Below are 72,089 nucleotides of genomic sequence, written 5' to 3' on the forward strand. Positions count from 1 at the left end.
GATGTGCAGTATCCGGGTTATCCGTATCAGTAAAAAATCTGGAGTATCTCTTATTTTCTGAGAAAGTTCATGACAGTAACGTAACTACAATAACGTAACTGTTTAATCCCGAATTTCTTTCTCTTTGTGAGTAGTTTTAGTGCTGAATGAGCAACACCCCTTTGTAATCCACGTTATAAACATTAGCCTAATTTGCCTTTACGAAAAGAAATCTGTTTGACATTGTGTTAAAAACATGCTAAATAAACAAGACATTACACTTGGAAAATGCTGGATTCTGTACCTGATAAAAAGTGATCGCTACACAACCGAAATCCGTTCCGTTTTCTCGTGCTCGCTTCTTGCGCGTTTTATTACAGTAATCCACATCTGCCGTCTTGCGGGAACTTTGGGAATCCCAGAAAACGATTTCCCCTTTACTTTTCCCCGACTATTCTGGCTTCCTGGGGCACAACATCTGTCGACCATTTTTGGATCTAACTGGTACAAGGACAAGTTAGTTAGTTGCTCGCAGTTGTCAACTGAATAATAATTCGACAAGCGTGCCTTCCTTCCAGTATGGCGGTGTTGTGATAGCCGGTGCAGGGTGACTTCAGCTACCGGAGCGCTATACAGCTTCTTTGTTATAGGTTCTAGTTTCTTTGCATGCTTTTATTTTGAAGAAGCAGTTTGCTTCTTTTAGTCTGAAAATCTAACATACCCACTCTCTCTTTGGTCCCTGATGGGACCTTTTTCTTTTTGGAAAATCCTGGATTCAGTAGAGCTTGTTCATCAGCTCCTGAAAGTTTAACAAACTTTCAAAATAAAATATCCAATCCTACAGCACTGGGTGCTTTTATTATCTCTTTTATATTTTATATTGAAAGTGTTTGTGTGTCTACTTGTGGGAAGCACATTTGGGTTGTACTTTTGTACTGATACAGACTGGTCTCAGCTTTTGGATAGCAAGCTTAGACTGTGTTTATCTCAACAAAACAATGACAAATTCAGTTCAATATATTCCACACTCAGTACAGATTTCACAGTACTGACAATAATATTTGCCCCCGTGTGTCAGAGATGCAAAATGACTAAAAGGTGATCTCCTACGAAAGCTTTGGAGTTGCCCAAAGAGTTTTAGAGACGCTGTATTTCTTTGACTTTGAAGACTCTGATCCTGAAACTGTGGATATTGGGGGACATGATTTGAGTATACGTTAACTTCTACAAAAAAAATATTTTATTCTGATTGCCATTAGAGCAGTGAAGAAATCTGAAAATCAATAAGACAGTGGATCAGTGAGCTTGTACCTTGGGAGTCCTCTTCCCTCATTGTATGTAGTTGACTATATGGGACTATATGATATGTCTTGGCCCAACAAGAGAAATCATAGTAATGTCTGCTTGTGTATGCATCTGTGTGTATATATTCACGTAGAATGTAAGGAGTTAAAGAACCATAAATGAGAAGAGGGTGAGTGGGAATCACTGGATGCTGTTTCCTTAATGCCTTAAAAAAAGAAAAGATCGATAGCATAGTCCTATACCACAGACGTTAAAGAATGCTTCTCGGTGCAAAGTGCAGGAAAAAATCACGAGCAATCCTCTGTGATTTCAATTATTCCCATATCTGATCCCCTCAGATCTGTTTGAAATAACAAAGTTTAATTCCTCCTCTGTTCACCTTCACACAAAGAACGCCTCGTGACAGTCTTTGGTTGCACGTGAAAGCAAATCTAATTCTGTTATTTCTAAACAGCGTCAAATGGATTCAATTAAGCTGCCATGAAAAAGAATGTTATTTACACCTTATGAGATTACCTGGACTTAATTTCCCGGGGTTTTAAATAATTGACAAACAGCATGTGCGTACTTAACTAAGCCTCGCATTATGCGCACAGTTGAACATGTCATCAGTTAATCTTAATGCTTTTTTACTTCTACGTTTCCTTCCTTTTTCCCCCTCTTTCCCATCGCTCGGCTGCACCGTAGTTAACACTTATTAAATTAGCAGTCATCCAGTGATCAAACAACAACCCTTTTCCGTCGAGCCGACTGAATGACGGCAGAGGTCTCCTCAACATCTGGTGAGATGCCGAGTTTGGTAAAGGGAAGCGCAGAAGCCTGGCTAATTATCTTATTACAATTCAAAATCAAATACTCTTTCTGAAAACAGTACAGCTTGGATTTGTTTCCTTTCTTTCTTTTTTTTTTTTGCACCAGTGAGCAAAGAAACAACGTTGAAATCAAGATGCCTGGCTCCCTTCCCCTGCACCCCCCTCAAACTGTCATTTATCCTCTCACCTCTGTGGATTGAGTTTGGAAAAACTGAGGAATGGCAGAGATGGAGAGAGCTGAGGGAAGGGGGAGAATGAAGGTTTATATAAAGAAGAAGCAGCGCTTGACGGTAACTGGTTGAGATTAGCGCCTTAGGGGTACAGCGGTGGCTGTGATTTTGATACTGCGCCCCCAGCTAAACGCTGAAGGCCGCCTTGCCTAGAGGAGTCTGCCTTCACCCACAGGCAGTCAAAGATTGTTTTCTTACCAACATCTCCTCCTCCTCCTCCTCCTCCTCCTCTCCACAGACACCTGTCATATCCAATGTCAAAACTCCGCACAGAAAGGAAAAGACAACGCAAAGAATAAACAAAAGAAACATGCTTTTTTTAAAGGCACCCTCTGCATACAGATCTGCGAGGGTGAGGCCCGGCGTTCACCCGCCGCAGCCTGAGCCAAACCTGATTCAGAGTGCCGAGGAACAGGATTCTGCCGGGAAACGGAGACGTCTACAAAATAATATACTTGTCTCATTTACTCATAAGTGAAAATTAGGAATTAATTTAGCAAAACTGATGTCAAATTTCATTTTTTTTGCCTTTTCTTTGGAGTTCAGCTCAGCGTGCGTTACATTTTTGATAAAGCACAGTAATTATTGGCAGCAAATAAAAACTAGTGAAAGTGAAATTGTACAGGGGAGAAAAATTCTCAGCATCTTTTGAGAAGATCAGCCTCCTCGTGATACAATTCTAAGGTGCAAGGCTAAAATAAAATGAAATATAAAGAAAATAAAGACCTGAAAATGTAGCTGCAGTATAACTACTTAATTTAAAATGGTAAAGAACGAAAGCGTAGTGACTGGAAGTGCAGTACTTCCAGTCCCTATATTCATTAATTTAAATTAACATCTATCTAATCTGTATCAAATCTGTACATGCCAGCATTTTCTTGTGGGCAAATTTAGGCAATAACCTGGTTTTGACAATATAATTTGGTTTACGTGATAAATAGGCATCATGAGATTAGACAGAACATTGAGGGTGCTCGTGTTAGCCAAGGCTAAATTGCCCTTTTTTAAAAATAATCTGATATTTTAAGCGGTGAGTCAGAGGTCTGCAGCCCAGCTATTGTGAAATAGTTTCTAAATACTTATTTTTTACTTTTTTTCTCCCCCCTTTGTTTCCCTCCTCCGTAAAAAAAAACAACACAAATGACAAAATCTCATTTGAACTCACGCTGGCTTTGGAAAAATTATTTTCTATCAAATCTAGTGTGAATGACCTTTGCCACCCCGAGCAGACACGGCTGCCCGAGAAGTAAGAAACAAAAAAAAAAAAGAGAAGTGATCCCGGTGTGAAGTGGCCCTTGTTGTCTGTGTGGTTAAGCAGAAGTATGAGATGACGTGACACTGGCAGCCGTGCCAGGCGGTGTTGTTGCAACCAATGGGGGGCAGAGGACACAACAGAGAGTAATGGCTGCTACAAGCCATCAGCCTCACAGCGATAAAAACACACCGCCACATTTCGTCTGCCCTGTTTTTCTCGAGTTTAATTCCTTCTGTTTGTTTGTTTGTTTGTCGACCTTGCCGTGTCAGCTGACCTTCCTCTATCCAGGACCCCGAAGAGAGAGAGAGGGCGAGGGAGAAAGGAGGAAAAAAAAAAACAACAATGAGCGGGACACTGACATTTCTGTACGGAGAAGGAACAAACAGCACATACAAAATGCCCCCCCTCCTACTCCCCATCCACTCCCCTCAGACAAATTTACTCAAAAATATGTGCGTGTCTTGAACGTCCGAGGCTGTCCGGCTCTCGGCCACCATTGCCAAAGAAGTGTCATGGTGTCGTGACAACTTCAGCGACTGCAGTGCGACGGGTGACCCTCGGCCGGCGGAAGGGGGGCGCTGAATCCCCCACCCACCCCGGATCCTGACAGATGTCATATACCTCCTCCATGGGCACCTTCTGTTTCCTGTTCACCTTTCTCCATCCTGCAGCGTTAGGGCTCCTGTCTCCACCTCGTCAAGGCGCGCACACACAAATGCACACACGCATATACACACAAAGGAAGGAGGGACATGAAAATTGAGATGGATTTTTTTTTAAACGCCAGCGTTGTTTGACTGATGATAAAGAGACGGTAAAGATTTTAGCAGCTCCCGTCTCATTTTCACGTTTGTTTGCGCGCATCTATTTATGCCTTTTGTTTAAGTGCGGTCTGCTCGACTTAAATGCGCATTCTGCACTCTCTGGCGTTCGTATCGCCTTCTCGGAGGACGTTTCCTGTTATTTGCCAAAGGCTTTTCTCTGAGAACAGTTGGTATTTTAGTCTTAGCACACCCCACTCAAAACCTGTTTGCACAGATTTTCCCCATCATCCTTCAGACCGTACTTTGACAGAAACACTTCAACAAAATGAGATTTCGCCTCGTTACATTGTCTTATACTGTTACATCAAAAAGTGTCACCAGCCCACTCCATGAATAACAAGTCTAACAAACCAAAAAGCCTTATGATATTAGATTCCCATAAACCTTCTGCTGGCTGCCTCCTCGCCCCGGATTGCGTATCATCCACTCAAAATGCTCGGCTAGATGGAAACGTGTGGACTAAATCTGATCATGGCGCGAGATAATGTTCACTTCTCACTCCTGAAACACAGACTTGAGTAGGAAACGGAGGGGATCCTGTGACTAACCCATCAATCATGGTGACATTTTGCTCAAGTGATGGATATTCTAATTTCCCTTTTATATACAGGTGCACAGGATGGATGGATGACGATTAATGGACGGGCAAGGCTGTTTCCACAAAACAAAGAAAGGCGTAGCGCAACCCGCGGCGCCACTATGGAGGGCAGGGAGCTACGTTTTCCTTGTGTTTTTAAGATGATACCTCACATTTGGGACTTGATGTCCCTGCAAACACGTGGAGACAAAGTATACATCCTGAGGTGACAAAGGTGTTGCTAACACAACAATTGTCTTCCTGTCTACAGGGACCTACAACAGGTTCCGCAGTCACTTCCATGACAGCCCTCGACACCCTCACCTCACCTCATTTTCACACAACCTGTTTCTCGCTTTCTGTCATTGCTATCACCTTCGTAATTATTCCTTAACTTTCACCCCACCTCAGACTGCTTAGTTCGTAATTCATTAAAAAAAAAACAAAAAAAAAAAAACATCAGCGTCCTTGGGCATCTCTTCCGTCGCGTGTGCTTATCTGTCAAACTCTTCAAAGTCGGAGTTGTGTGCCAAACATTCTTTTGATGAAACCTTCTGACTTATCAGCGCTGCAGGCTTGAATCTCTGAAGAAGTGTCCTTAGAAATCTTTTGTACTTTCTTTTTCCTCTATGTCAGCCTTTTAAAGCAAACACATCTTTCATTTTGGGCCTTTCATTTCACAGTTTTCCTACCCTGAATCCACTACATTGAAGGATAAAGTTTACTTGCACTGACTGGCTTAAGGCATTACTGAAATACAATTAAACTAACAATTAATTTAGGAGTGGAAAATCAAACTTTGCTTAGAAAAGGACAACAGAACAGCTTTTAATTAAATTCCAAACAATAATTTTAGCGACACAGATTGTTGAAAAGGGTTTCATTTTGAGCAGATAGACCCCGGCCAGTAAGATAAAATAATTTATATTAGTTTCAACATATCGGATGATCTTATTGGACGATTTTGAACCGTTCTCTGTGATTTCCAGTGTTGACATTGAACGTGGACATTCATAAAGCATCCAGCACTTGAGACTTTTCCTAAGACTTAACAATCCAGCCTGAGATCTCTCTTCCACCTCTGTCCTTCTACCTCTATCTCACTTTATCTCTCCCTCTCCATCCCTCCCTCCCTGTCCAAAGCTGTCCTCCCAGCCATCTGTCATGTGATGTTTATGGGCCCTTTTGCTTTTGTGTCCTGATGACCACTGTCACAGAGAGCTACCCATTACCGATGCGGCCTGATGAACGATGTTACCCAGACGCATCGCTGACACCCCTGTGTCCTTGGCCGCAGAGACGCTGCTTCACAAGCCAACTCAGGCCAGTAAAGAATGAGGACGGGGGGGGACCTGGGGGAGCAGGACTGAGGACCTGTCCGTCATCCCGCCGACAGGATGTTCATATTTCCACCGCCGTCTCCCCTCTCCTCTTTATCCAGCCAATGGAAACGCGAGGCTGGTCAGCACGGTGACGACGCTGTCATTAATCCTGAGGTGGTGAATCGTGCCCTTGCCTTTCACCTGAATATATATCTACATCTGAACAGACACAGTGAGGGACCCTCACTCTGCTCCAAAGGCCACAGAAGACGCCCCGAAGGGTTAATGTAGGTAGAAAGAGATGATGAATGTTGCCGAGCGTGATTTTATCTGTCAAATAGAAATGTTTTTGATCTTTTATTCAGCGTGTTCGCCGGTTGTGCACCGTGTCGGAATAATGTTGTGACAGTGGTAAATAAATGCCGTTCAAATATGATTTTTATCCACACTGTTACATTATGTTAAAATTTTTCAGGCTGCTCTTGAACTTGGTCACTGCCACATGCGAAATCCTCATTTGTCAGATGTTGCCTGGTGTTTGATCCAAATGTGTGGTACCGACATGCCAAGATTTACACACGTGCCATAATTTCTTTCCGTTATCCATTAACTTCCACCAAAATGTAGTAGACCGAAATAATCTAAATCAGTTCAACATTTTCTGTGCCCGGCGTTCGCCTTTAAAACAATTCTTCAGTTTTTCAAGGCACTTTGAGGGTCGGTTGTGGAGGACACAGCCTTTCTGTTCATTTATCCTGCCTCAGACTCTCTTTGTGTACTTACAGAAAGACTCGACGGTGAGATCGGGCCTTTGACGTGGCCCAACTATACTGTTGCAGGATCTTTTTGTTTTTCTAATCAAGTGCAGATAGGAAAATGGAAAATTAATCAATACATGCAGCATTTATAAAACTGTTGTATACTACTGTGTACTCAGAACAAAGACAGGATCCATTTCACATTGAAATATATTCATACAGATGTTGTTGAGACAACTGTCGCGTAATCTAAACCAGTGCTTCCAAACCCAAAAGATCTGGATCTCTTTAAGGGACTGTTGGAGAAGGTTTCAAAAATCTGATTGTTATCAAGTTGTAGAAAATTAATCTTGTGTTCTGTTTCAGCAGACACTTACTGTATAAACTATTCTTAAATCTTGCTTTTCGTTGTATTATATTAATGCCACCTCTTCAGCCATTTCTTTTTGTTTTTTTTTTAAGTAAATAAAATAGGATAAAGGAAGTTTAGTTTGAGTCTGAGCTGCCCCTCAGCTCTATATACATACGTTTGGAAACCACCGATCTCAGAAGCATCAATTTTTGACGGAATTTAACCATTTTCATCTAAACCTGTAGATTTATTCTGGCCCGTGAATCACCAAATACTTGGTAACGTTACATCAGAAAGATCAACATCATTAAACTCTGTCAGTCTGGACCCAGGTTAGAGGGATAATATGGATCTGGAACAAGGAAATCTCACAGAGGAAATAGCAGTAAAGATAATCTTTTCACAATAGTGTAGCATAATGCGAACAATCTGTTGGACAAAATAAAAACCTCATTTAATCAGTGAGGCCTTCTCCCCTCTTGTGTCACACTCCCTCCCTCTTCCTCTTCCCCTCTCTCTCTCTCTCTCTCTCTGTCTCTCCATGAACGTCTTTACTGGCCGGTGAAGCCGCTGATGAATTCTTAAGCAGATCACACTGATAATTGTATTTCATAACTGTCAGTTGTGCGAAGGCTGCCAGTGTGCCCAGGAGCTATTTGTGTCTCACTGTGTCCTCCACAAACCTTCCCCGCTCCCCCTCCGCCACACACCCCCCCTCCAACTCTGTCCAACCCCCCCAATCACCAGGGATGTGCTTACTGTCTCCGGCCCCGAATTACTCAATCAGGAGGACACATTTACGGATGACACCTTTATTACAATTAATCAGGGGAACTTGATTAAGAAAGTTATTCCTCCCCTTCATTGAGACTTACACAAGTGGCGCTGCCGCATATTGTAATTTATGTCCCACTGAGCTCCCGCGCCGCTGACAGACAGAGAGGCAGACAGATTGCCAGCCATACCGAGACACGTGTGGACATTTGAGCGTTCGTGAGGGTGGGCGGGTGCGCGTGCGTGCGTGCAACCCGGAGACGCGTGCACGGCCACAAACAAACACATCCCCCCTATCATTCTGTCACGCACAACTCAGGTTTCAAGAGTTTAATAAGTGACTTTAATTGGCTGTAGAGATGTGCTTGCTAAAGGAGGCTCAAATATTCCATTTCCCTTTCTTCTTGTCTCTTTCTTTCACTCTGTAACACACACACACACACACACACACACACTCCTGAATGAAGCCGTCTCTTTACCTTTACTCACAGTTCCTGGGTCTGCTGTGGCTAATTAGTTGAGTGGGGTTTTAGGTTTGGTAATTAGGCGGAGGTAGGAGTGATGGGGGCTCGGGGAGTTGGGGAGTTGAGGGGGTCTGACTGACTTGCAGAGAAAGGAACTGGACTGTCTGGATCCTGGCAGCACCAAGCAGCCAGCCTGTGTCCCTTAGGCGCCTGGAGGTAGACTACCGTCCCACACTATGAGGGTGATGTCTTTGTTATGTGCCACATACTCCAGCGAGGGTAAAACTATGAGGGGGGGTGGGAGAGTTTAGTGGAAAGGAGAAGAGAGAGGAAGGCCTCTGAGAATTTCCCCACCATGGATGTCTTCATGCAACAATGCTGCATACTGTTGATTTGAGCGAAAATCTGAAATGGACTTGGGGAAAAAAGGTGGGATTTCGTTTAAACCGAATCTCAAAGTCAGCGTGCTGTATTTACCGAGCAGGATTCACTGCGGCCACAAGTGACAAATTACAACATAACAGTAATTGCTAACACATAGTGAAACAGTAACACAAACTGAGAAAAATCATCACGTCGTCAGACTGAGTGTCAATTATACAACAAATCCTATTATTTCGCTATCGGTAGCTAACAATAGTCGCAGCCGAACTACAAGTCATTCAACACTGAGTATAACTGTGGCATCAAAGCTGATCAAGGATGCGTTCGGATTTAAACCGTGTTATTTCTTCTTTCAAAAGCTACATTATTATTATTTAAGATAAACAAACCTGAAAAAGTCTGCAGGCGTGGAAACCAGCGTTTTGCCTCTTTTCCTTATAAAAAAAAAATGCGCCAATTCTGTGCAATCAGTTTGATAATACTTGTACTAATCTGCGCGCTGTATTTAAGTCGTGCACATTTGCGCTTTAAAGCCAAATTTAGTTTACCCTCCATTACTTTCATGTACATAACTATTTAAATTGAACTCATGTGTTAATGACCCTTTCTGAGGAGCGGTGCCGCACGAACTCTTAGCCAAAACGAGAGAGACGCTTAGCATAATTTCTTGAATGAAGAATTTCCCCCCACCAGTTTCGCCATCACATCACACAGCAGCCTTCTCCGGAAGACCTTTTCTGTCTTTTAATGTCTTGTTTACGCTCCGCAGTTCCCGGCTGCTTCACTGCGATGCCAGTTAGCAGGCTAGGACTGCAACACAATCCAATTAAATAAAGAGTGTTGTCTCTCCAGGTTCCTGTGTTCTCTAATTGGGGCTGTGACTGCTCACTAATCAGCGGAGGTACAGGTAGGCCCCGGAGGACGGCGAGACAAGGCCTCTCCTGTTAATTGAAGAGATGCTAAACCGGGCCTCCTCCTCCTCCTCCTCGCAGTCCGACGTGGATGCACACAGTACTCGAGCATGCTAAATTCATCTAAACATCCGCGCGCATCACCACCTCTCTCACCTTTTTTTTTTTCGTAGCTGGCATGTAAGAGCTTGCTTTCCTATTATTTCACCTGAGCAAACAGTACTGTAACATAGGCGACGGCAATAATTTAAAGATTGTTTGTTCGGCTGCCCAGTTAAACTCGGGCATATGTCTGTATTCTAATACATTTTAAATCTCATGGATCACAAATGCAGTGTGTTCTGCAACAGGATGCTCCAGGTTATGGATGTGACAGGATACTTGCATGTTTAAAAAATCAGTGACGGCAAAACTTTGTACTGGTGAGTACCAGCATTTTTAAAATATATAAGGAAAGTGACGTTGGAAGCTGGGAAATTAACTAGCAGTCTATTAAAAAAAAAAAAAGAGAGACAGCACCTCACAGATGTTGACACTCGTCATAATTAAAGATAATTGTAAATGCAAGCAATTGCAGGCCTGATAGAAAGGCTAAAAAGGACTTTGAAAGTGACCACTCTCTTTGCTGACAGTGACTTTGACTGGTGCACTGACTTCCCACTCTCTGGTCTCAAATCGCCATTGGCCTGGTGTGTTTCTGATTTCCTGCACCGTCTGGTGAAGGTAGCAGCTTTGCATGCTGGGGTCACACCTGTAATGTATTTCACACTGGGTTATATTTCGAGTAGCCACCTGGATGAGGAAATAACATGTTCACAGTGCATGAAGACTACAGCCCTCCCTGCCAGGTAGGAACAGGTGTTTGTTTTAGATGACGCACATCAATACAACATGGGACTGTTTGTACGTCTTGTCTGCGTCCGCCTTCTTAAATCCTGTTTTCCAAACTTTCTGAGCGCAGAGGTTTTTTTTACACTCGCAATAAACACTTATCTCCCTTTGTGTGGCAGTGATAATCTTTGAGCGTCACGTAGAAAACAGCCGCATGCGACTGAACTATATACGTTCTGCTTTAAGGCTTTGTTTCGAAAAACTAAATTAAACACACACAAAAAAATGGAAATGAAAAAAAAAATGTGTCAAAGGGCATTCAGCGGAGCATTCACTACGAGTGATTTTCCTTTCCCCCACCTCGAAAATAATGACATTTTCTAGTCCAACTCCTGGTTAGCCGGACTAATTTTTTTTTTATTATGTGCAGCTTCGGGGCATGTGAATGAAAAGATTGATTGTGTGAATGCCGCTTCTGTCAGCCACAAACAGGCAATGAAATGCCAAGCACACCTGGAGCAGCACTCACTTTTGACAAGCACATACCAACGTAAGCCCCTATTAGAAAAACAATGAAGTCTATCATAAAACATTTATGGTAGCTAAAGTGCCTGAGAGTGCTAAAAGCAAGCGCATTATGGCAGCAGGTCTAAAATAATTTCAGAGGTGGACAGAAGGTGGGGACGCCAGATTTGGAGACCCCATTAAAATATTTTCATACGTGAAATATAGAGGCTTCTGTTTCTGAGTTTTAATATGTGCAATAGTATTATAAAAGCAGAGTTATTAGCCAATTTAAATCATTATAAATTAAGTACACTGCTGCAAATTTCCAATGACTGAACGCTCACATGCATGAAATCAATCACTTTTTATTGTAGTTTCAAAAGTATGCTAGTTGAAATGTTTATTCATGAAAGTGTTATTTATCTTTGCTTCATCAATCATCTTACAAAAATAAAGAACCTAACCTCTATTAAAATAAACGCTCAATAAAGCTATTAACAGTTTTCTGTTTTGAGACTTTACAATCAGTCGCGTTCAAGTATGATTTCTTTAGTGCATCAACAATCAGTTAAATCACAGCTTACTATTACTAACAGAGGGTGGTGCCACTTCGACCACGACTTTGCCCAGGTTCTTCCCGGCGTACATGTAGTCCACGGCCCGGAAAACTGACTCCAAGCCCACGAATCTCCCCTCCTCTGCCAAATCCCCACAGTCCACCTCGCACACCAGCTTCCCTTTGGCAAACATCTGCATCATGCTCCCCAGAGCCTCCCTGTAGTCACTGAGGAAGTGTGGCAGGAAGAAGCCTCGAATGCTGGCCGACTTCTGGAGCAATTTGACCGGCAGCGTTCCTCCTCTGAAAGGCGGGAACCCGGATGCGGTCTGGTACCCCGAGATGAAGCCGATCACTATCAGCCGGCCTTTATTGGCCAAACTGTTCACTGCGAGTTCTAAGACGCTGCCTCCGACGGACTCGTAGACGACATCTACGCCTTTTGGGTACTCTTTCTTCAGCGTCTTCGCCAGGTCTTCTGCGGTGTAGTTGATTGGCCTGTCACACCCGAGGGATTTAAGGAAGCCGGCTTTCTCGTTGGAGGAACAGGTCCCGATCACGTGGCAGCCAGCCTTTTTGGCAAACTGCACAGCAAACTGCCCCGTTCCTCCCGCAGCCGCCGTCACCAGGACAGTCTCACCTTTGGCCAGGTCGCCCAGGCGTTTCAAGGCGATGTAGGCCGTGGCACCGCTGACCAGCAGGGTTAGGAACTCTGGTTTCACCGAGGGGACGGGCACACTTTCCTTGGCTGGCACCACCGTGTACTCTGCAAATGAACCGCTGCCGAAGTAGGCCACAGTATCCCCGATGGTGTAACGGGAGCTAGCGCTAAGGCCAAGGCCGACAACCTCACCAATGCCCTCAAAACCGGCATCAAAGGGAGGCTTCACCGTAGGGTCGTAGCGGCCTGCTGAGTAATTAATATCAGAGGCGTTGATTCCAACAAAACTGAAAGAGAGAAAATAAATAAATGAGGATTAAAATGTGAGAAAATAAACCTGCTACACCATGACATGCTGATCAAAAAATAAAAAAAAATCACACATTAACATTCACTTTGGTGTATAATAGGTTTAATGGGGTCGTTAGCGTGAACACGTATTTCCTGAAATCCTGCGCGAAGGTCAAGACGTCAGCTTCCTCCCCAGGACACGTGCGCACGGGGCACAAACACTCTGGTTTGTTTTGGCAATGATTCCCCTTTCCCTCGAAAAGCACAGTCCTGCACTGACAGGGAAAGGCTTGTATCACAGAACACATTGCATGATGTCATGATTCATTGTCTTCAGAGACACCCACAACAAACTGCACTTTTTAAAAAATCTTAGATAGTTGCTGCTTGCCTCTACACGAAGACGGCCGTTTTCATCTTACTTCTGTAACACGCTGGAAACAAATACGAGAGAAAGGAATGTATAAATAAATCATTTACTGTCTTTTAGAGCGGCACGCATGCTGTGCCTCATTACGGTGCATGTCACACGTGTACTTTGAGCCTGTAGCTAATGCTTCTGTGGTTCATGGATGGGTAAAGATGATATAACAAAGCACCTTGATTTCACTTCTTTACATCTGTGGAATCGGTTCCCTCGTAGAGACGTATTATTATCAAAAGGTAGAACGGTTCGGATGCACGTAACTAAAAATACTGAACCACTGCAGTTTAAATAAATCAAAACAGGCAATCTGTTCAAACCTACAGCTTTGAAAAACTTTTGAAACTGATCGTCACAAACACGGTTTTCTGTAAAATCACAGCGTGTGCAGCAAACAAGACTCAACTGTTGTTCTAACATTATAGTTTAATAACCCTAATATGTGGTGTAGTTTATTGAGGAATACTACACTTAAATTAAGAGTTAAGGTTCTAGTTTTGAGCACACAGAAAATCCACGCCATAAAATATGATGCACCTGTCTTTCATGTGCATGTCATGTACTACACTTACGCGAGCGCACACACTGATCAGATGTGATGCTTAAGAGCACACGGGAATCTTCCCACTGCAGGACTTACTATGTGCTACTTGGTACGTGTGACTTACTCCAAACATGATCTTTTCGATTATCAGTTTCTCCCTCTCAAATTCCTCATTTAACACTTCCGCATTTGATTTTTTTTTTTACTTTGCAAAAGGGGAGAAAGGGGTTCTCAGGTTGCTGTCGACTTCCACAAAAAGATGCAGCCATTGTTGGTTTAAAAACAGCTGCCACGACTGCGGTGCATCCCTAATGCATGCACCCCAACGGTCAAAGGTCTCGGCTCACGAGCAACCGATCGCTGTCTTACAAGCTACAGAGATCCTAATGCATCGTGTTTTACGCTCAGGCAACGTAAAGCTACATTTTATTGGCAGTAAATGCGACAGTAAACCCTCGGGTGTGCATTTGTGTAAGGCCATTTTAACATTAAAAAAAAAAAAAACACAACAGGCACACATGCAGCCGCTAACGTGGCAGTGAATCAAAAGCAGAGAGAGATATCACCTCCAGCTGAGATCAAAAATACCATCAGCAATCCAACTCTTTTCAATTTCTTTTTTCCCCACCAAATGTAAATGAGCAAATGTTTACTTTGGTGCTATTCACAGCATAATCATTTACAATATGCCATGCTACAAAAAAAGGTGTGCGTAATTGACTTCTGAATGCACTGCTGGCTTCTGCTGCTGCTGCGAATGAGAGATATGATGCTGCAGTTCCAGCGCCATGTAACACTGCATCTCCTTCTCCATCATCTCCATCTCTTGATGCCAGTCTGAGCCCCCCCATGACTTTCTGTTTGCAGGTTGGTGACGTAGAGAGACAGGAGGACAGAGAGAGAGAGAGAGAGGGAGAGGGAGAGAAAGGGAGAGAGGGAAGGGGGGAGAGGGAGAGAGAGAGATGCCGAGATAGATTGATAGACAAATGCAGAGAGGGCGGAACTTGGAATTACAGTACAGCGCTTATTCCTCACGTATTTTGCCATCTTGTGATGATGATGATGATCGCAGGTGCTGGACATGGGTAAATCGAGGTAAGCGCCCTATTTCTTATAACTTCTCAAGAATTCAATGGTAGATTGACATCAAATAATGATCCGCAAATGGACTCGGGAGCACGCTCCGGGTTTACCTATTGCCATTCCGAACGCGCCCTCAGAACAACAGTGCTATCCGTTTGTGTTCACCTTTCAAAAACAACAACTTACCGATTTCTGATGAGCAAGTCCGCGTCTCCGGGTGTGGGGACGGCGGCGGTCTGCACAGAAACGGCCTCTCTGAAATTGGGACTAAGCTTGGTTACGACCAGCTTTTTCATGCTGCTCGGTATGGAGGATCCTTTAAAATCCATGAAGTGCGCTGAGTAGGACATATCTATGATGAAGCGCCGCGCAACCGGATGAACTCCTGAAAGTGCGTCCGTGCCTCTGCTCCCCGCGCCGATCGCCGACACCGCTCTCCTGCCGTGTCTCGCCAGCAGCAGGGTGGACATGGCTCCGAAATGTGACAAAGTTCAACTTGACGTGCGTTTGTGGCAGCGATAAGCCACGCTGCCATTAGCCTGCGCTGTGGGCTTTTCCTTTGCACATGCACAGCGCGCAGACCAGATCAGACCAGGCCGGGCCGGGCTGAGCCGGGCCAAAACGCGCTTTTGAAAGCGAACCAAAACAAAACAAAAAAAAAACGCGGTGCTTTTGCGGCGCGACTCTGTTATTTAGGCAGAAACGACGAGCACGGAATCGAGTTTTTGGGAATTTAAACGTTGCACTGGTGCAGCCTGGTAAGAAGCACAGCAGCGCCCCAGACTTGTCGTCGGAGTCCCTCCCCTTCCCGGACACAACGCTCACTTCCTAGTAAGGTGAAACAAATCAATCCTCATCTCCTTACATATCCTCAGCCGCTTCACTCCCACGAAAACAACGCCGACATACCGGATATTTCCCCCCCCAGCAAATCTACAAATACAAACACAATTCACGTGGCGCAAATTCCGCTTATTTCGCTTTTTACTATTTTTATTTAGAGGGCTGCTGCAGAGCCGCGTTTGTGCTACACCTGTACCCAAAATATCCCACGTCGGAGATTTGTCAAAGTGTGTTGCTTTTCACTCCGTTTTGCTCGCGTGTTTCGTGAGCGTTATCACATGGCTGTCATTTTCTGGAAGCATCCAGATTGTTGGAAATCATGCAACAGTATTGGTGGCTCATATTGGACCACTGGATCCTCGTCCCACCCTCAGTGGGAGTCAAGAACCGAACTCGTGCCGTGTCACCGCTACACTATCTAGAAGACGACACCTAAGTTGTAACAGCCTCATACTTGACTCGCACTTATTGTAGTTTGTGACACATGTTCTTGTAAGACGTGCTTTCGGTCGCTCCCCCAATAAGTTCCGAAAGGCTCCTCCTTCATCGGAGGTTTGGGATTTTTAAAGCAAAGGGAGAAGGAGAGAGAGAGAGAGAAAGAGAGAGAGAGAGAGGGGGGAAAACAAGACAATTAAAAAGATTGACAGGTAGGCTCCTCTGTCAGGGGTGACGCTTGTGGAGAGGGGAGGAGTAAAAATGTAGCAGGAAAAGCCACTCGATGCGTCTGTCTATCAGTTGAGACTGTCTGAAACAGCTTCTGGATCCACCGCGTTTCCATTTTTTCTCTTTTTAGAGAGACCTCGGATCAGTCCCTGGAGTTTCCCCCCTCTTTCGTGATATTTTTTTTTTAATCCTCCAAAAGAAGCGAATATTTGAGTCCATGTCGATCTGTTGTTGGCGAAGCTTGGATGCGCCTGCGTCTTGTTTGTTCCCCCTCTCTCTCAAGTGATATCCTCTCTCCACCGCATCAACCACCCCTCCAAAAAAAAAAAAAAGAGAAAAAAAAAAATACCCGACTCTGTCCAAGATGCGATGAGATGAGCGGTGGAAATCATTCTCACGACTCCTAAAACGTAAGTAAGAGAGAACGGCTGCTCGTCCCATTTATTTATTTTTTCAATGGGAGAGAAGGAGGGCAGGAGGGGAGGGAGGAAAAAGTCTCCGCCGGACTGGTGAGGCTGGATCCGGGCTGAGGTGGCGTGGTAGTGACGGGATTGACATTAACCCATCTAATGCCTGTCTATCTATTTTCTCCTCTCCCCTTTCTCTCTTCCAGGTCTCTGGCAAAAGAAGAACAAGGAACACAAGGATAAATTACTTATCAGAGGTGTGCGCTGAGCTCACGCAGGACTTATTTGTTTTGTTTCCGCCAGTTTATTTATTTTTTTTAGTTTTGGTGTGCGTAAAAGGCGCAACAAAGTGTCTTCCCCCTCCAAACAGCACTGGAGATTAGGGGGATTTTTTTCCCCAGAGGGAGTGAACTGAAAACTTGGGTTCCAAGGTGCTGTTTTGCTGCTGCTTCTTCTTCTTCTTTTTTAACGCTGCCATGAGAGAGATGAAGGAAGATGATTTTTAATGGACATGAAGGTTTCAGGAGCTGGCCGAACCCCTCCGTAATTTTTGAGCTTATTCTCGCCGAAGCCGACCCAGCTATTAAATCCAAACAAGAGCTGCCAGTTTGAAAAGACGACTTGACATTTTTCAGCTCCGAAATCAAAACCCCCCACCTCTGCCTCCCCCGGAAACGGGATGTTTTTTCAAAACTGATAGACTTGATTTGTTTGTAATTCCTGCATGAGAAGCACCGTGGAACGTGACGGTCACTATGCCGAGGAGAAAGCAGCAAGAGCCGCGGCGATCAGCAGGTATAACCCGCCCCTCCTTTACGACCATTTCCCATTCCACTAACCAACTACAGTTTTTATTTACAAGTGTCACATGAACGATATCTCCTTCCACGCCGCATTCTTCAGTTGTGTGTTGCATGCTGCGTTGTATTTTATCAACTAACTTAAAATATTTTTTTTAACACAACGCGCAACTCAGCCGTGACACACAGTTGTGTGTAAAATATATCTAATTGCGCAAATGACGCACGCATCCGCGCAATGCCACTTTGAGATTTTTTTTTTCTTAAATCCTCCTTTGCCAGGAAAGTTCTATTAAGAATGGTGAGATAAACTAAATGGCATGTTATGGGGGATAAAAGGGAGTTTTGAGGTTCAAGAGTGAGTAATGATGAATAATTGACTGGGAAAGAAGGGGGAGAAAACTGGTGAGAGCCGGTTTTTCCTTTCTTTCTGTTTTATTAGAGGATTGCCATCCTTGATTTGATGCGTGATTGATCGCCTGTCATGTGGCAGTCTTTGATCTATTCATCCCTGATAAACATCAATAAAACCCTCCGTGAAGACAAGCATGCTCCTGGTAGGTTTAGCCACTCAGACACACTAACCCTCCTGTTGTTTTAACCAGGAACTGAAGAGCTTAAAAAAAAAAAAAAGAAAAGTTGTGATTTACATGATGGAAAAAATCACCTCATTTGCTCTGATGTGCAGATGAAAGGACGGTGTGTGTGTGTGTTGAATGGATTGTAAGAAAACTCAGCCCTAACACCGGTTTTATTTATTTAATCGGGCGTTTAAATCTCCTTGCATTCCTTTTTGTTCTTACAGATAAATGTTGAGTTTTTTATTTATTTTTTTCTTCCCCCCCTCCATCCAAATTCACCCCAGAATCAGTGCTGAAATCAATATCCACCGCTGGAGGGGCAGTTTGATATTTGCAATGTGACCAACTGATAAAACCAGGTGCTGGCAGAGAGGACCGACAAGGTTGACTTCTAGTGGTTTGGATTTGGACTCCCCCTTTTTCCCCTCGTCTCCCTGCAGCCTTTAAACAAATGTAAATGAGTGACAGGGGTTTCTACCTCTGTGCTAATGAGGCCGAGCCTTTGAAGTTAGGCATTAACAACTGGAGTGAACAAAAGACAGTAACAGAATTTTAAAGAGATTTTTGAAATATGAGGTGCAAAGCGGGTCGAGCAGGAGGGCCAGCCGACGGAGACTTTGAACTCAGCAGGTTTTATCATTTTAAGCAGGGAGCTGGTGAAGATGATGGTGGTGGTGGTGGTGGTGGTGGTGAGCACGAGGAGGAGGATGAGTGTAGGACGGAGAACATTCAACTGGTGCTCTCTGTTAACTTCCTCCGTTCTCCTTTGGCTTTCTAGTAAAGCAGTGTTAGTGTGATTTTTGGCCCACACTGCAAAGCAAGGTTTCTCAGACTTAGATATTACTCTACTTTTTTTAAGTGTGTGTGAGAGAGAGACCGAGAGAGAGAGAGAGTTGCAACCATTGTTTTGGAAAAATATCCCTCTGCAAAAGGTCGGCCACGGTGGGATCATGGTCGCTCCCGTTAGGTTGCTGCATGTAGATGAAAGCATGAAAAACACAACATCGCTGTGACCCCTCCCCTCTCTTACCACACACACACACACACACACACACACACACCATTGATCCGTTACACCGTCCACTGAGTGCCATGCACATCATGGCTTGTAATGGTCAATCACAGCTTGGCAATGGGATGTTTTCCATTCTTCCATGAACACGGCGGTCGGTCAGAGATAGCTCCCTCCGCTCCTCAATCCCACCAGTAAATAACCAACTCACAGCCACGCTCGTGCGTGCGCGCACACACACACACACACACACACACACTCAGACTCAGACTCACCGGGCTAGCCCGATGCTCCACTGGGAGCTGGTGGTGACCTGTGGCTTCATCTCTGTGCTGCTCCGCAAAGAGGAAATTGCTCATGGTGTGACTGAGCATGGAAATCAGGAGTCAGACAATTAAAACAACAACAGCAGCAGCAGACTTGTCTGCGCAGGTTTCTTTTTCTTACCCCTTTGCCTCTTTTGAAGGATATTACTCGTTTTATTTCAGGGTTTCGAGGCCAAATCGTGCACAGAAATGTCGTGCTACGTCAGAAGCAGTGAAAATTGTTGAGTTTCACAAACGGTTTTAACAGGGAAATAGCATAATATTTGTATCTCTCAGGCAGCTTCTTGGGAATGACATATTTATTTCCTTTTCATTGCTTATTTTACACAAATCGAACATTTTCTTTTTAGTGATTTAATTATTTATTCTGCGTTAAAATTTGCAGCTCCATGAGGACAAATTAAATCTTTCAGGAACAATTACTTTATTAATTTAAAAACATAATTTTGAAGTGGTTGTGTGTGTGTGTGTGTGTGTGTGTGTGTGTGTCGTTAAGACGTTAAGATGGCACATAAAATAACCAAGGGATGAGATGACATTTACTGCACTTGAAACAAATACACCGCACATTACACTTATCGTCTCTTTAAAATATTTTCAGCGGGGAGTTTTCATAGGGGGGAACCAAAGAGGAAAATCCGAGATGGACAGAAACTTTAAAAACCTGCATCAGCAAGTTTGGGAAAATAATATACGCAGTGTAGCTGTTCGTGGACAGACGCATGCATGGTCCTGTGTGTGTGTGTGTGTGTGTGTGTGTGTGTGTGTGTGTGTGTGTGTCTACGATGCAAACCTCACCTCGTCACCGAACGTCTCGATGTAAAGGAGGTGAAGTAGAGGAAGGAGTGGCGCCGCCTTTCAGTGAGGAAGAGGAGGAAGAACAGCAGATAAGATAGTTGCTCTTATTTCTGTGGAGCATGATGGTTAATTATAAGAAAGGCCGTGTGTGTGTGTGCGTAGAGTGGGGAAGGGGTGGTGGTGGTGGTGGTGGTGGGGGTAAGGTTGTTTCCCGTTGGCTTCATTAGAGAGAGCCCTAATTATCTGTGGAGCTGATGGATTTGTGACAGGCCCTAACGATTAATGCTGACAAATTCAGTAAGGTGTCAAGTCCGCAGCTGCCTTGATGTAATCAAGTTGATATTATACAGTCCCCATAGCCCCTAGTGCAGCACCAACTCAATTTGCCTGCGCAGGTGACAAATGGACTTTGCTACCTGACTAATCACGTCAGGAGACAATGCCAGTTAATGACCTCAGTAAGCCCCCACACCTCCCCCCCCAACACCCCCACCACTCTTATAACCTTGTAATAAGCAGGCCAGACCAGCTACAGCACATCACAACCGCTCCCTCTGTTCCCCTCTGATTTTCTACCGTCTCGTTCTTCTTTCTGTTTTCGTTTGAATCCTCGCAGCCATGGCCGATCGTGTCTGTGTTTGAGACGGCAGCGCGTTCGCGTGGAGCTTCCCTCTCCCGTTGTCGGCTGGAATGTCAGGGTGGAAATTTTTTTTTCGACTGTTGCGAGGGATTTATTTATTTTTGTATTAATGACACGGCTCAGGCCTGTTCTAACCGCTTGATATATCGGCACTCCAGAGTAATCCCTGGAACCATTTTTAAAATCTCGACGTTCTGTTGAAGTTTTTACACTTTTGCATGTGTTGCAGCCCCTGCTAGTAAATCACCGCTACATCATAACACGGTCTCCATGTACTTTGGCTGAACGTCCTCCCGGCTCAGTGCTGCAGCCGCCTCGCCGAAGGCCTCTGGTTTACTCGGAGCTGCTGCAGAATCACAGTGCCCAGGGATTAATGATTTTGCATGCCCGGGGCAGCTAAGATTACACAGCGACCTTTGTGCTCTTACTTGACGATGCTGTTATGCGATATTCTCCCCTCAAAATAATCAGCAGGCTGAGATTTATGTGCCCCCCACCCTGCTGTCTACACCAGCGTCCTGAGGAATACAGCAGTGCCTAGCCTCTAGGTGTGTGTGTGTGTGTGTGTGTGTTTTTTCTTCTTCTTCTACTTTCAATGTTGCTGGATTTGAGTAACGCCCTCCTTCCTGAGAATTAGAACAGTCTTGTTTTGAAGAAAAGTTGATTTTCAGTAAAGGAACTAGTGTCTCTGGCCCCGAAAGTTGCGGCGGCTTATAACTTCCGATGGCTTAAAGGCTCCACGGCTTCTGAGAAATGAGAAGTTTATGTTTGACTTTGATGAAAAATAAAGTGTGCGCGTGTTTATGTAAGCGAGTAAGAGAAAGAAGAGGAAAGAGACGAGGGCGAAGAGAGCACTTCTGTGTGTGTGTGTGTTTGTAGCTTAGCACTGACCGGTGTTAGTTTTCCTGGAATGAATAACTCAAACGAGTGTAAGGGTAACCGCGCCATGTTAGTCATCCTCTTTAGCATGGCCTGCCTTCAGATCCCCTCTCTGTGCCCCCCACCCCTCCGCCCCTCCACCCCACCCCACCCCACCCCACCCCACAGGAACAGGACAAACAACCCTCTAGCAGCAGCGCCACATGTTTCTCACTTCTGACTGTCATATCTTTGCGCTATGCCCAATCAAACGGAAGGATATCAGGCAGAGCAGGAACACACATTGATCCGCCGCAGCCTGTTTTTATTTTTCCGCCCTTCGGTTGGGGCCGCGTCTTCCCCCGAGCGTTCCCTCCGCAGCGCGTGCGCGCGCTGTTTGGCGGTTGGACTCGGCTAGAGAGGTTGCGCTAATTGGAGCGGCAGTGTCGTTAGCAGGTGGCATCGATCGACCTCGTCGATAGCCACTTTTGCTCCTGCGCCACCCTGCGAAACTAATAGTTAAATTTACATCTGGGATTTGAGCCAGTCAGAGGTCAAACGCGCTCAGCTCGCTCTTCTAATGCCTCGAGTCACCACAAGTGCCCCCGTCTTTGTGTGTGTCTGTGTGTGTGTGTATTAGTATAAATACATTAGTTATGTCTATTATCCTTGTAATTCTTTTTTGAAAGTATTGTGCACAGAAGCTGCCACTTTTTATTCTAATTATTGATTATCTGTGATTGACTAGCAGTAAAATGGGCGGCATTATGAAGGTTTAAGCAGCGTGTGTTAAGCTTTTCCTGTTCACATAGATAAGGCTATATTTCACACCACAGCTCTAATGCCCCTCCTTGTCTTTTTCTCTTTCTGATTCTTTTCGGGGCATTCTCAACAAAAGCTGCCCTCAGGGCACTCTGCTACCATCACCAGCAGTGTGTTGCCCCCGCTGCACTTTAAACACATACACACTGTCAACCGTAAACACAGACAGTCAGACAGACAGACACATACACACCTACACCTAATGCTTAAGTGCAGCCAGCATGTCTCTGTGGGAGGTCATAATGGAGGTGGCTTAGTATGATGGGAAATCATATCATTAAAGCAGCCAGATGTGCTTTGTTGCCTGCCTTGCAGCACATAAAAACAGCAGCAAGTCATGGGATCCAAAAAAGAAAGGAAGAAAAAAAAAAAAAAATCCAAGTCTGAGAAAATCAAGTCTGAAACAGATAGAAAGCAGCCCTCTGGGACTGGGCTGACAAGCAGTCTCACTCCTGACTGCCATAGAAAAACAATTTCCCCCCCAAATAAAGAATATTTGTTCTCGCTTTTCTATATTGCAGCAGCATAACGAACTAGTTTCTTCTTCTTCTTTTTTTTTTAACTTTCGTGAAATTCCGATAGGACCAAAGCCCTGATAAACGGCTTACTGTCACCGTTATCAGCTCTCTGTTAAGTGTGCTTAATTACTATGTAATATTTGTGTTGTGCTGAGTAATTACATTTTGTTAAGGGTCCGCAGTAGGGATGTAAGGCTTAAGAGCTCATTAATGGAGAAACTGTTGATATGTTGTGTTTTTCTGCATTTTTTTTTATTTTTTTTTTTTTTAATTTCCACCAACCCCTCCTCCTCCCTTCTCTGGCACATAATTTGAGACATGAGGAAGATAAGAGGGGAAGCGTTCAAGAGAAGTAGTCATGCAACATTTAAAGCGCAAAAATTGACATCTCAAATTTTCTTAAGTAAAGTATTACATTTGCCGAGGGTAAATTTGCTCTCTTGATCAGCGCCGTGCCTCCTCGAGAGGCTATGGGGAAAGTCTGCTAGAGCCAAATTTAACATGTTACTACTATCAATAAAAGATGAGCAATTACAGAATATTTTGTCTAATAAGTATTTGAATTCCTCGGCGCAGGAGAAAAAAAAAAAAAAACCATGTAGCTTACCCACTCATTACATCAGTTAGCAGGGGGAGTGAGAGGCAGCTCTTTGATGCCAACAAACAAACAAGACAAACGAGATGGGCCCACTACAGAAGAGCATGAAGCCCTATCCAGGGACACCCAACCCCTGCACACTCCTCCCTCTCCTCCATCTCCTCCATCTCTTCTTCCTCTATGCCTCTCTCTCTCTCCCCTTCTCTCGTCTCGTCTCTTTCGCGTACCTCTCATCTCTCCCCTCATTTCGTGGCACTCCTTCTCCCTTTATTTCTTGCTCTCTTTTTTTTTTATTTCATGTTCCTCATCTTACATCCTCCTCTCTTCTGGATAAATGCTACTTTTTTATTTTTATTTTTTTTGCCACTCAAAAGCAAAGAGAAAAGAGAGGGGAGCGATGTTTGTGGGGGTGAAAAATGGGGATGTGTGTTTTTCTTTTCTTTCTTTCTTTCTTTCTTTCTTTCTTTTGTAACTGCTCGTTTCTTTCCTGGTGTACCTCATCAGACAAAGTTAGGTGGAGATTGTCGGGGGAACGGGGAGATGAAAAGGAAACAAATGAGGAAGGGAGCGAGAGAGTTTAAACTGCATTCTTGACTTTGTGTTGGAGCCGTTTTTCACCAGATACTGAATCATCTCAGCGTGGTTTGAACACAGACGGCAATACAAATAGGAAATAGGTCCGTTTTATTTTTTTTGTCATTGCAATAATTGAATGCAGTCGGGAGAGATGGGGAGAATAGATATTTGATGATGGCAGTGGGCACCAATGTTTCGTCCAGCGGCATCAAAGATGGTGGTCCAGGCTAGGATGGGGGAGGATTGTGTTTCTGGTGTTGGTGCGGTGCTGGTGGTGGCGGCGGTGGTGGTGGTGGTGGGGTAGGGGGTCTGCACAAGCTTTTAGGATGGGCATTAAAGCTGACAGATGAACGGGGACGATGGACAAATTCTCCTGCAACAGCTGTGACTGCCGCCATTATCCTGACAGGTGTCAATTAAGAATTACTGCCTGGCCGGCCGAATGCCCCTCCCGGCTCGCATCCCTCTATCCCTGCAAACCCACCACCGCCGCCACTGCTCCCACCCCCTTGTCCAGCTGTCGGCGTGCGAGAGAAATAACACTTTACCCTTGTCAGTGCTGTCACAAGCCCCACAGCCCTGCCTCCCCCACTCCTTTTGCCAGCGGCAGACGCTCACTGATCAATAGCTCGCAGTATTAGCGGTCACGGCGATGTGTGGTTTAGAGTGTCCAGCGTTTGTCCATTTTTAACCCCACAAACTGTGAACTACTGTTTAAAGGCCGTCAGATATAACCAGAAGGATGCAATGACATCAAATTGTCTCGCTTAAGATGTAAAGCTTCAGATCAAACTGCTGCATGCCATTCAGCATCCTCGTTCCGTCCCCGGTGCGCGCTGAGGTGCAACTGCACACTGTGCGTTCACCTCTCGCTGCAAAGCGCCGGCTGCGCGCTAACCTCTCTTGATCCTCTGTTACTCGCCCTGATGGCTAATACAGGGCCGCTTTTATTCCACATTGCAAAGTGGGGAGTTGAGGTCAATGAGTGAGAAAATGAGCAGTTGCCAATGCCCAGTCTTCAAGGCTCCCTTCCTGTAAACCCGCCGGCTGACAAACAAATGTTGGGGTCGCCAGATTTCTGGCTTTATCCAAAAAAAAAAAGAAAGAAAAAGACGGAAATTTAAGAGTTGTGTGTTGTCCATTTGCTGTATTTCCTCAATGTTTAATGGTTGAAATCAGTGCAGTGGTGTGCAGTTAAATTCCCCCTTCATTTTTATGCAATGCAACAAAAGAGCATTACATGTATTCATGCAGCCAAGGGGCGACAGAGTGCATGTCAAAAAGAGGGGAAAAGTTTAGTGTTACATACCATGATTTTCCAATTATAAATTATATAATTTACGATTACATGCATGTATGTTGTGCGGCTTTACATGCTCCCGTGTCGTGCTTTTGACTCTGCGGAGCTATTCCTCGGCTTCTGTAATAAATGCGGTTTTCGGCGTCGGGAGCAGAATAAACACGAGAAGCTTCAATCGGTTGAAGGAAGAAGCAAAAACAGCAACACGAAAAAGCAACATGAGAGTGAGCGCAGAAGGCTCCCCAGGAATACACAGATGGATTTGCATGTTCACTTGGGAGTTACAGTTTTGGATTTCCTCCCTAGAAATCATTTGCCACAGAAAATAACCGGGGAAGATAATATCAGTGTTATTTCGCTACTCCTGCTTTATTTGCATATCTCTTGTTTTAAATAAGGCAACCGCTCGGAGTGAAATTTGGTTTGTTTTTCTGAGCTTTAGTCTGCATCACCTCTTTTTTTTTTTTTTTTTCCCTATCATCGCAAAACCTAATGCCTCTCCCTTTCCTCGCTCTCCTCTTCTTTTCCTTTATTTCATTCTCTCTTACCTCCTCTCTTCTGTCTCACACTGGCACTACACTGCTCTGAGCGATTATCAAACCTGAGAATATTTTCCATCCCCATGCAAATCACCCCACCATGCGCTCTTATCGTTCCTGCTTTGCCCACCCCCCTTCCCCCACGGCAGCCACCCCAAACGGTTGTGTGTAATCAAAGTAAACGGCAGCAAAAGCTAAAAGGGAAATGCTCTTTGTGGAGATGGATGGAGGGATTAAATATTAACCGGATGCGGCTGACTTAAGGCAAGTGTTTTACATAGCTGCTCTCGCCATGGACGCCGCACATTGATCCCCTCGCCCCGGCGCCTTTTACTTGTTTGGCTGCCTGCCGTTAATTTTTCACCATCATCTCGCTGGCCAGACCTTTAGAACGGAGAAGGAGAGGGAGGCCAGTGAATGGTTCAGCCATCTACGCCAACCCCCACCCTTCTGCTCTTAACAGGGGCAGGTGAGATGGATGATAGCAATTTGAAATTTTGTTTGTGCGTGTGATCATGGAGATTGTTTTCGGTATTACCATGGTGTAACAATCCCGGTGATTAATTGAGGCAACGGCTCGGCTCCGATTGGAGGATTCGCGCCGAGGGTGGGGTGGGGTGGGGGTGGTGTAATGGGAGGTTACCGGTCCTCCACCTTCCTCGTTCTTGACTCGTGAATGTGGTGTTTATCAGCTGACCTTGGAGCCTAAAATTGCTCCCTTCCTAAACGCACTCGCAACAACGCGATCCCAACATCTTGCCTTTCGCACACACTGCCCCTCTTGTCATAGCGCTTCCTTCATTTCCTCATGCCTCTTTCTCCCTCTGCCCCAGCTGTGATTAAAGGAGAAAATCAAACCACTCAAACCAAACTTTGTGCAAGAAGGAGACTAAACAAAAACAGAATGGCTACAGTGGCTTCACTATTCATGCACAAGGACATCAGTGGCAGGAATGTGCTTCCAGTGGCAGCGCCGCTGTGTGTTTTCAATGTGTTTGTTGTCTACATGTGTCTAGCAATATCCTGTGGGTCACAGAGGCAGCTTGTTAACGGGGGGCTAATACTAGTGGTGGTTCATCCCACCTCCCCTTCGCTAACCGCACATACACAAAGTTGTTGCACGGGTGCTGCTGACAGCATTGTGCAGGCCTTCTGGCATTTATAAATGTGTCGGTCCTGCACCAGAGGTATGAACGCCCCCCACCACCACCACCACCCTCCTCCCCAACCCACACCAGCCAGAGTGCACATCTGACGGGGTCGGAGGCAGGTCACGACCCCCAGGTGGCCACAGCCCGGGCCGACGCGGGTTCTTGTTTGCTCTCCTTTTCCTCTCCGTTTCTGCGGAGCTGACTTTCTCTACTACTTCACTATTTCAGATGTGAGCCTTTTCCAGCGGATATCGGCGCTTCGCTGCTGGAAGGTGCAGATAGCTGGTATTTATAATGCTGCATGGTATTAATTTGACGATTTTCATGCCGCCAAAAATTCGAAAATATTTTGTGTTTCAACTAGAATTACATGATGTCAAAGATGCTCTGAGCCAGTAAGGCAGTAATAATAGCAATGGTAATAATAAGAACACTAAAAATATTGTTGCCTTGTTGTTTAATCCAATCAAAACGCCGCATTAAAAATTAAATGCAGTTAAAAGAGCTTACCTGTCACGACATCGCCGTGTTTCATTTCACAATAAACGTGATATGATGACGATGATGGTGATGATGAAATTTATACGCACCTTACTGGACCTGCAGTCCTTTTTTTAAACATTGGCAACAAACAAATATGCCTCTATCTTTTCCTCCTTTGTCTTTTGGATCCGCACCAACTTTCTCTGCAGTTTTCTTTCTCTTCTTCCTATTTTTCTGTGCCTCTCGCTCTTTTGCTCTCCTATAGTCAAAGTAGCCCCGGTCCCCATAGCAACACATAGCGAACTCTTACTCATTAGTGTGTGTTGCAGCCCGCTGAACGGCCTGAATCCTGCTCCTCATTCCTGTGATTTCATTCCAAGACAAGCATCACCTCATCATTTTTATTTATTTGTTTATTTTTTTTACCTGACTGCACTGAGTAACCGTCAGTGAACATATCTGGACATTTGCTTGATTCCAAATCGGCGTGCTTTGCTTATAAAAGTGTCTGAATTGTGGAGTTGTGTTGGAAGATTGAGAGGCGACACTGGGAAACGTCCCTCCGTCACGCCTGACTCAACGCTCGGCTGTTGTTTTTTTTTTTTTTTTTGGCCGTTAAATCTCCAGTGCGTTGATAACAGGTCAGCCGTTGAGAAAGAAACGAGGGGGAGGAGGGGTGTAAAGAGAGAGAGCGAGAGAGAGAGAGGGGAGGGGGTAAAGTAAGGAAGAGGAAGAACGAGTATATGATTAGAGAGAGTGTAAGAAAGTGTATGCAAGAGGGAAAAAAAAAAGGGAAAGAGCGAGATTGGTCTTTTTTATGCTGGCTCACCCATTGCGTGGGCGGCGCATGGAGTGGAGAGGTCAATAGGATGCCGTGATAGGCTAATCTGCCAGGAAGGGAGGGTTAGGGCAGGCCTCATGGGAGCAGCTCATTGGCTAGACTCATTTGCCCTGTGAAATAAAATCTCATTGTGTCTTTGTTTTCTTTTCTTTTCTTTTTTTTCTCCACGTTTTGAAGATTGATAGTGCGGGTGTTTGCTCTGAGAAGTCCTTTGGAGTGTTTGAATATTTATCCGCTCGCATATATACACTGTATGTACTCGTGTAACTGTGTGTGTGGCATACAGTTCATCCCGGTTCCTGTGGGAGTGTGTATATGTGCAACATTTCCAGAGCCGTGCGTGCTCGTACTCCAGTCAGACACATGGATGACAGATGACCCAGTGGGAGACACCAGCCATCCTGCCCAACCGGAATCTTGCCCCCCTTACCTCCAACCCCTCCGCCGACCTATTAAAAAGCGTGTACTTTGTTTACTTCCTCGGCTTTTTGCCATAAATCCTGGATCCACCTCCGATGTGGCGTTGCCCTCTTTTCCTCAGGTTACGGCTTTGAACACGATCATAATAGCTGCGTCACCGCGTGTGTGTGTCTGCGCGAGAGAACAAACCAGCCGCAACCTGGCTGCATGCATGCCTGTCTATCGGTGTGTGTGTGTGTGTTAGGGAAGGTGGGGGGGCTTACTGGACCAGAGGAAACCTAAATCCTCATATAAAAAGGCCATGCACTCAGCCTGGGCTGAGGGAAGGGGGGAGAGGGAAAGAAGGAAAGAGAGAGGGAGACAGAAACGGCGAGAGAGAGAGGGAGAGGGAGCGAGAGAGAGAGAGAGAGAGAGAAGGGGAAAAAAGTTGATTTCCTTTTTCAGCAGAGCCATACATCACAGGGCCTCCCAGCTGCAGTGTCACAAGCTGACAGAATGACATGTGTCATTTATCAAAGGGGCCAGGCGGGGGCCTTGGGAAACGTGCACCACAAAGCCTGAGAGAGTTCATTCCAACGCTCAACCCTCCCTCCTTCCCTCCCTATCCTCCCTCCCTCCCTCATCTCGACTCCTTCAGCCCGCCCCCGCTGTTCTCTCTCCTCCTCGTTTTCTCTCCTCCCTGTCCCCCCCCTCCCTGCCACCCCCCCTCACCCCCACCCGACCACCTCCACCCTCCCTACTCACTTTGCCTGGTGCCAAAAAAACGGCCCTGTAATGTTTTCTGTCTTCCTTGTACTCTCACACAGCCGCTCTGTGCGTGTGTGTGTGTACACTTGTGTGTTTGCGAATGCAGGGTTAACCCGATGAGTAATGGCACCAGCTATACTTAAAAGCCAAAGTTTAAAGATCATCCAAAACCGTATTTTTACACATTTGTAAAATAGTATTTCTTAACGTTATTATCTTTGTCCCATAGAGAATAGCTGTTTTCTCTCTTTTCGCATCAGTCACTCCTTTTCGCTTTCATCCCTTTTGCGTCTTTATGGTCTGGAAACATTTATATGCACGCACGCACGCGCCATACGAGCTACTGAAGAGTTGTTTGACAGAGAGATTACAGCTTTCCCGGCTGATCGGGCCCCAGCCGGAGGTCTGCGGGGTCACGGCGCTGAACGCTCGGGGCCCGTTTAAGAACGCATTACGTTGCAGAACAGCTTGTACATAGGAATGCCTGTCGCAACCGACGTGTCGGTTACAATAGAAAGCGGTGTCAGTCCAGTCATGGCTTGCCTATCTGCCACTTCTTGCGTTAATGTCTTACCTCACCGCATGCACTCCATTTCCAGCTTCCTCTCATCCATCATCGGCTCACCTTTCATCCCAACCCTTCATCCACCCCCATCATCAGCCTCGGCTAGGGTTAACTCCATTCCAGCCACTTCCAGAATCAATAAACTATCTCACCTGGGTGCCCTTCCCTTCCTCCACCTTGGTCAAATCTTGCCAGAGTTTTAACACTGTAACCTGCCTCCATACTTGTGTTTGGATACTGTAAAGCAAGTTGTGTCGCCATGTTTGTGAGAGGCGTGTTAACGTTGGATAGGACTTTTTAGCAAATGCAGCCAAATGTGAAGAGATTTGTGTTCTTTTAAGGAGTGATAGGAATTTATTATTAGTTATAATTCGGATGCATTTGTCAAGCATTTGTCTTTAAAAACTGTGTACCAGACTAAACGGAGTACATTTCTACTTCTAGCGCTCAAAAGTCCCATACGATCAAGTGGACAGCCTGAAGAGCAGCTGAAAAACTCTGGGTGGAATTCTCTTTTTAATAATACAAACCCAACTCGGGGCAGGATGAGAGCGAACAGGGTGGGGAGGAGGAAAAAAAAAAAAGCTGAAGAAGACGTGGGGGAGTCCTTCTGCCAGTGTAATGTTTCCTTGCTTTGTCTGCAGGGGTTAAAAGACGTGGTACATCATTAGGTGGAATATTCAGTGGCGGCGTCACCGAGGGGTGACCCCGCTAACAGGTCAGGGATAGTTCACCCTTTAAAGCCCCGAGCCCACTATATACTCCCCCTCCCCCATGCTGCTCTGTACACACAGGCATAGGTGTGAGTCCAAGGCTGAGAGTTTTCACCGTGGCCATTTTGATATCTTTGTTTTCCTCTTGAGTGAAGAGTATTCAGCAGTGGAAGCTTGTAATTGACTGCAGTCAAGTTTAGCCGCGGCCTGATAAAACGATCATATTCAAAGAGCTTTGATGCAGTTCCGAGACATTTTGGGACCTATGATTCACACCTGTTTTCAGCAATATCAGCGCGCGCGGGAGAATAAGCGCTATCCTTGAAGCATGATTAAATCAATGCATGCCCTCCATCGCTTCTTCCTCTCTCTTCTTTGTCTTTTCGCCTCCTTTCTCTACCCTCTCCCTGCATTTTTGGCTGCCTGTGCGTGAGTGTGTGTCACGGAGGTGGGGATTGGGGAGGCAGCCCCCTTTCATTAGTCTTCATAAGCCTCATTTATTTTTGTAGCCAGATGTGAGCTGACAGACATCACTCAGTGCCAACCCCCTGTACCAGTCCCCGTCCTCCTTCCATCAGCACCCTTGAGCCCTCCCCGAGTCCCACCCGTCTCTCCCTCCTAGGAGGTCAGGCAAACACCCTCCGACCCTCGCTCCTCCCCCCCCCCCCCAACACCCACGCCCACCCTCCTTCCACCAATTCAGCATTACGGAAGATGGATGTGTCTTTAAAGCAGAGATTGATTGTGGATATCAGAGTTATGGCGCCATTCATCACTGCAGATATTATTCAGACGAGCAGGATTGAACAAGGAGGTGGGACACTGAGCCCATGGGTGAGTTCTTAGTGGGGTGGGGGTGAGGGGGGAGCAGCGTGAAGGAAGTTTAATAGATTTTAGATGAGTGTGCGTGTGTGTGTCGTTTTGTGTATTTGGGATTGAATAGTTGTGCATATGCTCATGTACTTGCTCTTACCTTCATAAGTCTGCCTCACTTGGGAACTCTGGCATGCGTTTGCGTCTGGCTGTTTCTCATCTCTATCCTCGTCAGAGTGTGTGTGTTTGTGTGTGTGTGTGTTTGTGTGTGGAGCTGTCTGCATTGATCTCCACTGATGTGATCCTCCTTCAGAGTCTGTTCTCATCGGACTCTGATTTACGGCTTCATTAGGATCCTTGCGCTACCTCCCCTTCCTTTTGTCTCGCTCCTTTCGCCAGGTCACTCTTGGAGACCCGTGCGCACTCAGACACACAGTCAACACACACACACACACTCTGCAGTGAGGGAAAGCTGCAGCTAAAGGACTTTTCTTAGTTTGTTTCTGTTTTGTTTGTCATCTTTTTGAATAATCTCTCATTATTCATCAAGGCTTAGCACCTCATTGTGCCCTGAGAGTTGAAGTGCTGTGGCGGTTTTGGAGGTGCTTCCCTACCCCCAGGCAGCCCCACTCGGCTGAAAAGAGCCCTCATTGTGTGTCGTCTTTTATGGCGCTGTCTGAAAGAGAGGGATGCACTCCAGTCGGCATTGGAATGCACGTGGTAGAGCAGCCAGCAGAGCAGGACAAACACCACAGGTTGTAAACGCATTGAAAAGGAGTGTGTGTATACGAGTGTGTAAGGGTGCGGGTGCATGAGGATGTGTTAATGTGAGCGAGTGTGAGTCTGTGCAGGCTCTTGACTGAAAGGTTTTCACTCTCTTTACCTCCACTTTTTCTCCTCCTGATACAGTTTGCCACTTACTTAACTGCCTTTTCTCCCCCCCCCCTCCTGTCCACCTGTCTACTGTAGTTGCCTGAAATGACTTTCTTCTTCCTCTACTAAGAAAAGAACCTCAAAGTTTTTGCTTCTCGTGTTTTTTAAAATCCCCACCGCCGCCATTATCAGGAGTCAAGTCATGCAGAAATGTAAAAAAATAAGAAGGTAATCACACTTTGTGCTGGTGCTTTTGTCGTCAGTTCATGATGGAAATGGGTCTAAATATGAGATTAGAACCTGCCGGTGACTGATGCTATTAGGCAGATATGCCATAGACTTTACTATCTCCCATGAAGGATTAGCGCAAATTATACTGGGAGACAGGCTTGATTTCTCCTCTGCCTGGCTGGATGTGGGCATTTGAGGCACTCTAAGTTGACAGCGTCTATCTCTGCTTAGTTCTCCGAGACAGGTTGTGTGACAGCTGATGCCAGGCGAGGGCTTAAAAAGTGTGTATGTGTGGGTGTCTATTTGTGTGTTGGACGATGTTTGGTCTGTGTGTGCGTGTGTGTGTGTGAGAGAGTTGGAGAGTTATAAACTGACAGGCGAGTGTGTTTGAATGTGATTGCGTGTCAATGGTTTTCCTTTTTTTCTTTTTTTTTTTCCTGAAAACAGGTTCTCTTTGAGTAGTGTGACAATTGGGAAAGGCTAATTTTAAGCTTGGTGGCTTCCTCTTTAATTCTACACTCTCTTATCTAGCGTTATTTTAAATAATTAAACTGTCGGTAAGGCTGTCCAGGTGAAGCTGCTTTTGTAGCTATGAATAAGTAAGAAAGCTGGTCAGATGCCCGACCAGGTGCTGGATTTCAGTTTTTTAAAAATCCATTTGTAGGAATGCTGATAAAAACAAAACCCAGATAACAAACTCATAAGTTTCTCCGCGCATTGCAACCTTCACTTTGATTCAGAAGGGTCCGTCACAACAGCAGGCCAGTGGCATCCATCACCAAGAGCGTAATCTAAAAATGTTTGAACTATGATGTTGATATAACTGGAGGAAGGTGGTCGAATGGTGTGTTCACCTCTCAGGAATGTTTGAGGGAACATGCAAATGCTCCCTGTTTTAGCCCTGCTGTCTCCTCTCGGTGCGGTGATTTAGGAGGGTGACATGTCCTTTAATGTTGGGTAGTAAACTGGAGGGGTGGATTTATGGCCTGAAGCCCTGTTTTTCTCCAACGGTCTCTGTCCACTGGCGACAGAACAAGCTCCGCCCTTACTGCATTTGAGGTGTTTTTAGTTCCTACCGTATGGCCCTGTGTGGCCATATGTCAGGGAGAAACCGGACAAAGCAGAAGCTTCCTGGTACAGTAAAAGATGACTTATGTGATCGGATATCACATGATCCAACCCAGCAAACTGAGGTCGTTTACGGTTAAACCTGCTATGAATTAGGGTAGCAACAACATCAGTCCTTGAACAAAGACTCTTCCTGCAGCACATTCCTGACATTGAAGCTTATTAACCTTGTGATTTTTTTGTGGTTTACTTGATATTCAACTTGTGAAAATTTCAACCAAGGCAGCACTCAAATGCAACAAAGCGACGATTCAACAAATCACCCTAAAATAAGAAACAAAGTGAGCGATCTTCAGTGAACCCTTTCCTCGTTTTTAGATATCTCCTCGGTCTTTCCTCTCATCATAGCCTCCTCTCCACTTTACTCCTCCTTAGTCTGTGAAGCATAATGCACAGCAGTGCCTTGCTGTGTCAGCAGCTTTGAAACAGGTCAAAATGTAGAGGGACTTGGATAGGTGTAGGGTTAGACCGATGCGTACTGTGTGAGCTGTAATGGAGCACACTTCTCATGTAATGTAATTAAGACACTAAACCGTTATACCCCTAAGAAACAAGTGTGTGTGTCTGGCTTTCAAGTGACTTTTGGAATCATGTGTCTGGTGAAATGCTTTGACAGCTTGGCAGGAGCATGAATAAAAGGAAACAGGTGACTTTTTTTAACACTATAAAAGTCATGTCAGCCCCACTATTGCCATATTAAAAGCCTGTATCAGTGTGCTCTCCACAGAATGTTCCAGATCAGTCTCATCCTCTCCCCGACACAGTTTGACTGATCAGCGCAAGGCCTAGTTTGCTGCTGCCAGCATGGGACTCGATGTTCGTTTCTCTATTTATTTCCACGGCCCATGCGTTTTCCCCATATAAAGACAGTCTATGTCCGACCGTGTCATCGCGTGATGGATTGCATAGTCCTCTTCTCGCAGGAAGAGAAAGGGGGGATGGTGGAAAGAAGGAAGGAAAGAAGGAGGGAAAGAGTGAGTGAGAGAGAGGGGAGGAAGCAGAGTGGTGCGGTGCAGCAGTGAAGGACATGGCAGCTTAGCGCTGGCCAAAAAGACTGTGCTGAACACCTGCTCCTGTCTCCAACGCCCCTTCAACCTCCTCATTACCTGTCAATCTATCACAAGGCAGCCAGATCAAATGTCTGCAGCAGCCAGGACTCGCACAGGGAGGGAGTGGTGGGAGAGGGAGGGGGAGCGAGGAAAGAAAGAAGGGAAAGAGAGGGACAGATTGCATGTCTGGGAGAGCAGAAAATGAAGGGGATGTAAATGGAGCAGCTGCGTGTGCATATCGAAGATCTGTTGATAATTTGGAGTAAAGTTTGTTCAGAGTGCAATTATTTAAAACTTCTGGAGGTAGTTTGTCATGTTGCTAAATTTAGACGTCGTGTAATGCAGACTACTTGTCAGTCGGGTATGGATTTATGTAAATGTGTTTTTTTCATTGTCATAAGTTGAAAGACGTCATGAAAGACATTTATTTTGAAATCAAATAAAAAAGGGAACACATCAGGGGAGTTTTTAAAATCCAATCTGGGCAAAAATGATAATGTTTTGGCAGTCTTAATATGCAGTTGTTTTGTGCTTACATTTATATTACCTGCTCAGACCCACTCTATAGCACCTTCTGACCTTTGACCTCTGCAGAGTAAAAGCTGTGAATCTGTGACAGACAAGTACTTTATGCAGGGAGGCGGGGCCTGTGGTTTCAGATAACACAGAGATAAAGCTGTTGGTGTGTGTTTAAAACACATTAGTGCAGATTTGCACCTATTTGTGTGTGCATACTGGAGTGTACACTGAGTGAATGAAAGCAGATGAATTGTCCGCATGTGAGCGTGCGTTGATACATGAGACGGTGCGTTTGTGCTCTCGGTGTGTGAGTGCTCTTTAAGAGGCAGATGAATTTGAGCTCATCAAGGTGCATTAGTGCACACATGACCAGTCCCAGCCCTCTAGTTCTGATCCCTTTCAGTCCCTACTCACTCTCCCAGTGGCTCCCTCCCTATTTCTTTTTCAGTCTTTCTCAAGCTCCCTCACTCTCTCTCTCTCTCTCCTTTAGTGTGTGAGCTGTGGTGATTTACGGTAATTATCCATCGTTGGGTCATCTATCAGGCTGGCTGTTGCTAGGAGATAGAAGCAGCTGCTGCTGGCTGTTGTCTTGTCAGGGACAGTGCATGTGTGTGTATGTGTGTGTGTGTGTGTTTGTACACACTCATGTTTGTGTGCGTTTCCTGGGATCTGGGTATGGATGCGTGTGCGTCGGTACTTCAGTGTGTATTTATCGGCGGCGTGCGAGTGTGTGCTCAGGTAAAATGGTCCATCCTGATGCGGGGATTTAAAAGCGCAGGTGGTGTAAAAGAAAGAGGCGAGCTCTGAAGTCAATGGATGGAAGGGAAGGATTATAGGAACGAGGGAGACTCTGGCGATGGGTGGGGTCAGAGGTTGAAAGAGGCCAGGTGGAATCTGAGTGCGTGCGCGTTTGGGGAGGGTGGGCAGCTTAAAAGGCACAGGTGTGTGGTGATAGACAGGGGAGCTGTATGATAAATTTATCTAGGCAGATGGAAGTTGGAAGAAGTCGGGCCTTGGGGAGTAGTTTTAGTGGCTGTGAAAATTGGAGGGGGTGAAGCAAAGTCTATTTTCTATTGGCAGGTGATCATACGCAGATGGGTGCTGGTTCAGATCCCCGCAGAGGGGCCTATTCCTCTTCATTTTGCCATTGTAATCCGCCGTAACCCATTGTGTCGACGGCGTTTCGGGTTTCGTGTTCTACGCACACCATTCACGCATGAATGCGCCCACACACACACACATACACACACAGACACGGCACACATTGAAAGGTCAACTGCAAACATTATAGTCTTAACGGTCTGCTTTCAGTGAAAATGTGTTAGGGGAAAATAAAAGCAAATAAATGCGGTATCATGGATAGCAAATAAAAAAAATAATAACTGGAAATATATAAAAGAATTCGCGACTATTTACTATAAAGTTATAATAACGATAGCAATGAATAATAATAGTAACAAAGAAAAGAAAATCTCTAATTTAAATGGCAATTTAAAAAAAAAAAATAATAATTATAGACCTTTTCAATCAAAGCAAAGCTATTGAAATAGTTAATAATAGTTATTCTGGCATCAGTGTGCTCTGAATATTGAGCCCACCCCGTATTACTGGCTGCTGGTGAAGCTGTCTTCACTAGTGTCCCCAGTAGTTTCACTGAACTTCTGTTTGTTTAACCTGTCGGCAGATCGGTAAGAGGCAGCTGGATGCAAGCCACACGTCCATACGAGCCGCGGCAACTGTAAATACAACCTCCACTCCCGGCTCTCCATACCGGCCTAATTGGCTCCAGTTAGCATTTGTCATTGCATTTAGGGGTGAAGATTAGGAACACCTCTCAATTAATCTGCAATCAGCCTGTTTGTTAATTAGCTAACCTGTTCTAAGTGGCCTTCGGGGCTCTTGTGTAATTAGCTAAGCTGCTGAGAAGCGGGCCTGTGTGTTGACATTGACCTAAAACGTGCGAGCGTGCACACGATACACACACACACACACACACACAAATGAGCATGCTATATAAGACACACACTTCTGTTAACGTCTCCAGTCATGGTCAAGAGGGACAAGAACCCCTGATTCCCTTGGAAATTATGCAAACACACCTTCTGTATTGTGTGTTCAAGAAAAACAAATGCTCAAATACAAATGCAAATGCACACACGCACACAGTAGCATAGTTTATTAGCAGTTCGTTGCAAGCGTGCTATCCTCATCCAAAAATACATATTTGCACATCGTCATGCTTGCAGCGGTACACAGATTATTCCTCCCCTCACTCCACAACAAAACTGCATCCCTCAAAAGCATTCTTAGAAAAGGCGGGAGGGGGGGAAAAAAAAATACATACTGTACTCCCCATGCACCTACACTCTTTTGAACATTTCATCCTTTTCAAGTGCAACAACATCCCCACCAAAATGAACAGCTTCTCCATTGCTGTGTCAAAGCCCTTTTTTTTTTTCTTGCTCACTTCAAAGCCATTTGTTTACTCTGCTGCCTCCTGACATTGTCTGTGGTAATTAAAGGAGCGCACTGAAATTTATGGTTTAATTATACAGGCCTTGTTATGCAGAGAGGACCAGGATGGGCTGATATGCTCAATAAAAATAAATAAATTCCATACGGGTTTATTGAACCCGCTTTTGCGTGCAGAGTGCAATCGTTCCCGCCGCTCAGGTGTGTGTGTGTGTACGTGTTATTGTGTTTATGTGCTCCTGCGTATGTAAATGTGTGCATGTTTATTTATGTATTGCCTCGCAGGACGGCAGCGGCAGCTTAGTGTGCAGCGTGAGTGGGTGAGAATGAAATTAAAAAAAATAAAAAGCCAGATGAATTGCAATCGATTGGCGCTGGTTCACCGTATTGATCCCTGAGCATGTTAAAGCCTGCTGTACTCCATGAAGAACACTCAGTCAGTCACTGTGGGCTCACCCCACCTACACCCCTCTCATCCCTCCTACACCCCCCCCCCCCTTCACCAACTAACATACTGTATACACTGTCAGATTCATCCCATATTGCTACTGTATGCATGCGTAAAAAGCAGAGACAATAGCGACTGCAGCTCCAGCTAGCACACAGGCGAGTATATGGTGTGTTTGTGTATATATATATATATATATATATATATATATATGTGTGTGTGTGTGTGTGTGTGTGTTTTGGATTTGTGCATACGCTGTAATGGAGAGTGATCTTGGCTGTGGCCCACGAGCAGCTCTTCTGAACTGATCTTTGAGTTGGTATAAATAGCGCTCGCTCTATAAATAAAACAGCAGCACCTTTCACACTCACTCTCTCTCACTTACACACACACACGCATACGCACACATACAAATCTGCCCACTCGACTCTCGGATGTTACACCTGCCCAGACGCAATCACGTGCGCAGCGTAAGTCGCACATTGATCCACGTATAGTCTTTTCCTGAAGGTCACATACGAGGGGTGTTTATTGGCATATTTACGCAAGTACATGACCTGTACCAGCTTAGCACTGGCTACCTGTCTGCCCCACTTTACTTTACAGAGACATGATCAAGGTCACCTGACACAATCAGGGGTTTAGCTTATGCTTTTATCCAAACTGACCTGCAGCATGAGCAAATAGCTCCGGCGTATCTTCCTCAAAATCTTGACAAAAATGTCTTTAGCCGATAAAGACTTTGAACTTGAGCTCCTTTGGTAACAGATCAGTCTCTTTAAAGGCCAAGAAGATTTTCTCTCAACTTCCAGCTCAGATTGTTGCAAAGCTGGCAGGTACTTGTCGAGATAAAGACCAAAGTTTTAGAGGGACGAGACTGGCAGATGCAGTGCATTATTGCTATCCGTATACTCTGCTGCTTGCAGGGGAAAACACGCGAACAAACCGCTATCTAAAGCTATCAGTGCTGTGACTTTGCATTATGCTACTGGCCTAGGGTAACTCAACATGACTTGTGGCGTTTGCATGGCGCCGCCGGCGCAAACTATCACCACACGGAAGGCTGACGGTTGACTCACTGAATATCTGCCAATAAAACAGAATTTCAACACTAATCCTGTTTGCACAGCACTTTCTACGTCAGTCCATTATGTAGCTATGTGTCTGAAGAACATGTCCCATCCGCCACTGTCTGCGGAGCTCAACTCAAGCTAGAAGTGTTTTGAAATGAGGTGCGGAAGGAGGAGGGGGGAGATAAATTGGTACAGCGAGCTGGAATGCTGCAGCAGTTATTTAAGGCCCTGTAGGTGCTGCCTAGGCCATATGCTCCCATTATTCCGCTTGGGAGGGGCCCATGTGGGCGTGTGAGCAAGGCCGGAGAGAGGAGGAGGAGGAGGGTGGGAGGAAAAGAGAAAGGGTGGGTAATGGAGGGGAGTGAAAGGAGAAAGGTAGCTGAGGAATTATTTTAAGGAGAGCCCTCCTATCAAGCGCGGGAGGAATTTTAAGAACGGGATACCGGGAGAAGCCTGAGATGAGAACGAATTAGCTTCTAGAGTAAATGATCGCCTTCACCCTCAATATCCGGCTCTTTCACCATCGTCTTTGCATAATTCATCTCGTCAAATTTTGAGGTGTGACAGAGTATAATTCATGAACTCGTGAACTTTTCAGGTCGATAGCTTCTCTTAGGCTAGGGCCTCTCAATCATTTATGCAGTATATCATGAAGCAGAGCTTAATAAGGTTCTGTATGAGACACCACCAGATTATTTATTATTTGTTCCTTTTTCACAAAATAAAAAGACATTTCCATAACTCAGTGCAGCTGAAAAGTTTTAAATACCAGACTGTCACACTTCTGTCCTGCTCAGACTGTGGATCCTCAAACTTTTATTTATTTATTATTTTTGCCGGGGAAATAAATCTTGAGTCATACAGATAGTTTAATATTTATCCATGAAGAAAACAATGTCCAAATACAGCTTTGCTATTAGCTTCATATCTCCCCCCTATTTCTTCTTCCTCCTATCTGCTCAGTCTCTTGTCAAAGTGAGGCCTGTGTTCCCGATCAGGGCATTGCTCTCATGTTAGCCGCTTCACGGGAAGCACATCCCAGCATTCCCTCTGACACGCCGGCAGCAGCATTACCATAATTGGCTTTTCTACATGACGGGACAGAGGAAATAATAATGTCATTTTATTTACAGCCCTCTTGTCCCGGTCCGAGAGCTATCACCCCCCCACCCCACCCCACTCCCTCTCTCTCCTCTCTGCACCATACACTGACATACACCCCCTCCTCCTCCTCTTCTGTCTCATCTCCCCCGCTCCCTGTGCAGGGCGCGAGTCGCGTTCTGCCACGGCGTGTAGGTCAAGCGATGGCTTTTTGATCAGCTCCTGTCCAAAGCCATCAGGGTTGAGAGGCACGTAATGGAGAGTGGGGTGACAAACAGAATCTGGGGAAGGAATAAGACTGCCAGTTTCCTATTAGGGCCCGGCCTAAACGGCCTCTGCCCCCCCTTCCCACTCCCACCCACCACCTACCCCCCGCCCTTCTCTGCCGCGAACCCACTCCTGCACTGCCTAAATCACATGAGTGAAGGGGGCCGTGATTGGACATTAGTGCCGCAAATGACTGCAGTGATTGCCCCCTCTTCCCAAACTCACATCAAATAAATAAAGAAATGTGTGTAAATAAATAGAAGGAGGGGTGTTGGAGAAATGCGGTTGGTGGTTGAGGTGAGGGGAGGCTGACTGGTTTCATCCCCTTCTTTTTTTTTCCTCCTCTCCCTCTCTCGTTTCATCGCCTTTCTGCCTTTCTTATCTGGTTTGTTTGGCTTTGACAGCGGCCAAATGGTGAAGCTCCGCGAGCCTGACAGAGAGTTTTATTGATTTAACAACCAGCAGACTCTCGGCAAAGAAAAGGGAGAGGGGGGGAAAAAATGGGTAGGGCGGAGAAAGATAGCAAAGTTTTGAAAAGGAGTGATATGTCTCTGCTTTGCTCCTTGCCAAAATGCTGACGTGTCCGCCGGTTGTATTTCATTTGGTATCGTGTGCTAAAATCAAGTCATACAGAAAGTTGCGCGGCGTGTGAGGGAGAATGTTTTAGGGATGATCTGTACTTCTTAGGTCGATCATGTTGTCCCGTTTCGGGGCCCAGTGTTGCGTCGAGGCCGGACACAGGGCGTTCACCACAGTCTTTCCATCAGAAAAAAACGTCATATCAAACAACGTCTTGTCTCTTGTCCACAAAAGGAGACTGCACTCAGCTCTGGCAGGGCCCCGTTAAATGAACAAACCCTAGATAGGGAATGCTAAATCTGTCATAACACATTGTCTGTAATTTTAATATATAAGGTACAAAACAGAATCAAGAGTGCTTCATGGGTGCATTAGTTGGAGTATGCCTTCAGGAACTCTCTCAGTTAGATAATAATAATAATAATAAATGAGACAGATGGGAACAAAACATACTTGAGTTCTTTCAAAGCTCATATTTCTGTTCAAATAAGACTCCCTAACCTAATCTCTAATCTCTCTAAAGTATATTTTCTAACTCAAGACATGGAAAAACTTTGAACACATGCATTACAGGACTATTAAGCGTATATGTCGATCTTTCAGGGCACTGTGCATTTATAAAAGGGGGTTTTGCGAACGTGTTTTGGTCCTTACCATATTTTAAATCCCTTTATTAGTAGTGCATTAACTCGGTGTGTAGATATTGGGAGATCAGTGACACCGGGATGCTAATTCTAGCTTCCGTGGCGTGTGTTGTTGGTGATCTGGCGTGGCTGGTGGCGGGCTTGATTGCTGCTGCTTCTGACAGTGAGTCTGCAGTCCTATCCTGGCCACGCTGCCGCCTGTCTCCTTGATGGCGGCACGTCCCCGAGCAAAAGTGACAGGCGCTTTGGCGCCCGTGCAGATGGCCCTGCTCACAGCCATCACCCGCTCGGCAAACCAAACCGCCAGGGACGGCACGCCAGCCCTACCCCTTCCCCGAGCCCGCCCCTTGCTGCCGGTGTTGCTCCGCATATGTGCATCCAGGACGAGAGAAGGAGCTTAATCTGCTCGCCAGTCGGAATCACACATCTTCAAGTCGCGGTGATTGAGCTGATCCGTGGCGCTTAATATTCTTCCCTTCTCATCCTTCATATTTTAGCGCCTTGTCAGAATACATGCCGCATCTCAAAACAGATGGAGAGATCATTGATTTCAGACGCATTTCATCACTAACATTGTACATTATGGTTTGCGAAACCGTCCACTTGGTCCCTGTGATTTTTACAGATGTCTGTGTCTGCCAGTCTTTTGTCTGTGTGCTTTTGATATCTCCCTCTTTGTTGTTTCCATGACAACATGGCAGGACAGGAATTGATTGACAGGGATCGTCAAAGGGTTCCCTGGCGACCTGCTCATCGTTCGAAGCCCCTCCCTGCTGCAGTCTGTGTTTTGTCACTCACCCAGGGATATTTCTGATCTGCTGCTTCTCATTCCTGCTGTCTGTGTATGTGTGTGTGTGTGTGTGTGTGTGTGTGTGTGTGTGTGTGTGTGTGTGTGTGCGTATTAAACACTGCCAGCTATTGGGGTTTAGCTATTTTGTTGGCGGCTGCTGACACGAGTGACTCACATAGGTAATTCCTACTGTATGTTTGCACTGTTCTTGTGGGCTTGTGTAGAATGGATAGCCGTTCTGCAGGATGCTTTGTATATTAAATGGCTGATATGTATTGATAGCCTCCTCTTCTGCAAGCGGGTTAGTGAGTGGGTAGGCACTGTAACAGAAGACACTCTGCAGATGTGTTGTAGAGAGTACAGCACATAATGCTAATCTGCTGTGTTAGGGATTTTCAGGAGTTTTAGAAACTGTCTCGGTCTCAGTCTGTCAGTGGGATTGAAGCGCAGCCAGGTTCTCCTGTAGTGCTCTCATTTCACAGAAATCCTGTCAGGCGTTAGGGGAGTATGTTGCTCATTTGGAGAAGGGTGTATCAGTAGCACACGGCGAACTCAGACTTATAGGCAATATTATGGTCGGTGGGTTCAGGTTTGCACTGTAAGAGCAAATGTGTATGAGCTGAAAAATGCATAAAGCGCACACACGCGGGCACGGGAAGGTGAGCGTGCCGGCTACGCACGCATTCGCAAACAGGCACTTACAGAGGCACTCACACGCACACACATGCACATCATCACGCAGTCACAGTTGATGGTGCAGCTGCTCACCTCCCCCACCTCCTCCACCCATCTCCTCTCAGGCAGCAGTAAATGGTGCCAGTGTATATATATCAGGTATTATGTCCACTTAGATTATGATATGACAGGTTAGCGTGCCGTTTGAAGTTGACAGCACATCTGTTTCATCAGGAGAGACTGATACTGGCATCTAGGACACACATCTCACCATGCAGGAAGAAGATAAAGGAAGAAGCTAGGGGGCCGTCTTTCCTGTCTCCCTGCCTCCCTCACCCTCTCTCTCTCTTCTTTTCTCTTACAGCCCCCTCTCCCCTCCCAACAAACCCCCCACCTCTTCTTTTCATTCACTTGTTCTCCCTCTAACCAACTCCCGTCTCTCTTACTTACTGATGCTTGCAGTATCCTCCCTAGCATCCACACAAATAGTATATCGTTCTATCTCATTTGCTTTAACACATTATACTGATAAACCTGTTACATCGCAGCCTTGTTTACTTCCTTTTCCTCATGCCTCTTTCTTCAATCCTTCTTTCCTCTTTTAATCTGTCTTCTTATTTGCATTGTCCATGCCGTGTGCATAAACTGTCTGCCGCAGACATATCCCTTCAACAATCCATGTGCCATTGTTTTGCCATTTCCTGCTTATTAGCTCAAATGAAAATGACCTTCATCTCATCAGTGAGTTAGGAAAAGCTGTGATATCTCCCAAATCAGTGCTTTGTTTCTTCCCTCCTCGCTCAGTTGCATAACCTGAACATGTGAGGAGCTGAACTTTATGGACTGGATGAGTGAGATGCAATAAAGCTTGGGGAAGGGAGAAAGAAAAGGAGAAAGGGGAGTTGAACATGCAAGCATGCAGCTGGCTAACAAGGCCAAACAGCCAGTCATTTCCTGGGGAACATGAGGCATGTGTGGAGGAATAGATAGTTGGGAAGGAAAAGGACAACTGTCAGAAGCTCAGTGATTTATTTTTCCCTTGGAGGCTTTTTTCACCGCTGGCTTTCAGAGCCACATGTGTGTAAAATACTCACAAACTCATGCATGCATACAGGCACATACACACACTCACACTGGATGAGAATAAAAGCCTACATTTCCCGTCATTGAGTATTCATTCCATGTTATTTTGACTGTGGTCCTGTTAGTGTGCTGTAAATGTTTAATTTCACTAAGCTGACCTCTTTTTTCCCATTTTTGTCTTCTCTCTCTTGCTCTCTCTCTCTCTCTGTACTCCAGCGTATATGCCCGAGGATGAGCTTAAGGCAGGCGCTCACGATGAGGAAGAGCACCTACAGGATGACGGCCTTTCATTAGATGGCCAGGACACTGAGTTTCTGTGCAACGAGGAAGAGGAAGATGTGGATGGAGGCCAGCCACCCAGCTACAGAGACTCGCCACTCAGCAATGGCACCAACCCTGATGCCGGATACGGGTCTCCGCTCAGTGATGCTAGCGATCGACTCACAGACTTCAAGAGCACCTCTTCCAGGGATGGTCAGGAGAGGGAAGCCACTGCTTTGCCCTTTCGTCCCAACAATGGCCTCTCTTTCCAGGATAGCCTGGCACAGATGAAAGCCGTCTATGCAAACCTCATCTCAGATGCCTCTTGGTCTAGCATCACAATGGACATTATGAAATCTAAGCCTGCTGCAGCTGGCAGTGTCAACAGTGCCCTCACCACTCCAGAGCCTGTCTCTACCGCCTCCGTCTCCACAACTACAACCATAAACAAGAGCAGTGGGGTCCATGTGGCAAGCAGTCACCACAATGGCAGGAGCTCCAGCACCACTGTCAACCACACAGGCAGCGCCAGTGGCACGACTAATGGCACGCCAGCTAGCTCTGTTAGCAGCCACAATGCTACCAGCAGCAGTGGGAGCGGCAGTGGTATGGCTACTAATGGTAGCGGTGTAGCCTACGACTGGCACCAGGCTGCACTTGCCAAAACTCTTCAGCAGACACCCTACCACCTTTTACCAGAGCCTAGCCTCTTCAGCACAGTGCAGCTCTACAGGCAGAACAACAAGCTGTATGGCTCTGTTTTTACTGGTGCAAGCAAGTTTCGCTGCAAAGACTGCAGTGCTGCTTATGACACTCTAGTGGGTTTGACAGTCCACATGAATGAAACGGGCCACTATCGAGATGACAACAAGGACAAAGAGGAGGATCAGGGGAAGCGCTGGTCCAAACCACGCAAGCGTTCCTTAATGGAGATGGAGGGGAAGGAGGATGCCCAGAAAGTGCTGAAGTGCATGTACTGTGGCCACTCATTCGAGTCTCTTCAAGATCTCAGCGTTCATATGATCAAGACCAAGCATTACCAGAAAGTGCCTCTCAAAGAACCGGTGCCAGCGTTGGCCACTAAACTGGTGCCCAATTCAGCTAAAAAACGTGCTCTCCAAGAAGCTATAATGTCGCCATGCTCCCCAGATTCTATCCATGCTGGTAGTGGTGGTGGCAGTGTATCTCTTGGGGATGTTGGCAAAGACACAAAAACTGCAGCTAACCCCTACGTTACGCCAAACAACCGTTACGGCTACCAGAATGGTGCCAGCTACACATGGCAGTTTGAAGCTCGCAAGGCGCAGATCCTCAAATGCATGGAGTGCGGGAGCTCGCACGATACACTGCAACAGCTGACCGCCCACATGATGGTTACAGGACACTTTTTGAAGGTCACAAATTCTGCATCCAAGAAGGGCAAACAGCTAGTCTTTGATCCAGTGGTGGAGGAGAAGATTCAGTCTATCCCACTACCGCCGACCACCACTAGACTCCCTGTTCCCAGTAGTGTTAAGTCCCAGCCAGTTTCCCCTGCTCTCTCTTCCTGCTCAGAGGAAAAGAGGGAAGGAGGCGAGGATGAAAGAGTTGAAGGTTGTGAGCTAATGGAGAAAAAAATTAAAGAGGAGAAAGATGATACGGGTGAGAAATCTGAGACAGACACTACATCATATAAGTACCTTAGAGAAGAAGATCTGGAGGAGACACCTAAAGAGGGTTTAGATATTCTTAAATCCCTTGAGAACACAGTATCCAGTGCAATCAGCAAGGCTCAGACAGGCACACCCACGTGGGGTGGCTACCCCAGCATTCATGCAGCCTACCAGCTGCAAGGTGCCATGAAGAGCTCAGCTACTGTCCTGCCCCCAACAGTCCAGAGTGTCCAGATGCAGCCAATGTTTAACAGTGGGCTACGAGGTCTTGTGGGTGACCCCAACGCAGTCATCCACTCACCTCGGAGCCCTTCCTCCCCTACTCCCCTCAGGAGCAATGTCACTGCCATGGAGGAGCTTGTGGAGAAGGTGACAGGAAAAGCTGCCACTGTGAAGAAAGAAAAGGAGGAGAAGATGGTGAGCCTGGATAGATGCCGACCCCCATCTTCAGTAAAATCTCCTTCCCCTGCACTGAGAGAGCATAGAGAGCAATTAGCGTCTCCAAATGACCTTTCCGTTGGTAAACCATCTGGTTTGAGAAGTAGCAGCCCGGGCAGCGTAGATTCAGAGCTTATCTGCAAGAAGGAGCCTAAGGAGAGCCTAGTAGACGGCCACAGCAACCACTCAAAGAACGGCTCGGAGGTGTGCCAGTCCCCGGTAACTAATGGCAACAGCCTTGGCATCATCACTGATCACTCACCTGAAAGTCCTTTCATCAATCCTCTCAGCGCACTCCAGTCAATCATGAACACACACCTGGGAAAGGCCTCCAAACCAGTAAGCCCAGCTGCCGATCCACTGTCTATGCTTTACAAAATTAGTAACAGCATGATGGATAAGCCAGCTTTCAACCCAACTCCTCAGGGCAAGCCAGCTGAGCCCATCAACCACTTCCAGCTGTATGAAAACAATGACCAGCCCATAGACCTGAGTAAACATAAGTCCACTACCAATAGCAACAACAACAATAACAACAGCAGCAGCGTGCTTTTGACGAACAATAATGTAAATGGCAACAAACCCCTCATTTCCCTCTCTGACTCAGTCTCTTCTCCTCTGCGAGAGAATGCTCTGATGGACATTTCTGACATGGTAAAGAACCTCACAGGAAGACTGACGCCGAAATCTTCAACTCCCTCCTCCATTTCAGAGAAGTCGGATGCCGATGGCAGCGCATTTGAGGACGCCCTAGAGGACCTCTCACCAGTGCAGAAGAGGAAAGGGAGGCAGTCCAACTGGAATCCCCAGCATCTCCTCATCCTGCAGGCGCAGTTTGCCTCTAGCCTGAGGGAGACCTCAGAGGGCCGATACGCCATGACTGACCTGGGCCCTCAAGAAAGGGTCCACATCTGTAAGTTCACAGGCCTCTCCATGACCACCATATCCCACTGGCTGGCTAATGTCAAGTACCAGTTGAGACGAACTGGGGGCACCAAGTTTCTCAAGAACATGGACTCGTGCCAGCCCGTGTTCCTCTGTGGCGACTGTGCCTCTCAGTTCAGGACTCCCTCCTCCTACATCAGCCACCTGGAGTCTCACCTGGGCTTCAGCTTGAAGGACCTGTCTAAATTGTCAACTGAGCACCTACGGGAGCAGCAGGCTGCCTCAAAGGTGATCACGGATAAAATGACATTCGGCAGCCCCCTGTCAGCCTTGTCCACGCCAGAGGACGACACAGGCTCTGTGTACCAGTGCAGACTTTGCAATCGGACATTCGTCAGCAAACACGCAGTCAAACTGCACCTCAGCAAGACCCACGGCAAGTCTCCAGAGGACCACCTGGTGTTTGTCACTGCTTTGGAGAAACTGGAGAAGCTAGACAAAATGGAGAAGGTTTAAAGCAAGCAAGTCTCGAGCTGGGGTTAAAGACTGACAGCTGTGGAACTGACTAGAATTTCATTGCACTAAAATGACATTGTTCACAGTTACTGCACTGGGCCGAACTGAGCCGTCAGAAAAAAAAAAAAAAAATCAAGTCTTATAATTTTTTTTGTTGTGATAACTGCCTGACTGGACCATGTCTTTTCATGTTAATTTGTTTTTGTTTTGCCAAGCTTTTTTACACTTATTTTGTAATATATTTATATGCTATTTGTCTGATCTGTGCATGTATTTTAGTGAATCAAGGTTAAACACAAGATTTTAATCTTTTTCATGGCAAAAATACAACTACTGCTTCAATGGTAAAAGTGATGAGTGGAAAGAATTGGTGGAAGAGAAAACTGTATAATACTTGATATGAAGAAGGTGAAAATTACATGTATACACCAAAAGAATGAAAGAATATCCTGAAAGACTGAAGTAGCACCTTAGACAGTTGGATTTGTAAAGAGACCATGTTTTGAAATATCTTACATTTGTCAAAAATCAGATTTTGAAAGATCAAGGATTATCATTTCCCCCCTTCTCCTTCTTGGGTTTCTGTCATTGCAATGTTTTTGATGATGAATGGCCTGCTCATAAATCTGTCAGTGTAATAGAAAAAAAAGAAAAGAAAAAAAAAAAAGATCATGTGAACATTGGAAAAACTGAAATGCTGCTTCTGGTTACAAGTCAATCAGTGAAAATGAATGGCCATCGGTATGCAAGTTTGCTCAAAAACCTTTTCCTTGTTGTGAAGTATCACCTTATAGCAATTTTCCAGTTGTATGGTTTGTTACAACTTTCTCTTTCTAAATTGTGTCGCTTTATTCAACTGTAAAGAGAAAAGTCCGTTACGTGTAAATGAATACCAGTGAAATGTCAGTACTCCATAAGACATATCCTACCATTTGAAACGGCTCCACATTCTTTGTATCTTAAGGTGTGTGCATTCTCTAACTTTTATATTGTCATTTTATATACAAAAATGATAAAAAATAAAAACAGATGGTGTATATAGATATATGCTGTAGAGCTACAAAATGTCCTTTTTTAAAGAAAAATACAAATTTAGCTTCTTTGGCTTGGTTTACAGAAATGATTTTAATTATACTTGCATCCAATTTGATGCATGAAATGGTGTGGAAAATAAATAAGCGATGCACAATGACTATACATTTCAATGTTTTATCGACAATATTGTAAAAAAAAATACAAAAAAAAAACCTTTTTAGCACCAATTAGTTTGTTTCATTTCTTTCTCAATTGTAAAATAAACCCCAAAGCAGTTGTTAACAGTCATGTATTTGTGGTTGTGTGTTCTTTTGACACGGCGGTGCACCAAACTCGACGTGTACGAAAACTTAGCTCTGTAGAATTTGCTTTCCGGCAAATTAAAGCACTCGCACCCACATCAAATCCTAACCCCGGCGTAATAAGATTTGCTTTTATGGTTATGCGTCGAAGAGGTAAGATTCAAAATGCCTCACTGAGAGTGCTCATTTTGTGTGCTGCAGCGGGCCCGCTTTTATGTTTGCCAAATTTTTTTTGGGAGAAAAAGAAAAGTCACTGGTGTCATACTTGCAACTGATGACTGAGCCGCATCATACCGCCAATGATTATTATAATGATGAAGATGAGTGGGATGATAAGCCTGTAAGGGTGCCTATTGTACTGTAAGAAACCCATGCTAGGCTTGTGACTGGCCTTCGGAGGGCCGTTCTGAAAGAATCAGTGTTATATTAATGACGGTAGTGTATTTATCTCCGTCTTCTGGGAACAAAATCAGATGGGTGTCTGTTCTGCTTAAATAAAACTTGGCAACGGGGAGGCTATAGTCAGAGCTCAATCCTGACTTAAATGTCAGATTTAAGACACGACCCAACACAGTCGGTTTGTGGCGTACATCATTCGTACAGCCTCGGTGCCGTAATTTTTAACACACCTTTTTAGTTTTTAGCAGATTTTAGGTACAATAACATTTCCCAGGACAGCATTACATATCACTGCAGGTTGATTAGGGTTAGGGTTAAGGTTAGTTAAATCATCTAAGGTCAGTCATTTAGAGTTGGATGTGGTTTGTCGCAGAAAACATTCATAACTTCCCTTTGCACTTCATTCTCTCCTTTGTTTGGCCCATTTTCAGCCAATCAAACAGCTTCTACATGATCAGTTATTCAACCTTTTTATGCAGTCTGTCATATTTTTATTTATTTGTGTGCAGCAGTATTTTCTTAAGCTTTAGGCCTACATTCATTAAATGTACACCACCGTTTTAACATCCAGCTGGAACACGAACATCCACAGTTTGAGAACTGTGCACTGACCTCCACATGACCCCCAGACAAAGGCAGGCCGCAAGTTGTGGGGTTTTCTACCTCCGGCAGCCCTGCAGGTGAAGCGTCTGCATCAGGAATTTGATCTCTCATCTCGCCATCATGTCTCAAGTTTCTGATAGAGTACTTACAGTGCTAGCCTTTGTATGCATGAAGCCATGCTGCAGTGTTATGACTTCCATTCCTCACACTCACAACATGTCTCGTGTCAGCTGAGTCAGTCACACACACTCACTCTCCCAGCTATATTAGCATGAGTGTCTTTGTGCAATTACACACCTCCTCGATCTGGCTGCACCTCGCTGTGTTGATACACGGATTCGGTGACAAAGGAAACACAGGCAGAGGGCAGATTAGCCCGGCTGAAGATGCAGCATTCCCGGGAAGGGGCTGCTAGAGTTGGGGTTATAAAACAAACAAGGCAGATAAACAAGCAACATTTGGAGGAGATAGTGTTCCCTGCACACCAGAAATAAAAAACACCTTGTAGGTTTAATACCCCACAGCTAAACCTGTAATTTTGCTGTGCCGTCAGATAGCTCCTGAGCCGATAGAGACTCTTCCCTGCTTTGTTAGAGATCAGTGCACTGTTTCCTGTGCGTATTCTATGTAAATTACATGCGATAATCGCCACGCACGGCACAATGCTGGTTCCCGTGGTGCAAACGGAAACCGAGGGTAGATAAACGCAGGCTGGGCAGATTTGCATAGCCTTTGTGTTTTGGGCGCTGCTGAACGTGAGCCCTGAGGATTGGTAGGGATTTCCTCAAGGTTTTGTATAAGTAAATGCCTGCTTCCTCCCAGGGCTGGGACCATTATGTACAGCAGACAGGGGTGGGTGTAGACAGAGGGCACAAACGGAATAACAAAATTACCTGTGCTGGTGGGAACACGGGGAGGGAGTATTAACCTCCGTACCTCACATCTGCCTCTGCCTAGATAGAACTGGGATATTGGCATTTGGACTGTGTACTCTACTCTCTGATTCTGGACATAATATAGAGTATTCAGTATATATCTGTGTGATCTGTTAGAGACAGTGATAAAGAGATGTCTCTCTAAGGTTAGGACTTTTAGAGAAGTGAAGTTAAACAAGAGAGGGCGTGCTCGTGTTTGATCTTTTCTCCGAGGTTCACCTCTAACGCCTCCCGGTGTGTTATTACCTCAAATTGTATGTATGTATGCTCAGGGGAAACACACCTGTGGTATTCCTGACAAGCCTTTTGTTAGGCTTCATATGTTCTCGGTGGCTGTTCCCTGTTCGCATTCGATAGCAGCGTGAAGATCATTGTCAGCCGCAAAACAAAGACAGAGCTCCCGCCGAGGATCCCGATGTGTGTCTGCAGCCTGTAAAACCTCCAACTTTGCACACGACTCCCGACGTATGGTTTAATACCCTTCCGAAATACCTCAAACCAAACAAACAGTGTCTGACAGAGAATCAACAAACAAGGCGACGACGGCTGAGAGCCTTTGTGACGGATCAGAAACTAAAGTCGCAGAAATCTGTTTGGATCCCGATAAAGCGCCTCATTGTGGAAATTGCATTCATGAAGAAGTTATCAGTGCTCACATTTTGCAGAGGATACTCGCCTCTGTCTATTTTTATGTTCGCATAAGTCAGTTTGTGGATGTGATTTTAATTATGTTGCTAGGTTTCAAGCTGGGAAACGTGCAGGATCTGTGGCAATCCTACCTTCTGTTCACACTAACAGAAAAGGGCTTTGTACAGTACTAGCACTGTTGGTTCTAAAATAAATGCTTTCGGGAGAATGAACATCATCAAATTCTTGTCATAGAATGCACTAAAGAAACTTTAACATTATATATTGAGACAGTTTAACAAATAAGGCGTGTTGCATGCTGCAAATAATTTCCTTTTTCTCGTAAAAGCGGAACAATGTTTTAACCCTTCATATACTTGATGATTGCGATTATTCTAAGATGATTAATTTATATAACTTAAAAAAACCTTTATAGTTTATTAACCTGTCTCTATTTATTAGAGCCAAGCCACATTGTTTCAGGTGGCACAGCGGGAGAGTCACGCCACCGTAGCTGGGAGCGCAGGACCCCCGCCGGAGTCTCTAGCAGTGTATTTGTATGTTTTTTTGATGGACACGCGGCAGTCTTTCATCAAGGTGGGTTTATTTTGCGGTGGGAGGCTTGATGTGACAGAGTTGTCTTTAGAGAATGATGGTGTTTGACAGCACAGCAGCGGGCGAACGGACGCAGGAGATCATCTCAGCCTGCCAAGCCTTTACTTATGATGCGGCGGCGGATGAGATCTGCAGGTGCGAGTCGCCAGGCCCTTCATCCATCACAAGCCCGGACAAAACACAAAGGATACATGGGGGGGATGAAATGTTTCCACCATCTTGGTGGATGAGGGATGTGGTTTTACAAAACAAGATACGATACCTATCCATTCTGTTCTTACGCTGTCATTTTTCTTCGGGGGTGGGGACCGGGTCCGCTCGTTTTGTTGTGAGACTTTGTTTCTTTGACTTTTATGAAGATATAAGCCACGCACCTTTCCATGAAATATGCATTTAAATTCTTAATCTCCGAGCTCCAAACGTGCAGTATATTTGGCGCTTGTTTTTCCGTGCACACCTTCTCTGCTAATTTATCTCCATTTGCATGTTCACCTGGGGACATGTCTATAGCTACAATAATAATCCATGTATGAAAGATTAATGACACATTTCCCCTTATCTGTTGTGTATATGTATGATTTAATCATTGACCTCTCAGGGTTTTCTTTCCTCTGAATATGAGAACGACCATGTTCCTGTCATTTCCTATTTCAAATCAAAGAGGTCAACATAGAAAATGTCTCAAAACCAATTTGTGTTTCAAAAAGACCCTTGAGAAATAGTGGCTTGTGCTGTGTTTGATATGCACAAAGACACTTATCCCTTATCTATCTTTTCAGAGAGAAAGAGAGGGAGATAGAGGGTGAAGTGCTCCAGGAATCAGTGCTGCCTCCATGAGATATGATGCTGCTTGATTTTGATCATTGACATTTGCTTTTTCATGCATCCCGAAAAACAAGGCCTCCCTTCCATTAAGGAATTATTCAAATGACCTTCAACAGTGCATGTTTTCCTACAGTTTTGTTGTGGGAATATGAGAACACATACTGACATCTCAATTACTTATGCAAGGCTCAGAGTGGGCCCAGTGGATGCAATCACCGTGTGTGCAATCCTCAGTCACTCCGAATCACAGAAGCTCCCGGACAGACACACATAATTCAGACAAGTCAGACAGGATTTGCATACAAAGACTAAAAACAAAAAAGAAAAAAACGAGGGCATAAATAAAAAATGCACCATCTTGAGCGGCAAGAGAAGGTAGAGATTTGAAGGGAGGGGGGAAGGAGGAAAGAGGAGACCGGTAAATTGTTTTAAAAAGGTCTTCCATGTCATGTTGTGTATATAAAAGGGTTAGAGCAATATACCGAACTGATCCCGGCCTTTGGCATTTGGTTTAGTGTTGTATGTCATTTAATAAAAAATAAAAAAATGTATGCATCTCTACTGGAAATAACATATTTTTATTCTTGCTGATGGTGACCGATAGTTAAATATATATTTAATCGTTTAAATGTTTTTTCCAATTTTACAAAAAAAATTAAAATTTGACAGAAAAACATTGTTTGAAATGATTTTATAGTGCAAAATATATATAAGTACACATAAAGATACTGAGTATAGGTACTTAAAATAACTACTGACCTTCAAAAATCCACACTGATCAAACTTTTTTTATGTAAGGTCACTCATCCATCAGCCACTAGATTCTTGCAATGGACAAAACCCTGTTGTCCATCTTTATCTTTTTTTTTTTTTTATCTTCCGCCCTTCTGGAGGTGACACACTGTCTCATCGTTGGTGATGGGTGGGGGGTGGCGGAGGAGTGGGTGAAGGGGTAGAAGGGTTGTGGTGGCTGGGGCAGGCGGAGAGGTGGGGTGGGGTGGGGTGGGGTGCATCGGAGGCTAACCCGGCATCCCGTCATTAGCGTTGTGCGGCGGAGATGCAGGGGCACCCTGACACATGTCACGGACAGCCAGCCGAGGGCCCACGTATGAAGCTGACACGCTGCGCATAATTTATCCCGTGACACGATCTGCATGTCGAGTTGTTGATCTGTTGTGTTTGGTTTGGACATGGGCGCTCTGGCAGGGAAGACAGAGGGAGGGGAGGGGAGGGGGGGGTTATTATTATTATGCAGGTGGGGTGGGTGGGTGGGGGACAGGAGGAGGAGAGCGAGGGCGAAGAGGTGGCTTGTGTGTTTGTTTTTGAGGGGCGGAGGAAGGCGGCATCTTGGTGTAGCACACACTGGAGGGGCGACACATTTGTCATGTCCACTGAAAAGCAACATATACATAAACAAGAGCATTCAAATTCACTAATGCAGACACACAGGCTATATCTCTCTCTTTCTCACAAACACACACAAACACACACAAGCACATTCACACTTTGGGGGTATGCATGTTGAGTCACAGTGAAATCACAGCCATAATCTCGTCCCTTAAGACATCTGTTCATGAGTGAAAATGACTAATACTGTTGAAATGACCCTGTGTCATTCCGTTGCGTGTGATTGTTTTCCGGGCTTCAGCTGCAGCGTGTTGTTAAATCGGCGCTGACACCACATCTCATCAGCCTCACATGATTTTTGCTTCGGTGAGCATTTTGAAGATGAACATGGAGTTTCTTTTTTTTTTTTAATTCACTAAACCATTTAAAGCGTTTGAAAGTGATTGCTACAAAGTCTAGTTGTACAGCATTTATGGACTTGATTATAACTAGGTTTAACTAGAATATGTAAATATGTAAGTGTGTTGATGTTTTACAAATCACCAAATAAGTGCATTAATATTGCAACAAGATATCAGTTTGGATACGGCTTGCTTTTTTAATTTTTTTTTTATTGGTAAATTGTTATGTGTGTGTGTGTGTGTGTGTCTGCGGACATGCTCATCAGCCATCAACTTCTCCTGCCCCCCACCTAGCTTGGCTCGTTTACATGAATTATGCATATGACCAGTCTCGTTAGAGGAGCCCCTCCCTCATCACGCTCCTAATCCCCGCAGTTGCCGCGGTAACCAGATTAGACATGACTGCGAGGTACAGTACGGGGCCCTCGAGGCCTTTTTTCTGGACAGGCCTCATCCTGGGCAGGCTTGGATGAAGGTCTGGAGGTCCTATAGGCCTGTAGGTCACCTGTCCACTGATATTACTGCACTGATGCTGGAGGTTGATGGGAAATATTCATTTCTGTGCAGCTAAGTCTGCTGCCACGGGCCCAAAGGGCTGTCTAGGAGTAAGTGCAAAGAATAACACTGAAATAACAAATCTTTTCTGCAAGAATTATAACGTGATGCCGTGTTATTGATTTGTCCTGCATCTTGTCCTGTCATTTCCAGATACCTTGAGCTGGAATGTGAGCATTATATTCCTCCATCATAAAAGGAAACACACACAACTGTCATGCTTTTTATGTGAGACTTTCCTATGGTTTGATTTGTATTGTCTCCTGTTCTTAAGTTACGTATGTTACGTATGTTTCATCTTGCATTGAGTCTATACGTTTCAAAGGCTGTGGCGGATTTAAAGGCATTCACATTGTCAGTTGGAAGTTTGCTCGGCCAGAGCGGATGGAATTTAGAAAATTAGCTGTAGGCTTTTTATAGGCTACAAACTGGGCTATGTTTACAAAGCTACCGTTGTTTTTTGAGCATGAACTGCAGATGCGGTGCCAACGGAATAAAAGTTCGCTTGTGCCAAATACAAAAACTTGGCAAGAAGACACAATATCCCTTTAGTTCAAGACCCTTATTATGAAGGACAAGATATTAACTCACACAGGCCAGGGTACAGAAGATCTAACCTTCTGCGTGTGGTTTCTCCCCTGACCACAGCTAGTCAATATGTTTTTGTTAATATTACTTTAAGATTAGATGTGTGACCACAGGAATAGTTCCAGAGTGGAGTGGGGGATTTTTTTTTAGTCTGGAAAGCCTGCAATGAAAACTCTTTTTTAATGGATTTTACTGGCGATTTTTAGTGTCCTGTAAAAGTCTAAAAGCTGTTTCCAAGACTTGTATAAACTGATCATTTCCCAGAGGATTTGGACCTCCGGGGCATGTATTGTACATTTATTCCCCTTCTTTAAAGAATACTCCAATGTGTTTGGAAGCAGTTTCCGTGCATTGCCCACACGCAGCTCAATCACTGCTCTCATGTGATCCCCTATTAACAGTATGGGTTGATGTTTTTGTTGTCATAGGTTGCCAGGAAGAATTTCTTGGTCTGCAAGGAAGAAGGAATACTATCAAGAGAGGCGTTTGGTGAATACATGGCCTTTTGTTTGGCATGAATGCTGTTGCTGTTACGTTTGGTAGCATGTGTCAGACGTAAGTGAGCGAAACCTCTGAATTTAGAGTGTAACTTTGCCGAGGACCTTTGGGTGGACCCCAACGTTGATAACCCTGTGGTGTCGATTTGAAGAAACAAAAGTGAAATGAAGGGAAAATGAAACAGGCTGCCATTGTAGGCAGCTTGCATGTAATCGTCCTGTTGTTATTTCGAGCCCGTTAGCTTCACAGCACCAGTTGGAGTTGTCCATCTGTTTATTAAAGGTTAACTGCCTCCACACTTATGAGGCTCACGTTTCTCACGAACCTCAGAGTTTACAAAATGCAGTGGGTTGTCTCTGACGGATTTTTAAAAGTTCCCATCTTTTCTGATAAAAATAGTAAATGCCAGATTTCGTCACAGTTCGTGTGGTATGATCAACTTTGGGAAAAGCTGAAGAGAAAAGTATAGTACAGTTTACTATAGGAAATGATTTTTACACGTCAATGAATGTCCGTTACGTTCAAACCCTTGCTGCACAAGTTTCCAAAATGTTGATTAGGCTAATCTCTCTGTATTTCACAGTACGCCGGAGTTTTAGATCTGTTGTCTGTGACAACATTCCCCTGCTGGGGCACTGGCAGTGATGCGTTTCATGCGTTTCAGTTATGTCAACTAGCAATGATTGTTTGTCAGAGCTCAAAATGGGAGAAAACGTAACAATGGAGACAGGGAAAGCTCAATAACAAACAGGGGTTTTGTGGGATATGTGGTGAAAAACAGGAGTTAGGAACATAACTATGGTTTTATGAATTCTATAAACATAGGTCATGTCCAAGAAGAGTTTCAGATGCTCCGGATAAAAGTGAAATTATGCAGCGGAAGGCGAGGACAAACATGGATTACTCTTGGTTTGGCATAGACAAAGGTTCCACTCTGTTTTAACAGAGATGAAAACAGAGAAATGAGAAGTAAAGTAGCAATTATGATGACAGATCTGTATGTAAGATTTGTTTTAATACTTTTTCTACCATATTTATTATCCATATAGTAATCAAGATAAGGTCACACAACCAGAGAACAGTGTTTATGATTTGCAGTATTTCACATTGCTTTCTTGTAATGGCCACACACCACTATATGACTCCAATGGTTCATAGGTAGAAAGTTGAAATTACTGGATGTTAATATATTAGACAACCGGTCCTTTCTTTGTTTTTTCCTTTCTTTAAGATATTTTTTATTTTTTTTACTTCACCCATTTTGTATGTGTGTACATCATGGACAGTGGCAACACTGGCCAAGGCCAACCTGTCTGAGAGCTTTTTCTACTGCAGCGGTTAGTTTCACTGATTTCCAACAGGATTGCTTTTTTTTGCCATATTTTCACTATATAAACAGAGTAATAATACTAAACAGAAAGACGCTTTTTGTAGTGTTACCAAAGCAGCTTAGCAGAGCTTTGTTCTACCAGATAATCATGTGATTCGTCTCCTTATGACACGCTGTGAATAATGGCTTAAGGCAAGTTTTTAAAGAGGATATTCCAAAATTTCCAAACAAATTAAGAAACGACTTGCTGCCACTGGCACTTGTTGATAATGTCAGGTTTGTGCAAAAACTCTGAATACACATACTGTAAATGCAGCGACCGATGTTAAAATTAACCTGCGTGTGAACCAAACTTGCAGCGACGTAAATGTTGGCTTTTGAACACCTAAAACGTGTGGCTCTGTTTTCATCAAAGCAATACATGAGCACACAAGAAGAAAAGTTTAAAAGAAGCCGGTTGCCATGGTGACTTTTGCCCCACAGATTATGTGAATCCTGCTTCCTGTGGATGGAAGTGACACCATGACTGCGCTACCAACACATTTTCTCAACGACTAGCCCCACCCAGCCTCCGACATCCGGCACCCAGTATCCCCCTCCACCTCACCACCCTGCTTCTCCTTTGTTAAGCCAAGCTCGGAGTGCCATAGACACAGATGAAGGCGTGGAGAAAACACATGCCAAAAAGGCCCCCCTGCCACTCTCACTCTTGCACAGCGACAATGATAGGCTGTCATCACACAGCGATCAGCACTGTCACCCACAACATTGCAGTGCACAAACACGCACACGCATACACACACACGTATACAAGCACACAGACACACACACACACACACACACGGCATAAACATGCATATACACAGGCGTACACACACTCATACAGGACCCACGGCTGTGAAAATCCGCACCATCCTCGACAACACTGACAACCAAGTCACTGCTGTCACTTCAGTTATTTTTACACTGGAGCCTGACAACACATCAAAAATCCCTCTCGCTATGGGAACAACATGAGACCACTGCATCAAGCCCATTAGACGCCACGTGTCACATCAAATATCTAATTATCTGCTATTCAATATTCCCAATTAAGTTGGAAACATTCGCTGTACACATTCACGCAATAATTTACAACAGTGTTGTGTACGCTAACTGAGATGATAGAGCTGGCCTAGCTGTAAAATAAAAAAAATAAAATAAAATAATAATAAAAAAAAAAACAGCTGCTTCGCTGTCCCGGTGACAGTGAGGAGGCTGAGGTGGATCCTGGGGAGAGTGATCGCTTGCTGTGGTTCAATCCTGTTTTCTGCAGATAAAATCTGACCAGAAACAAAGAGAAAGACAGACAGAGAAAGAGCCAGCTATTCTAGTATTTTTGTCCAGGCTGGTGGAGCAAGAGTTAACTTTTTTGGCCCTGGCTGCTGTCAGCAAGCAGAAGGCAGCTATGTGATGAGTCTGATTGGCGGCCGATGGCTGTGAGATCAGTGGCAGGGCTGTGCGATGGATGCCATCTTGGACGGCTTGTGATGTGCAGTTTGTCGCCTGGGCTTCACTAGGACGGAAAGCCTTGAAAATACTGCTGGCTGTCACTCAAAGAGAAATGTGCTGTGGTTCCAAAAAGAAAAAAAAAAGGAAGACTTCACCAAATACCTTTTTGTTTGCTACCAATTCATTTCACAGCCGCTAGGATATGAGTGTTAAATAAAAGGTGGATAAAGTCTACTGTTGATCAAAATCACAAGGATGGGCATCTTCGGCAATGCGTTTTTTCCAACATATATCTTGCTACTTTGCTTCCTTTTACTTATTTTATATACTTTATCTCAATGTGGTTAGGTTTTTGTTACAAAACCAAGTTCAAGTAACTAAAAATATATATTATGGTTTGTTGAAATAAATGTGTTTATCAGGCCAACCATCTACCCTGACCTCCTCTTCCGTGAGTATCTGTGGCAATGTAGCGTATAACAATGTCTTAAGGCTTTACTGCTGATAGAAGGAAGTCTTTATTCATGCAAACACAAGAGGCCACTTATCATTAAAGTGTAAATATTCTCATTCTAAGTATTTCAACAGACAGTGCTGCCATTTTTCTCGCTGCTCACTGTTGTGAATGCAAAACACTGTCTTTCAGTTAAAAAATTAGCACTGGTTTGTGTTTTAAATAGGAGCTGATTTGTCTACGCGGAAAAGGCAAACCACCAATGGTTCCCCGCGCTTCAAGGAAAACCCCACCCTGTCTCCCTCGCCCCCCTTTTTCCCCCCATTAGCCCCTTGTTCGCCATGACAGGGTGGGATTAATCACAGTGTAAAATGTTACACATCTGTGCATCACCCTTTTTAAATTTTGTGACAAAACAGACAAATTAAGCCTTTGCCCCATGCAGCCTCGCGCTCCCCCTTCCCTCCTCCATCCCTACACCCCCTCCACCCCCCCTTGTATGTTTGTTGCCTGAAGCGCAGATCGGCGCTTCATCGCAGACAGTTGGAAGAGGACGGCAGGGTCAGCTTTGCCTGCAGGCACGGGGCCCCCTCGGAGCCGCGGCCGCCTCTCATTTCAACCCTCAAACAGCATCTACAAGAGCCGAGGCACTGGCTGCATCTGCTGACCAGGAAGTAACACAATAATAACATCAGCAAACCAAAGCGGACAAATGAGGACAGGATCAACGTCTAACGTTATGAAAGAGGTTACTTTGCCTTTAACCTAACACGGTATGAGAGTAGGTATTTATGACATTTGGGAAAAAAATTAAAAAAGGTAACACTTGAGGAGGCACTCATTTAAGCAGCAAGACCTGGAGCGGTTCAGACTATGCAGCCATGATCCAACAGTTTCGTGATGACTGGCAGGAGTTTGTCAATGATCTGCTACATTTTTATTGCAACAACTGTTTTTTTTTTTTTTTTCAGTCTAACATTTTGCCTGCCTGTCCTTGAAATACCCCGAATGGCCATTTACTTTGATTCCCTTCATTCCACAGATACTGTGTTCATGTTAGGGGCTGTGGGGTTATCTTATTTTGTTTTGCACAAACCTGTTAGTAGTAAGTAGGGGTTGCATGAGTTTGGAGTTTTTTTTTAAAGTCGACTATTGTGTGATGAAAGTGATGTAATGTGAAGTATGCAGAGAACAGACAGCCCATGTGCTACATACTGTGTGCTGTAGATGTGTATAGTAATAGTACTCCACAGCGTGTTGTAAGTTAGGATAGAGAAAAAATTAAAAAAATTTAAAAAACTGCAGTATTTCTCTGAAGCCTTCTCCGTGTACAGTAGCTAATAAATTTGACAATAACATTCACCAACAAATTGTTGATGTTCAGCCTCCTCTCTGTTACCGCAGGGCTTTTCGTGAAGTTGTTAAATGACTACTGTTCCTCTGCTAGCGTTAGTGTTCACTGCAGTACTACTTTTGTTGTATTTCAGGACAGGATGTCCTATTTTGCATGTCACAGTAGAATGGGCCTTATTTTTAGTGAAGTATTTCCACACGCTTGATGAACCGCTGTTAGTTTGCTAAAACGACCCACTGGGCTCCTCACCTTGTTTTCTCTGAGGCGTCCATGTTGTTATTTTAACATAATCAGTGACCTGTCGACATGATGCTTAAACCATCATGGCACAGGAGGGAAGTCGACAAACCGCCTGGTCAGGTAGTCTGTACAACCCCTAGTGGTACGTGACATATTTCTTCCACTGATATCATTAGCGGAATCAGAAGTTGCAATAGCAGTGGGGTTTTGGCCATTACAGCCACAATGTATGTCAGTTTAAGAGGTCACCAATGGTATCCAAGCTATTTCTTTTCCCTCACTGTATTTTTCATAGATTTAACTAGGTAGCTAAGTGGTATGATTATGTCCATTTCCTGATTCCCACCTATGCAGCTCTGATTGCTCAACTGTCTCTCCGACTCCCAGATGCAGTCATCAGTGGCAAGGACATCAGGCACGGTTGAATTTCTGAGCATCAAACAATCATGCAATGATTCAGAGCCCTGATGTGTTTCTTGAGGCAAACGCGTTTATTGCGGCCTCAAGAATTTCATTTAATGAAAGAAAGAAATAAACTGTGAGCAATACTGGTGCCATGTAAAACCGTGAAGTGGTTATCAGTCATAGCCGGTGCCTCCGAGAGCCTGTTGTCAAACTGCCACACATTACAAGAAACAAATGTCAAATGTTTCTTGAAGACATCTTCCAAAAAAAAAAAAAAAAAAAAAAAAAAAAACGATAATGGGACCTTCAGACAGAACGCTGCGATGCAATGCTGTGCTCCGGAGCCACTTATTTCAAACTGCTTGCGTCACGCCATGACAATTTGACACCCGGGCAAGTAAACTACAAATGCACTTCCCGCTCAGCGCACACGGCAGGAAATCTGATCACTTTGTGTTTTGACTAAAACCAATATAACCAATGGGAACAAAGCATCCAGCCAGGTACCGAATGCAATGTGAAAAAAAAGCTTTTAGCGACTGAGATCGTACCAAGACTTTGAGAGAAAAGGCCTATCTTATCTTGGAAACAGGTTTTCACCGTAGTAGGCATGTCAGGTGTACTTTAGCCGGTGGGTAGCTTGTTGAAGGTAGGCAATAGATGTAAACGTAGCTTTGGTTTGTTGTACGTTTCCACATAAATAGCTCTACAGACTTCTACATTTTTCTTTTCTGAGATAGTGAAGTAAAAAAAAACAAGGAAAAGAAGTTTGCCTGTTTAGCTTGGTCTTCTGCGACTCCCTAGAAGAGTTTGCTAATCCCAGTGGCAACTGCAGTACAAATAATGTACGTCTCTGAAAGGGCCATAATACAATTGTCAGTTTTCCATTAAGCTGTTCGGAATTATTGCTTGTAGACAGGATTTGTTGATCGCTGATCAAATCACCCAGTCAGTTAATAATGTGGCAAACCGTCGTCGCCGCAGTCGAAGTGTTTGCATGGCTTTTTGTTGCTGGCTATAGAAACTAAACGAAGGGCATATCTATATGGCTTTGGTCTTTAATGAGGCCTGTTCTGGCTTTTTAAAAACGGAGACAAGGTCCTTATCAGACGCTTTCTCCCTGAGGATTGTCACCCTTTGCGGAGTATGTTTCCACGTAAGAGAGATTTCCCTGACACAAAGGCATCTCTCGTCTATCTGCAAAGCTTCTTGAAGTGTTTATCCACCAGAACTGACAGAGAGCTGACTTTAATTAGCACCATCTCCCTTTTTATCCCCCCCCACCCCTTCCCCTGCCAGCCACCCCCCACTCTCCACAGCACCCCCCCCCCCCCCCCCCCCGCCTCCCCTTCATCCCACCTCCCAACTCTCGTCAGATTGCATAACTTCGAACTGAACCGTATATTAGGTTTTATTCACTGAGCTTTTTGAAGGACCAGTTCATAGCGAGGAGGAGAGCGAGTCGGCTGCTCTCCTCCTCATTTATGGCACATAATTAAAAGTAAATGACAATTCCACTCTGCTATTTAATTAACCACTTTAGATAAAGCAAACACACATACAGTATGGTACAGAAAAGCACATACACATCACTCAAACACTCAAATGTGCGCACACACGCACACGTAATAACCAAATCCAGAAGGCGCACGCACACACAAACCCTCGCAAAGAAGCAGGTCACACCCCCCAAGTCTTATTAAACCCCATAATATTTCAATCTGGGGCTTTACTGACTTTGATAATATTCAAACAGGAAAGCCGCCCCTCCCCAGACGCCTTTTTTGGGGGGGTGTCACTCAAGTTGACACCCTGTAAATACTCTTTCAAGCTCCCGTTTCAGCTATTCCCCCCTCTGTCCAATCATTTGTGAGTTTTCTCAGTGTTAATGATGAAGGGTTTAATTCATCATAACAGTATTCGCACAACCTCTAATTAGCAGCAACACTCGTACAACAATGCCAGCGTTATCTCCTCATGCAAATGAGCTCTCAGTCTGTTGCGTTTGCTAATTTTATGAAACGGCAGGGCGATAACTACGCAGGCTGTGCTAATCTTCCCTGCGTTTAACCCTGGTTTTCTTTTTAATCCGCCATCCATAACAAACAAACAACAAACAATAATCCTATTATCGGCTTGATGATTCCTCTTCTTTTGACTTTTTTTCATATTTTACTCTAATTTAATCTCAATTATGGGCAGGGAGCAACATTGACTGACATGCACTTTCTCTGTACATTCAGATTGTTACTCCAGATGAGCTTATTGAGATCATCAATACAATCCCCCTGACAGAGGCCCGGCGATAACATCGATATAATATTGTGTGAATGCATAATTATTTGCCATGTTGTGCCTCATACCACTGCAGAGCCTGAAGTATAATGAATAAAATTTAATTAGCACCAGACTGAGGTGTATTAAGGCGTGTACAGTGCACACAATCATCGCCATTTTTTTTCGGATATTCTGAAATTATATTCATGACGTTCATGTGATGAAAACCGGGCAATGTGCAGCCCAGGCAGTGTGTGCGCTGTGTGTATGTGGAGTGTGTGTGTGTATGGTGGGTGGTAGGGGTCTGGCTTGTTATGACCCTGGGTGCACTAACCTTGTCCGTATTGACAGCTCCTGCTATTTGGGGCCATAACTGTGAGGGATCCCTGTGGTTAGATTAGTGAGAGATGAATGCTCTGCGCCTGTGTGAGAACATGCGAGTCTGTCGGCATGTGTGAGAGTGCCTTTGCTGTTTCTGATTATGCACTTTACCTGTTGTCACCGCGCGAGAAAAGATCAGGCATTCTCTCATTTGCCTCAGCGACACTTTCAAATACACACAAGATTCACAGTGTGAAGTCTTTAGTTAGAAGGGAAAACATGACAAAATCATAGAATGTGCGACATGTCATTATTATGACTCCGTGGATTGTGTGTATGTGTGTGTTTTACGTGTGTGTGTGCATCAAGGCCTACATCGTGGTCCACAAACACTCTGGTATGACAGGTCATTGACCTCATAGAAATCATCCTGCTTTCACAGACATAAATAGCCAGTAAGCATTCAACTATTGCATACTGTACGTATATATATTATACTCTGCAGCATAGCAACAACCCCAAACATAAAGATCTATCTCCAGTAAGCAAGAAGGCTCATGCAACACATAGTTTGGCACACACAGACCCTTAAATCATCTGAGTGCAACAGACAGAAGTAATTGAGACAGCCTAAATTCACAGAGGGACTATGGTAAATTCTCCAACATACTTGGAAAAAGCTACCTGCCAAATACCTTGATGAACTGTGAGGAGATCTGGCGTTGTTTTAAAAGGAAAGGTTGGTCATTATTATTAATATTGGCTTGACCTAGATTATTTCTCTTCACCAACAATTCCTGGCATTTTTATTTAATGCATCCTTTCTTTACGTTTTGTGCCCTAAAACACACACACACATTTTCATTGTTTCCGATCTTGTCAGGGTGTACCCAGGCTCTCGGCTAGTGCCAACTGGGATAGGCCCAAGCCGCCACTGATCGTCTACAGGATAAGCGGTTATCGATAATAAATGAATTCATGATACTGGAAGTATAAATCATTTGTACCATACACAACAAGGTATGAAACTCACTTGTTGAATCATTACTAACAAAATGGTTAATGACCATGTGAAAAGGTACAGCCCTATGTTCATCAAAACATTCAAAGCATTTTGGTGGGAAACACGCAGGCACAGCCAAAAAAGCTTGTCACCTACGTGGTTTATGGTTGACCTGAATGCAAAAATAAAAGATAAAACATGATTTCTCATGAATGAAGACGAAAAACAAACTGGTCGTCATAAAATTCTTTAGGATTGCTATGTTGTCCTAGCCTGGCATAGCCACAGCCGATCAGACCTATTGTAGTAAACACATCCAACTCCATGGCGCTCAGATGACTTGTATGATTACGTCGATGTGAGCTCTAGACCATCTTCCTTCCATAAAGAAAAGCTTGGCTGGATGTGTTGAGGGTACATTGAGGATATTGTTTACAGTTAATACATTAATATGGGCATAAAGATCTCTATAATTTCACCTTGCATCAAATATTGAGAGAAAATCACACTCAATTTGAGTGTGTTTATGAAATAATGTAATGATGTCAAGCCTTTGTTAATAACACTCTGCATCATTACCTGTTGAGGTGAGGCCTTGAGATGAAATGACATAGCCATGGTTTGTTTACCCGGCTGGGTCAAACGAGACAATTACAGCTTTAGGGTGCTGGTGTCAAAGGGTGCGATGTTAAAGAGGGAGGGGGGAGGGCGAGGGGCGCTGTGGGGGTACGAAGCGGGACATCTAATGGATTGGCGCTTGTGTTGATATGGCTTCTGATGACATCCTCCTTCCTCTCTCCGAGCCCACCAGCCATTCCCTTAAAGATGTAATGACATCTCATAATTAGCATAATGTGCCAACTTGTCTGCTGCTTTTAGCTGTCACACTGTATTTGTCTGAGCCCGGCCAATTACGGCGGCACGGCGGGGGTGGGGGTGTACAATGGGGGCAAAGAGAGGCTCACATGATCGGCCACATCCCACTGACTGTTACTCACAATTTAAATGTAGTGCATTGTTAATTACATAAAAGTTGACAACAGTCTGTAAATCAGCTGAAAGGAAGCTTTGTTGCCTGTGCATGCTCAAATGCTCAGTGCAGCGTTAAACTGGCATATAAGATCATTCATATGGGTTTTGCATCGAAAATGATCAGTGTCACATGGTCTGTGTCACACAGAACGGATGCCTTTGATGCATTCAATAACATATTGAGGGCGCAGCTGAATGAAACTAGTGGCTATGCGTAACCTCTAATTCCAATGTGACAATTCAAATAGAGGGAAAATGTTATAGGTTTAATTGTCAGTGATGGATGTTGCTACAGTCGCACAAAAACAAGAGGTTTTCGCTTAAAAGCCAGTTATAGCACCTCTTAATTGTGCTCTACAAGCTTCTTTCTGTTTTCTCAATTATGTACTGCCCTGACATTTTGGTGAAGTTAAATGAATAAAATCTCACTGGAAGCAAAAGAAAAAAAAGAAGCTCTCAGAGCTGCAGAGCTGATAAGCTGACAATCACTTGCAAAGCTGTTTAGTTTAATGGTCACAAGTGGATTATGGGAAACAAATAATAGCCGATGAGTTTCCTACATTTTTGACTCTTCGGCACTTTATCCCCTCAGAGGTCAGAGCAGTGACAACTCAGCTTGGTATTTGGTCAAAGTTGCCAATTTTTATGTCAAGTTCATCGTAGTCATCCTACTTCTGGAAAGATTACCCAGTGATTGCAGCAGTTTCAGTCAAACGAACTGGAAAAAGAGTTTCCTGCAAAGTTTTTTTGCAGCTTTACCGTCCTGATATTGTGTTTTATTAACTCACTTGTAATCCTGTTTGGTTTTCTTTGTTTTTCCTGTTTCTGTTCTGTTCCTTGGCGTTTTGTTTCTTGCTTTACTTCCTGTGTTTTCCTGCCATCTTGATTGTTTGATTGGTTTCTCCTTGTGTGCTCCGTCCTCATTAGCTCCACCTGTGTCTCGTCCCCCCTCCGTGTCTGTATATAGTCCTGCCTTTCTACACTCTCTGGTCAAAAGAAAAGTCGCCACCTGGATTTAACTAAGCAAATAGGTACGAGCCTTCTATTGGATAATTACTGCATGGCCGATTATCTTTCAGCTGGCAACAAGTTATTTAACCCCAACTGATGCAATGAGTAGCTTCTCATTTCTTAAGCAACCACGTCGAAAGACACATTCCGTGGTCGTGGAAAAGATGTTTGAAGTCTGTTTGAGAAGGGTCAAATCACTGGCATGCATCAAGCATAGAGAATATCTAAGGAGATTGCAGAAACTACTAAAACTGGGTTAAGAACTATGCAACGCATTAAGAACTGGAAGGATAGTGGGGAACCATCGTCTTTGAGGAAGAAATGTGGTTGGAAAAAAATTCTGATTGATTATGATCGTCAATCACTTAAACGTTTGGTGAAATCAAATTGAAGAAAAACAACAGTAGAACTCGGGGCTATGTTTAATAGCGAAAGTAAGAGCATTTCCACATGTACAATGCGAAGAGAACTCAAGGGATTGGGACTGAACAGCTGTGTAGCCTTAAGAAAACCACTAATCAGTGAGGCTAACTGGGGAAAAAAAGCTTCAATTTGCTAGGGAGCACAAAGATTGGACTCTGGAGCAATGGAAGAACATGACCCTGTTCCAGAGCGATGGGCGCATGATTATTTACATTGTAGATTCTCACTGAAGACATCAAAACTATGAACGAACACAATTATGGAATTATGTAGTAAACAAAAAAGTGAGTCTCTGAAGTTCCCAGAGATTCTGAGCACTTGTTGGCCCCTTTGTCTTCACTCTGCGGTCCATCTCATCCCAAACTAGGTCAGGTGACTGTGGAGGCCAGGTCATAAACGCAAACTGGATGGGATAGCATGTCACTGCAGGATGCTGTGGTAGCCATGCTGGTTCAGTGTGCCTTCCATTTTGAATAAATCCCCAACAGTGTCACCAGCAAAGCACCCCCACACCATCACACCTCCTTCTCCATGCTTCATGGTTGGGAACCATGCATGTAGAGACCATCCGTTCACCTTTTCTGCATCGCACAAAGACACGGCAGTTGGAACCAAAGATCTCATATTTGGACTCATAAGACCAAAGCACAGATTTCCACTGGTCTAATGTCCATTCCTTGTGTTTCTTGGCCCAAACAAATCTCTTCTGCTTGTTGCTTTTACTTAGTAGTGGTTTTCTAGCAGCTGTTTGACCATAAAGGCCTGATTGGCGCAGTCTCCTCTGAACAGTTGATGTCGAGATGTGTCTGCTACTAGAACTCTGTGTGGCATTGATCTGGGCTTTCTACTTATCCTCAGCAGCAGAGGTGACTCTTGGTCTTCCTTTCCTGGGGCGGTCCTAATGTGAGCCAGTTTCGTCGTAGTGCTTGATGGTTTTTGCAACTGCACTTGGGGACACATTCAAAGTTTTTGCAATTTTCCGGACTGACTGACCTTCATTTCTTAAAGTAATGATGGACTGTCATTTCTCTTTACTTAGCTGATTGGTTCTTGCCATAACAGTTGTCAAATAGGGCTGTCAGCTGTGTCACGACACAACTGATGGTCCCAACAACATTAAGAAGGCAAGAAATTCCACAAATGAACCCTGACAAGGCTCATCTGTGAAGTGAAAACCATTTCAGGTGACTACATTATGAAGCTCATTGAAAGAAGTCCAAGGGTTTGCAGCGCTGTCAACAAAACAAAGGGTGGCTAAATTGTGGACTCTAAAATATGAATCATATTTGGAGTTATTTCACACTTTTTTGTTTACTACATAATTCCATATGTGTTCTTTCATAATTTTGATGTCTTCAGTGAGAATCTACAATGAAAATAGTCATGAAAATGAGAGACCGTGTCCAGCTTTTTGACTGGTAGTGTACATTCTGTTAAATGGTGTGACCAGGCCTTGAAATACGTAACAAGCAATGCCACTGGTAGTTCCAGTCCAAAAATACCAAAATAGAATCTGTCTTCAAACATTGAACCTTTGCCTCTGCACCTACTGCAACAATGTGTTCCGTAATTGGCCGCAAGTCTGAGTTTTATATAGCTTATACCGTTTAATAGCATCTAATAAATCCGATCACTGTGATATATTCTACATCGTCTTGATCATGGTGAGAGAGGAGCAGCTTGTCAAGAAGCTAAATAAACCTACATGGAAATTGTCACACGCTGAAGATGCTCTATTCATCAGACGTGTTTTAATCCATCTCCATATGATTCCTGCCCTCCCTGCTATACATCCAAGTCTCAGCAGCCTTATATATAATGTATCTGAACAGAAAAGAAATGGAGGTGACAGAGTCAGTAGTTACTATGATCAAATATCATAGCTGGAGGCTAACTGGGCATCAGGGCCCACTGACAGACACAATCCACAGGGAATGAAGGGATAGAAAGAGAGGGGGCGAGAGAGAGAGAGAGAGAGAGAGAGAGAGGGAGAGAGAGAGGATGTCTGTAGTGTAAGGTAAAGGATGGCGGTGTGTCGGTATAAATCACCATTGCGGAGGCTAATCTCTCAGGGTCTCTGGCAGGATAAATACTTTGCTTATAGATCCAACACGCCTCAGTCTCCGCCACTCATTGGGCACGCTCAGTAGGCACAAGGCCTCCCTGGGCACGGTGCTGGCTTTCCCCTTTAAATCATCCCTCATTCTCATCTTTTTTCACTCCCTCCTTTCGACACTGAGGGGCTGAGAGGCTGGCCGGGTGACTGGAAGAGGGATGAGAGAGATATTATTCTCATTTCTCTTTATTTCCTCGCACTTCCCCCTCACCGCGAAAAAAAAATAAATAAAAAAGCAAGTCGCTCTCAGCCAAGGCTTTTAATCTCATATCTGATCTTAAAGTCTTCCTTTCCCTCAAATGAGAAGGTAATTTGGACAGCAAGGATGAGATAATTCCTTGTTACTGTTGCAGCCTCGCCTGTCATTGGATTTTTTTTTTGCTACAAAGACGCCGCGATATCTTGTAATGTAGATTACTCGACTTGAAAAAGTACACCAAGAGATATTCTCGTCTCTGTCTCGCCCGATGACAGATTTTTTTCACTTGTTTCACAAAAAATAAAGACAGTACTCGCAGGCCTTGTAAAAAAGAAAAAAAAAAAAAGAGGCACCTTTTGCAATGCTCCAGTCATTAAAATTTCCCTTTTTCTCCCTTAACTTGTAGCGGCAACACTAAAATAAAATCAGCTTCTGTCCAATTCCTCTGCAGTGACGAGGATCGTTTCCTCAAGTGCAGTTCACTCCGTTGTTCAAAACCTTACGTTTGCAACTGCCTTGCTCTCCATTTCCTACATTTTGTATTTGCATGTCCCCTGCTTCACCCCTTTCATCACACTGATGGTGAGGTAAAGATATCCTCCCCCCACCGCCTCCCTCTTCTTCTTCTTCTTCTTCTTTCTCTCCTTTCTTCATCCCTCCCTTGTTCCCTCTCTCGGTAATCTGGTCCTGTCTGTAACAGTGGAGTCGCTGCCTGATTGAAACAAACGGCCGCTGATTGCTGATCAGCCAGCTGTAAAGCCTGGCAAGGATATGAGCTAATGAAAAAATGGACCTGATTTGAGAGGCACCGAGCGTCGCTCACCCTGCTAGCCCTGCTGTCCCCTGCTGTTACCCTCTATCCCTCCGTTCCTCCCTCGTCTTCCTCCCATCACCTCCTCCGCCTCAACCTGTCTGCCTATCATTGTCACATATCCTTACTGGGAGGGAGAGAGAAACAGAGGGAGATGTAGAGGATGGGCTGGGGCTGGCTGTTTAATGAAAGGCAGAAAAAAAAAAGAATTAAGAGGTTGTCTTTGAAGGTCTGTTTGCATATGTACCTGCCTCTGTGTTCTTTTTGCTTAAAGACCAAATGTCTTCAAAGTGCAAGAACAAAAAATCTCTTTTTAAATGGGGACATTTCAGACTAGCACTCATGTCTGC

General features: G+C 44.7%; 2 protein-coding genes across 2 annotated transcripts; one reads left to right on the top strand and one right to left on the bottom strand.

The window, feature by feature from the left end:
* Positions 1–11,630: 11,630 nt before the first annotated feature.
* LOC311496485 (prostaglandin reductase 3-like) lies at positions 11,631–15,650 on the bottom strand. The gene is made up of 2 exons (XM_084556365.1): positions 15,031–15,650; positions 11,631–12,789 (listed from the first exon to the last, which is right to left on the bottom strand). The coding sequence occupies exons 1-2, from the start codon at positions 15,312–15,314 to the stop codon at positions 11,859–11,861; spliced, it is 1,215 nt and encodes a 404-aa protein (XP_084412491.1). The 5' UTR covers positions 15,315–15,650; the 3' UTR covers positions 11,631–11,858.
* A 694-nt stretch (positions 15,651–16,344) lies between these two features.
* LOC311497301 (teashirt homolog 1-like) lies at positions 16,345–50,322 on the top strand. Its single transcript, XM_084557555.1, has 3 exons — positions 16,345–16,760; positions 16,964–17,552; positions 45,007–50,322. Exons 2-3 carry the CDS (start codon positions 17,513–17,515, stop codon positions 48,540–48,542), a joined length of 3,576 nt encoding a protein of 1,191 aa, XP_084413681.1. The 5' UTR covers positions 16,345–16,760; positions 16,964–17,512; the 3' UTR covers positions 48,543–50,322.
* Positions 50,323–72,089: the final 21,767 nt, after the last annotated feature.

This window comes from Chelon labrosus (genome assembly GCF_963514085.1).
Source record: "Chelon labrosus genome assembly, chromosome: 12".
Lineage (NCBI taxonomy): Eukaryota > Metazoa > Chordata > Actinopteri > Mugiliformes > Mugilidae > Chelon > Chelon labrosus.

What these genes read in the sequence shown, in the direction of transcription:
- LOC311496485 (XM_084556365.1), bottom strand. Translation starts at nt 15,314, where the DNA reads ATGTCCACCCTGCTGCTGGCGAGACACGGCAGGAGAGCGGTGTCGGCG. An exon ending in GACTTGCTCATCAGAAATCG is followed by an intron (nt 12,790 to 15,030) that starts GTAAGTTGTTGT and finishes TCTCTCTTTCAG; the next exon opens with TTTTGTTGGAATCAACGCCT.
- LOC311497301 (XM_084557555.1), top strand. Translation starts at nt 17,513, where the DNA reads ATGCCGAGGAGAAAGCAGCAAGAGCCGCGGCGATCAGCAG. An exon ending in AGAGCCGCGGCGATCAGCAG is followed by an intron (nt 17,553 to 45,006) that starts GTATAACCCGCC and finishes TCTGTACTCCAG; the next exon opens with CGTATATGCCCGAGGATGAG.